The sequence below is a fragment of the Dendrobium catenatum genome, unplaced genomic scaffold (genome assembly GCF_001605985.2).
Source record: "Dendrobium catenatum unplaced genomic scaffold, ASM160598v2 fragScaff_scaffold_847, whole genome shotgun sequence".
Lineage (NCBI taxonomy): Eukaryota > Viridiplantae > Streptophyta > Magnoliopsida > Asparagales > Orchidaceae > Dendrobium > Dendrobium catenatum.
This window is the reverse complement of record NW_021319309.1, coordinates 4,137,250-4,195,532: the sequence shown is the minus strand read 5'-3', so window position 1 is coordinate 4,195,532 and position 58,283 is coordinate 4,137,250. Positions and strand designations below refer to the sequence as shown.

The window sequence follows — 58,283 nt, the reverse complement described above, 5'->3', positions numbered from 1 at the left end:
ATTATTAAAACATCCTGAAGCGGGTCAGGTTCGGGTCGAAAAAATCAACCCGTTTGCAAAAATTGGGTCGGGTTCGAGTATTATATATGACATTATTTTAAAGTAATTTAATGGTTTTGATTTGAATTCTTTTTAATAAAAAAAATATATCATTAAAATCAGATTAAATATAATGAATCAGAACCAAATTTGATTGATTTTAAATTTTAATAAGATCATCATTGGATTAGATCTAATTTGCGTACTAAATTTATTAAATTTAGAGTTCATTTAATTGGAAAATAAAAATGGGATTATTATATAATATTGAATTTCATTATTAAATAATTTTAAAATATATGAAATTCTAAATCAATTAAAATAATTTTTTTAATTTTTATTGGATTTTCTTGGCTATTTATACCTATCTATAATTTTCTTACATTATTAGATTTAAAATAAAAACTAATAAACTCTAGGTTTAATAATAAAATGATTAAATGACTTAGAAATAAAAAAAAAAAAGCATTAGTAATTCAAAAGAAATGAGAAAATGTTCAAAAAAAAAAAATTATGAATTTACAAAATTACAAAGATTAATATATTGAATAATTTGAAATATCATCATGCTTATAATAAAATCTTCTTTTACAAACCCCTAAGTTAAATATTTAAATATCAAAAAAAGCACAAAAGACTCTTTTTGCCTCTAGGATTTTATAGTCTTCACCCCTTAAGCGAGGTGTAAATCTTACTATGTTTAAATGCTTTAGATAATAAAATTCACCTTAAGGTGAATATTATACATTTAAAGTATTCTTTAAATCATTAGATAAAAATGAAACCACATATCCCTTTAAAGCTATAAATCAATAAGAATTTAAATTGAAAGCACCCATGAATTAAATTTAACAATTTAAAATTGAGATTAAGGCTTCGTTTGGGATGACTTTTCTATTGCTTCTTAAATTAATTTTTTAGTTTAAAAATTAAAATTTTTATACTAGAAAGTTACTTTAAGAAGCAGTTAAAAAGCCATCCCAAACGAAGCCTGATGGCTTTCTAGTTGCTTCTTAAAGCAGTTTTTTAGTATAAATATTTAAATTTTTGCAATAGAAAGCTGCTTTAAGAAGTATCAAGAAAGCCGTCTCAAACGAAGCTTAAGGCTTTGTCTAGAACATATTTCTTACTCCTTTTTAAAGTAGCTTTTTAATACAAAAGTTTATAATTCCATACTTTTTTGCTGCAAAAAAATTATTTTAAAAAACAATAAAAAAGCTGTCACAAATGAAGCCTAAAACACACACTCATAACTTTATATGTGGTGTTCGATGGAACGCCAGCTTTAGCCTCTCTAGAGTATGATATTTTTTTTATTGTATTTTAGTTTTATATTTTCTTATATGATATTCAATATTTCATTTCATTAGAATATTCTTTTTTAGCTATTGCTACTAAACCAAAACATGTTTAGTTGAAAAAAAATAAAAATCTAAAGTTATGTGATTATAAACCAAAACCAAAATTTGATTGAAAACTAATATAAAAATTTAATTGCAAATCAAACCCTTATGTACGAAAAAGTAGCTAAGAACATCAACATTTTTTAAAGATTTTATTTTACTTTTGAATATATTATAAACTATTATTTCTATCTTTGAAGATGATTTATTATTTTCTATATCATAATTGATTACAAAATAGATTCTTCAACATAGAAAAGTTGAGCAAAAGTGAGATTTTGCAATTAAAGGCTAGTTGATTTACGAGCGATTGAACTTCTTGAATGAGGGATAATTGGAGCAGGGGAAGAAGAAGCTATTGATTTTGACTTCATCTGGGATAATTTTCTTACTGCTTTTTAAAATAACTTTTTAGTATAAAAATTTCATGTTTAAAAAAGTTTTTGTACTAAAAAATGCTTTAAAAAGTAGTAAGAAAGTTGTCCTAAACGAAGCCTATAGCAGATTTAAAAAAAAAGTGCTTCGAAGTTGAAATGAAGCATCAAGGCCATATTTAAAGCTCACGGGCGTTATAGATTGCAAAAGGCGCTTTTGGCTCCTATGAAGATGTGAAAATTAGTTTTAATTCTCAGACATTCTCAACCTTGTAGGGTGATTAGTGGTGTAAGTGAGTCAAGTCGACACGTGACTCGACTCTGGGTTGGTCGATGAATGGCTCAAGAGCCGAGCTCGATGAGCTAACGAGTCAATATTGAGCTAGCCTCAACTCGATTCATTAACACACAAGCTAATTTGCTTACAAAATATTAATATAGAATCCGATTAAAATATATAATCATTCATATTTTCTTATATTAAGTGATTATTTATTAAATTTCTTATTTTTAATCAGTTTATTATAATAATCGTTTGAATCATAACCATTTTCACTTTTTCATAATAAATGAATCAGCTTGTGAGCCAACTCGAACTCATAAAATAAAGCTTGAGCTCGAGCTTGGGCTCAATTAATTAATCAAGCTCAAGCTCAAATCAAGAATAACTCAAGCTTAATTCGACTCGTTTATGACCTGAAAGGTGGTTAAATGAATGGCAGGAGACGAATTGAATATCTAATTTTGATAATAGAGAATTCATAGAAATTTTTTTTAATAGCCTTTCTCATAATATAGATCAAGCATTTTTAACATAAAGGATACATTTAATAAGAAAAATTAAGGATATAAAAAAGAGCTGAGTTATTTTTTTAATTTATTTGTATTATGAGTCCAGTCAAATTTCCGGTCCGAATACTGCGTTAAATTAGGTCAAAAACCCTTGAGATTTGCCGCCTTACTGCACGCATACTTCGGGTGCGGATAAATAAATAAAGGGCTCGGGAAGCTGAGACGCTCTATTCATCGCCTTCATCGCACAGCACAACCCTAGCAATGATCTACGACGTGAACTCTCCCCTCTTCCGCTCCTTCCTCAGCCAGAAGGGCGGATCTTCGGATAAGCGGTACCATCCTTTCTTTTCCTTCCGTTCTAGTGCTATTTCTTACTAGGGATTGCTTTACTTTATTTTGTTTCCAATATTTCTTTTGCTATTTTGTTGAGAAGTTTGAAAAGCTCTTTACTTTTTGTGCTAATGCCTGGCACACCTGGATGGTTGTGTGTGAAGAAATCATACTTTTTATCAGAAAATATCATTGTTCAATAGGAAACTCCAAAGGTTGAGCAAGTTCTATTTTCTTTGGATTTTATCATTACTTGTTCTTTACCACAAAAATATTTTGGTTTTGTCTCTGAATTATGCCCATTATTAAACCCTATTAGTGTTATCCAAGAATCGAGCTTGATTTATGTTTTTAGAACATCAAGCTGCTAGTTGATATGACACCAAAAGGTTTATCCGATCAAGCACACATTTTGATGTAATATTTGAGCTCTAATGTTCTGTAATTAAATTCATGATCATTCAAATTTTGATTTGAGCAAATTTATAGTTGTCCAATGAACCCAAATCAAGCGCTTGAAATGTGGTTGGAATTTTTTGGACATTAATTGGATGACTAGAGGATCTCTGAATCTTGCATGCTATAGTGGGAGAACAATATTATGGGACATTTTCTCATAGACATCAGATTGTAAAAGTTTATCATTATAGTTGTTGACTACTTTATTAGATGGGTAGTGGCCAAAATGTATGTTAGTATTATGGAAGCATTTAGAACAATATAATTTGTCTCTTTGGCCTCCCTACAAAGATCATTGTTGATATTAGGTCACATTTCCCTTAGAAGGTTTTTATATCCTTGTAAAAAATTTCCATATGTAACTACTTCATGCACTTGTAGCTCATCCTTAGGTGAATGGATGTATCAAGGCTATTAATCAAAATATGCTAAAAATGATTATAAATGTGTTTTAGAAAGGTAGGAGGCGATGAGTTGGAGAGCTCCTCAATGTTCTTTAGGTCAACTACACTACCTCATGAACTCTATCAAGTGACCTAAGCTTCAATATAAACTATTATTATGATTGGCATTAGAGTCCCAAGCCTAAGTGTTCAGATCTTCGATCTTAGAAATAATGAAGGCAAACATCGATATAACTTAGACCTTCACCCACATTGATGTGATGCGGCCCTATTTAAGATTGCCCCTACCACTAAAGGGTAGCTCGCCTGTTCAACTAGGGGGTGAAGCCCTAACCTATCGCTATTGGAGACTTGGATTTGCGCAGTCTCAAAGCTCCAGGAAAGGGACTTCAATGCAATAAACTTTTATCCCTCTTAGTGAGCCCCTATGTGGTTGCAGCTATGGTCAAGCCATGAACATTCAAATTTAAAGAAAAAATGCTACCTAATTTTAGAATATAAGAAATATTTGTAAGTATTATCAGTGACTCTTGGCACGCACATGTAGATTTCTTTTTTTTTTTTTTGGAATAAATTTCCCTATAATCTTAATATAATATCATTTTTTATCAAAATAATAAAGTCTAGTTCCTTTTTCTCAAATTTTTTTTGTGTCATAAAATTTTTTCTTTGCTAGGCATGGTCATAATAATGACTTCGAAAATGAACTAATAGTTTAAAGAAAGACCAATCTTTGAACATGATTTGATATGTGAACTTTGTCGCATCTCAATTAAAAAGTGATCGATTTTAAGGTGAGTTTAATTTGATCTCTTCTACTACAAGTTAAATTTCAATGAGCAACACCCTAGGATAGGTCAATAATCATTGGTGGATTTCGCTCTTTCTTTCAACATGTTAAGATTAAGGGAAACACCCTAGAAAAATAATCTATGATAGGATAAATTTCTTAGAGGATTTCTAGCGATTGTCCTCCATATAAACTAGAGCCTTTAGGCTACTTGAGGAATTTAGTTAAACCACAAATTCTTCAAACCTTTTGACAACTCACCTTGTTACAACTCATAATTATTTTCCATGTTAGTTTAGGAGGATTACTGTTTGGCAACCTAGATGCAACAACTATATTGGCATCTGATGAGATTCTATATTTATATAAAGATTAACATACCCTCACTCCTGATGATTTGGTGTGCAGAAAACAATAATGTCTATATAGTAACACATGAAGACATGAAAATAAAAAATAAATATATATCTAAGAGATAAATAACATATGAGAAGAGATACTCTTTTATATGAAAGTAACGTACTCCTTATCATTAAAGATTGTTTACTTTTCAACTCACTTGCAACATCACCTTCAAAATATGAGGGGTTTTTGGATGACTGGTTGGGAGGTAGCCCCTCAACAATTGCTTTGCACCAAATTAACTTATTTTAAAAACCCTTAGATATAATCTCTCTCTAAACATTGACGCTTCAAGTCCTTCATCGTAATTTCAAATATTTTATCAAGAGAGTCTCGAATACAATCCTGATCACACTACTAGAGGCCATAGAGTTCTTTAAAGTCTAAGGATATTTGTTATCTCAACATCAGCTTCTGATTTAATAGTTTCTTTTTTTAGCAGCAATTTTGCAAATTTCTTTTTCATTTAAATAGTTTTCTTCTCTGCCGTAAGTGCATTGAAGTCCTTTTCTCTCTAGTTGATTTTTGCCTATATCTCAACCAACTTATCATGAGAATGATCAATCTCTTGATGTTATAAAGAAAGGGAAGTTGATATAGTTGTCAATTCAGCTTGAGGCCCCACTAATTTGTCCTTTAGGGTCATTTATTCATTGGCCTTAGCAATCAACCATTTGTTCATACTCTCCTTGTAAGTGTTTAATCTTTATAAACTCCATGTTTCATTCATCAAGCTGAGTGCTTGGGCCTCAAACTTCATCTTTTAAATCATTTATTATAAACATACACATATGTTAAACTAAAGTGCAAATTGAATATTTTGTTAAAAGAAAGAGAGTGGAGATAGCCTACCAACTTATTTGCTCAATGCCAATACATATATGTTTTAGCGCCCCATTTAGGATGTGTAACTTTGAAAGTTGAACCTCTTATCAAGGTTCAAGTTGATAATATCATCATAAATTATTAGGGGACAGTTGCTTTCCCTCAACGATTGCTGCTTTCAGTTACTCAACCATTCACTTTTTTGTTCTTTAAAGGTGAAGACTTATTATTACAACTTTTTGAAGGACTTTTAGATAAAATTTGAGGGCACTAAGAATCGCCCTGATCTTTGCTAGATTTCTTCAAAGAGATGTGATCTTCTTGCCCAAATGGAAAGATCAGACTTGAATAATATATCCTTCATATTAGATTGATGAATATATTGCAACTTATACTGAATACTCTACATTTTGGATATTAAAGACTTTAAATATTTCCTCCTCTAATGATGTGAGTTGGATTCGGTAGCTTCTTCAGTCTTTTCTAGTTTTCTTTTTTTGGGGCAAACCTCAAATTTTTCTTCAAAAAAAATCAATTGGACTAATTCATAGAAAGTTATCATTTTTATAATCCTATCACTTTTTGCTACTGCATGAAACATGCCTTGGAGTATCACATATAAATGTGCACATTTTAGATAAATATCAAATATTTAATTTTGCTCCACGTTCATTGAAGAAAAAAATTAAGCCTTAAATGATTATCATATCTCTACACGAAAATTGTGAGACAGTAATGTTGCATGCAGTAATGATCTCAATTAGTTTAGAGACGAGAGGGAATCTCAACTTCACACATACAGCCATTTTATAAATAGTGATATACACTGGAGGAAAGCGTGCTTGGTCATACTTTCTAGGGGGTGAGAACAACCATGTCATTTGGCAATGAACCTTTTTATAAATTATCACAAGACCATTATTGATAATAGTAGGCGCAATTTTATCAATCATTATCATACTACTTAGTTTTGTTTGGCCATCATCTTTTAAAAATATATTATGAGTATATTTTCAAACAAAAAGAAAAATTTGAGAAATAAAATTTCTGACTTTAGTATTCTGATGTATATTCTTTTTTCCTTGGCAGTTTTTTTGATAGTCTTTTACCCACAATCTAAAAAATTTGAAATAAAATAATCATATGAATTCAGGGATCAATGAGTTTTCCTTCCAACAACATTCAAAATATCAAAAATTTTACTTGTTTAATACCTTAGTAAATTTCTATTTGACAATAAAATCGTGTTGGAATTATCAATCAGCCACCACTAGATTTTCTTAGAAAAATATGCTTTATTTAAAATTTTGAAAAAAAATTAAATCTGTACACTCAAAGGATTCTCTTTGGAAAATAAAATTGATTCCAATGAAAAAAATTTAAAGAATGTGGTTATTGAAGGGATAGATTTGATGAAGTGACACTTTATAATTTTTGTAGCCTATCAATGAAAGTATTTTGACATGAAAAAATTTATGAAAATGACTTTTACAACCACATAAAATTTGAAATTTTTTTATAACTATTTTGGTTGTAGAAATTATTGAATACAACATGACGACTCATTTACCAAGACATCTGAAAATAGATGTTTCTCCAAAATTCAAAATAATAGAATTACGTCTCAAAAATTTTGGGTGAAGCATGTATATACATATGATCATTCATGAAAAATTTTGATAAATATTTCATGAATAAAGAAGAAAACTCAGCAAGTCAAAATCACTAATAAATAGAGCCTAGATGCCGAGCAAATTTTTTGCATTTTTTGTCGAGCATTTTTTTTTATTAGCATCTCAGCATCGCTTTTTTAATAATTAGCTAATATGCTATCCTCAATCCTATCCTTTTTTGCCAAATATTGAGGACAATTTTCTTTCTATGATAGAAATTGAAGTTTTAAAAGAAGGTAGAAAATCTCATATCTAAATCCGATCTATTCAATAATGACAGTTGATACATTTTTTTTAAAAAAATCGTAGCTTCGCTTTAGGGGTTACAAATCCTAATTGCCTTTAATAATTAAAATCCTACTAGCCAATTTTTTCTTCCTTTGCATAGAAAAATTAGAGTTCATGATAGGAAAATCATGCCTTTCCCCTAACACCAATTTGGGTATTTATAAATACGTGTGAGGAGGTGAAGAAGAGAAAATCTATTATTATTATTTTTTTATTTTTCATACATACATACATACATATTTGCTTTCACTTCCTTAGCTCTTCACTAATCTATAAAAAACCATTATTGATGTTAGGAAGAAGCATGTTTCTCCCTTGTAATCTTTGATTTTTCTTTGTAAAAATCTAAAAGACTATCTGATAGAAGTTTTATTATTGGTGGAGGTAAAGGTTTGCAACCCTTATGGAGAGGCTTCAGTCTCCCCTTTAAAAAATGTCGATTGTCAATATTGGAAGGATTAAATTTAAATATTAGATTTTTCCCCCCATTTTGAGATTTTGATTTTCTTCCCATAGGAAGAGAATTATCACAGTTTGTCATAAAAATGGAAGAATAGAAGATAATAGGAATGTTAATTATCGATAAAGTGAGGCGGAGATGCTGACCAAAAGATTTTCCTACAATATTCACAAAATTCACTTGATATTTTGGATCTATTTATGGGCAGTTATGATGATTTTTTGCTGAGTTTTTCCTCTTTATTCATGTCATATTAGTTAGTTTTTTCAACAAATGATTATCTATATATGCATCTATCACACAAAAAAAATTTTGACACATGATTTCATCATTTTTTATTTTTGGATGAATTTCTATTTTTGGATGTCTTGGTGTATGAATCATGATGTTATTGATTAGAAATTTCTAAAATCTTTTTGTGGTTGTTGTTGAAGTTGTTGGCCATCTTTATAAAAAAATTTATGTCAAAATATCCTTGTTGATAGCCTAGAAAAATTATAAGTTGTGTCTTTATCAATTCTATTTCTTCAATAACCACCGACTTTGAATTTTTTTGCAACTTATGCTTTGCTTGGAATCAATTGAAATTTTCAGGCCTGCCTTTATGTGCAGATTCTTCCAGAATTTTTAATAAAATCTATATATTTTTTAAAATTATGTAGTGGTAATTGATTGATAATTCTGTCACTATGTTATTACCTTAGAAAATTTCATTGGGCATTAAATAATTGATTTTTTGGTGTTTTTTATTGACATTTGAAAGAATGGCCATTGATCTTTGCGTTCATATGATTTTTTACTTCTAAATTTTAAGACTATGGGCGAAAGATTATTACAAAAGTTATCTAAATTTTGTTTGAAACATTAGGGTGAGAGAAATATATTCGAATGCTAAGGTAAAAAATAATAATTTTCTTGAATTTTTCTTTTTGTTTGAATATATGCATTGTATACTTTTGCAAGATGATGGACAGAAAATCAATAGGGATGATAGTAATTGACAATGTTGCTTTCACTATTATCAATGTAGTCTAGCCTTTATTTTGGAGCAGATTTTATTTTTCTTCCATTAAAAAAAAAAGGTGGGAAAGGAAAGAAATAAAATGTGTGTGCTCACAAAGACGTGCACAATGGAATGTGCATGGGAATGCACGCTTTCTTTGATCATGCTAGCAAAAAATTACAAGGTGCATGGTTATTCATGCTTAGGCATCTGCTTGGTGGGGCCGCACTAATATTGGTAGCAATGAAAAGTGGCCAACCAATTTGGCTACAAATGCACATTCTAGCCTGATTTTGGGACACATTCTAGGTTTTTGGGTCCATGGGATCTTTTTCAACTTTAAAATATGATTTTGATACTTTCAGAATCTAATGTGCCTTTACAATTAATTTTGATACATTATTGAGCCTTTATAACCAATCAGTGGTGATGTTTTTTTTTATTTGAAAATTTTGACTTTAAAATTTAGAATTAGCTGAAATTTGTTTTAAAGGTTTGATTATGCTCCAAAATTATAAAAATTGAGTTTAGAACAATGAAAAAAAGATTTTGATAACCTCAATGATGGAAAAGACTTATCTGGGTTCAAAATTAGGCCCGAACGAACTTGGCAGCTAAATTGCCTGCTTGATTGACCTACCGTATTTCACTTCCAGCGCCATCAATGCTTTTGATGTTGGCTCACGTAGTGCTTAAATCCATCGTGCCTTCTCACGTGTGGTTTAGCGTTTGCCTTTGGGCATGTGCGCCTATTTGATTTGATTTGATTTTTTTTTATTTCTTTTATTTTCTCTCCTTTTCAAAAAAAGGAGAACAATAATGCTTATCCCAAGAATTTCTAAAATGATATATATATATATATATATATATATATATATATATATATTTCACTTCGTCAGCTCTTCACTTGAATCTATAAAACCCTTGTTGATGTTAGGAAGAAGCATGTTTCTACCTTGTAAGCTTTGATTTTTCTTTGTAAATGTCTAAAAGAGTATCTGACAGAAGTTTTATTATTGGCGGAGGTTAATGTTTGCAACCGCTTCGGTCTTCCCTTAAAAGCTGTCGATTGTCAATATTGATGGGTTCAGATTTAAATGTTAGATTTTTTTGTCCCATTTTGATTTTTGAGGTTTTGATTTTCTTCCCATAGGAAGATAATTATCCTCACAGTTTGGCCAAAAAATGTAAGAATAGAAAGATGATGTGACAGCTAATTATGGAGATACTGATCAAAAGATTTTCCTCGAAAATTCACCTGATATTTTGGATCTATTCATGGGCAGTTGTGATCATTTTTTGCGAAGTTTATCCTCTTTATTCATGTCATATTTGTCTATTTTTTTCAGCGAATGATTATCTATATATGCATGTGTCACCTAAATTTTTTTTAAACACATGATTTCATCATTTTTTATTTTTGGAGGAATTTCTATTTTTGATGTCTTGGTTTATGAATCATCATATTATTGATTAGAAGTTTCTAAAATGTTTTTGTGTTTGTAGTTGAAATTGTTGGCCATCTTTATAAATTTTTGTATGTCAAAATACCCTCCTTGATAGCATAGAAAAATTATTAAGTCATGCCTTTATCAAATGTATTCCTTCAATAACCGCTAACGTTGAAGTTTTTTGTGACTTATGCTTTCATTGCAATCAATTGAAATTTTTGTGACTTATGCCAAGTTGTGTAAGCTAACACAATTTTTTTTTTCTACGGTAATATTCTACTTCCTGTTTTAAATTTAATTAGTAGGTATTTAATGTCATTAACTATTAATTAGCTAGAATTTATTGTGACTAGTAGTTTATTTTTTGTGATGTAGGTCCTCAATTATAATTACATGAATTTGAATATAATTGGTAACTTTTGAAACGGTTAATTTTCACTAATTAACTGCACTTGCGTCATCAATTTCTTATTCTTAGGAGCTAATTTAATTTTAAGCTGCTAATTAATTACAATTGGAATATATTTATAATAACAAGTTTTAGGCTTGATCCATCCTCTCTTTTTTTAGCTTTTTTTAATTTAAGAAAATCAACGTTTATATATCAAAACAAAACTTTGAAGGTTTTAATTAAAAATTAAAGAATAAGGCTAAAATCCTTATTTCCTCTCTCTCCCTATTGATTTAATATTCCTCTTATGTTTTTACTTTAACGGCTCCTAGGATATTTTCTTCTTCAGTTCCTAAGAATATAAGCTGGCTTGACTTAGGTTGGAGCTCAAAAAATTGATTACTTTAGTCAACGCAAGCTCAAGAGGAGGTGGCTCAAGCCCTTGTGATGGTGGTGGATATTCTTTTGATGAGATTAATGGCTAAACAAATTTATGGATTTGTAGTTTAATAATAAAGAAAGTTTTTGAGTTTATGGTGTAATGGTGAGGAGTTTGTTGGGGTGCTGTGGAAGTAATATCAAGATTAGCCTAGATTGAATTAATTTGGAAGATTATTTTAGACTTTAGATAATGGATTTTAGGTGAGGTAAATAACTATAAATTCTTTTGGAAGCTTAGTTTAGAATGTGTACTTATGATATGGAGTATATGATTATATTTTGTGGTGTTTAGGTGGGTGTTGAGGGGGTAGGGAATAAGACTAGGTCCTAGTTTTATCTTGTTTGGCTGAGAGCTATAAATGAGGTTTTGGAGGGGTTTTGCGGCTTTGGTTGGGTATTGGTTGATCTTGGAGGAAGCTTAGGGTCTCGAGGGAGATGTTAAAGACTTAAAGTGATTTAGAGTAGGTGTTTAAGAGAGAAGGTCAGCTAAATTGTTAACAAAATGATAACTGCCTTATTTCATTAAAAAAAAAAGATACACTTGAAGCCACGAAGCCAAAATCAAAATGGAAGTTTTGGCTCCAAAAATATCTATATCACATTAAAATCTCAATTAAATCTAATTGATTATTGGGAAAGCCTTAGGTTCAAATTGGCCTAATGGGTTGGCTAATTTGTCCACTAAAATCCAACTTGACTTATATAGATGTGTCAAAATGGGTGCCAAGGTATAACCTTATGAACTTGAAATCCTGTCCTCGGTGTGCGTGACACGCCGGTCAGCCATCTATACACGTTTTTCTTAGCGTGGGAGGAGGAAACCTGCGATGAGGTAGGTAGGCTATGTACACATTTTTTTTAGCGTGGCGAGAACAACTTTAAATACCCGTACGCGCCACAATGCCTTCGGGGAAATTACTGTGCATTTTTAAACAGGTATCCTGAAGACCCATACATGCTTTTTTTAGTGTGGTGGGATTGAATCATTGAAGATCATGGTCATAGTATCTATAAACACCTATCATACACGTTTTTCTTAGAGTGGTGGGAAGTCTAGTTCCCTACATTTCCCCCAAATAGGGGATATGTTGGGATGTTGCCGAATTTCAAAGTGAAATGCATAGAAATCGAACAATAAGGAATTTGAATTGTACAACAGAAAGCAGATACCTCTGAAGACCCATACACTCTTTTCTTAGCATGGTGAGATTGAAGACTACGGTCACGGTGTCTATGAACATCTACCATACATGTTTTTCTTAGCATGGTCGCCCATACTCTCTAAATTTCCCCCAAATGGGGGATATGTTGGGATGCTGCTGAAATTTAGACTAAAGCGCACAAAGCTTAAACAACAAGAAGGCCTAACTTGAGCAGCAATACAAAGGACCTGTACTTGAAAAGAAATGCGCAGAACTTGAATAACTATGCATGGAACTGAACCTGAACCTGAACCAAACAAATAGGGGACCTGAACTGAACAACAAGGAACATAACCTTAAAATGCAAAAATGCACAATAATAATCAAAATACAAATGTCAAATAATAATTTTGATTATTCAAATAAATATCAACAAACATCAAATCAATAGTAGGGGACGTGATGTACAATACTTTGATGCATATAGATTATGAATGTTAATCAATCCACAAAAATTACAAAACAAATATCAACCATCAATGCCTGAATACATAACACATAATGAACGATGCTAGTTGATACATAATAGATGTAGTCGATTCCTATAATAGTCCCTACGAGGTCAAATGCACTGTACTTGCAACCAACAACAGACAGTTGCAGAATGCATGGACTTGTTCCACATATATTAATGAAATTCCCAACACAAGCAACAACGCTTGTAGATTGAGATGACAACACTGACAATTGATGAAAGTTGACTTATTATGCAAGCAATATGCAGCCTGTAGATTAAAACAAAGACACCTGAAATTACAATGGAAACCTATCATGCATACAACATATTATATCAAGACAACAGGCACCAAATACAATAATACCTCATGGTCAATATCAATGACCCGCATGCAACTATTGTAGCTGCAAGCAAGTACACGAATACCACCTATGAATGTTGAAGGTGGGAATGATGCAACAACTTATTTGTGGATAACAAATGTGGGAATATTGCAAGTACAATGAATCCCCTATGGACACAAATACGTACAACACCTACAGCAGCGATGATTGAGATGTTGTATGGAGAATCTCCTGTGAACATAACACGTACAATACCTACAACTACGATGATTGAGATGTTGCGAGTACGTCAGATATGAAGGTGACCCGATGTACGAAGGAAGTCCGTTGATACGTCGTCAAAGGGAGATTCCAATAATGACAAGAAGTTAAATGATTTTATAAATGATTCTGTAGAGTCAAAGAATGATCAGTTAAAAAAATATTTCATCTTCTCACCTTTATAGAGATACCAAAGACTTCTGATAATTGCAAATATCTGTGATGTGTTGTAAGAAACTTGTCGACCGCTGTCAGTGGGAGGCCTCAATTACAACATTGTTGATGTGATGTCGAATGATTTTATTAATGATTATGTAGAGTCAAAGACTGAGCACTTAAAGAAAAAAAAATAAGAGAGAAAATATCTTATTCTATCAACTCTTTAAAAATACCAAGGCTCCCAAGAATGTGCTGCGTTATTAGCCCCTCAATTCAATGTCCCACCCTTGTGACGAGTCAAAGACAAAACAATATAACGACATATCAATCGAGCCTCCGGTCTCATCAGCTTATGTTATCTCATCTATCACAAAACGACCTCATGTTATTTAGATGTGTTTACTCAATCGAAACAAGGATCGATTGATTCATATATCCAATCTCCAATGAATGAGAAAAGGGAGTATGTATTAAAATAACAAAGTACTTCGTAGCAGTTGGGTGACAACTGACAACACTACGATCCACTTGTAAGCAAAAGTGGGGAATCAATAGTAAAAATTACGGGCCGTTAAAGTACAACACCATGCCACCAGATCTGCAACACCCGTACAAGCATACATAAGACGTCAACAAAGCCCTAAATAAAACCCCGTGCATTTAGCAGCGATAGTCATCAATGCAGCCAGACACCCCTCTGCACCACATGTAAACATTTTAGAATGCCCCCTCATATATGCATTGCACTTGCATGATAAATTGTTGCATATGTATGTGTCATAATTTATAGCATGCATTACACAAGCATGCCATATGACATCACTGTTGTATGTTAAAAGAACCTCTTGCATAAGCAGAGGGTTTCATTCTAGTATGTCATTTGACACTATAGCTGTACTTTAAAATCATCCTCCTGCATAAGCAGAGGGTTTTACTCTAGAGTGTCATTTGACACTACAATTGTATTGCAAAAATCATATCATGCATACATGCGAATGCATCATGTGAAATGCGTCCAACGGCATATACCTACATAGGCCCTGACATGCGTGTTGTAGGTACACACGTGACGCCTGAGAATGCCGCACATGTTAAGAAATGAATTTAGATTCAAACCTGATCATCTGTCGACAAGTAGATAGAGTTGACATGGTTCAATCAACAAAATATAACAACCCATAAATTCCTCGATGATGACCGTGTTGAATGTAAATCTCAACCGGAGGGGATTATATATTTTCAAATACCTTTAAACTTTCACAAAATACAAATATTTTCAAATGACCCCATATACCCCGATGATGGTCGTGTTGAATACAAATCTCAATTGGAGGAGTTAATTTTAGTCCTTTAAAATACCTCTAAATGCCATAAATCCAAAAATACCCGAAATCTAAGATATTTAAAATTGAAACTAACAATCAAATCACTTAAAGCTTAAAAACTCATTCATCATCCGCAACAGCTTGCCGAAGTGAATAAATCTAAAACTACTCCGGCTCACAAAGAACTAATGCCTAGTCGTGAATATACTAGGATTCATTCTCAATTTGTCTCTTACCAGTAAGGACGTGGCACATGTCATCTAACCAGTGATTTCGTCGCAAGATGGCACAATACCTACGGTTTTACCGCTAAATGGCACCGCCGGTAAATGATTATGATCGGGACCCTCTGAATCGGGTGGTTCGCCGTAAAATAGCATCATTATATTATGATCATGGTCAGCGCCTGTATGCTCCCCAATGACATCAAATCATTGTGTAATGAATCAGTAAGATATAATTGATAGGGCATAAAGTCCTCTATTAACTAAGATGGATTCAAATTTGTTCCCTTAGACAAATATCTACTCCAAGTCTACAAGGTATCCTTGGACGACGCAACCCATGACTATTGACATGGATCCTTCTATCAGGTTGGGTCTATTACCTCATATGACTAAGTAGACTAGAGACTACGATGGCCCGGGATGATGGAACCATGGGTTCCTAATCGGGTTCATCATCATTCCCCCACCATCCGCTTTAAGCGCAAGATGGTGAAATATCCAAATTTTAAATACCGAATTTTCAAAACCCAAGCCCATGCTGCTATTATATGTCGGATACCGCGTATCTACCGATACGACGTATTCATTGACGACTAGCCTTAATCGAAAGTTCTCTCTCTTGATCGGGAGGAGTAATTAACTATAGGGGCTTTCGCCTCTAGGAAACCATAACTCAGATCATCAAGTCCTTGCAAAATGAGGGCGAAATATCTGGGTGTCTTATCTGCAATCCCAATCTGCCTTTCTAAAATTTCCCTTAAACTTGATCCGTTAAAACTTCCTCCGAGCGCAAGCAAAAAAAAGAAAAGCAAAAGAGCGCGGGAAGGCCAGGGCGCGAATTTTTGGAGCCCCCATCGAAATTTCATTAATGGTTAACTTTAAGTATGTAATTTTGGCCAAGCTTATAAAGAAGATTCAAAGTGGTGTACCTTCATTTATGCCCTTTTCAAATACTATAATTATAATTGGTAAGAGAACTGTCAAAATATGTAGAAACTTAAACAAGGGAGAAAAATATTTGGAAGATAAATAACCTGATATTAGTAGAAAGACTAGAGTATATTTTATGAAATTTTAGTGGGTGTTATATTAATATTACTTTTTAAAATTAGGATATAATGATACCTGCACAGATAGGCTTAATTTCTTTTATCTATTACATAGGGTATTGGACAAATAGATGAGGCTGAAATTTCCTTAAGAGTTAAGTGGTTAAATGAAGGATTGCTATAAGTGTATTATGAGATATGACAATGTTATGGGGACTTAAATATGGATATATTGCTAAAATTAAGCTAGTTATGTTGTATGAATAAGTGTTGGCTATAAAAAAATCATCAATAACCAAGTTTAGCATTGCAAAATGAGAGCGTTAAGGTAGATATGCGCCATAGCTAAGAAGGGTAGATAGATAAATGGTTGTACTCAAGGGAGTGTATGAGAAGCATCTATTAAAGAAAAGATAGTGAAAAGTAAAGGGAGTTAAGGTTGCTTAATCTTATACAACACTAGATAGAAAATGCTCTTATAAAATAATTAGATAATATTAATGTTGAAAGAATAGGAAGGGAAATAGATAGACTAACTTGGATAGTTGTTGTGTGAAAATTTTTGGGTAGAATGAGTTAACACCTGATGCAACATTTGACCTGAACTCATGGAGAATGAGAATTCTTAAATCTGATCTTTAATAGTTGGGATGTCTAATAGTAATCACCATCCATTTTATACTCAAAATAGTAAACATTATCTTTATAAGATTCGATAATGGCACGCTGGCTGTTTACTGTTGATATGTTACATCGGAGTTATAATTATTTCCAAGTAGTTGAATGCAGTTTTGAGATGATCAGATGTTTTCTGTCTTGGTTGCTTCCTTATTTAAGGTTGACATCATATATTCTTATGTTGACTTGTATACAAAATACGAAAAAAAAAAGAGGCTCAAATCGTATACCTGTTTGATGTAAAATTTCCTTGCCGAATCAGATTAGTAACGCGAGCTAGCTCATTGCGAAGGTAAAGATGTTTCTCCCTTTTGCGTGCTTCTTTGGCTAAATACCGTGAATCCTCTGAACTCTCAGATTTAGTAAACCTGGGATTTACGATAGAAGAGGGAAACAATGGATTTAACTGGTTGAGAGATTTAACAGTTCTATAAATCTTTGTTTGGGAAGGATTTAGTTTAAATCTGCATAAATCCTATTGTCAAGCAGCCCTTCTACTGCATAAAGAGGGAAACTGAGGATTTAACGAGCTGTGATATTTAACAATTCCACAAATACTACTCAAATCCAGCATAAATCCTGTATCCGAACAATCCTCTCAAATCTGCATAAATCTTGTTCAAATACTGCATAATTCCTGTAAACCGACAGCCTTTTGCATAAATACTACTCAAATCCTATTAATTATTAATATTTATAATTAATGACATAAATAATTATTAATTATGATTGATTATCATTGATCATACTTAATTTTTTATTTTAAATTAATTATAGTTAATTGTTATTAATTATAATTAATTTAATTATAATTAATATAAAAAAAGAGAAAGGAGGAGAAGAAAAATGTGCCTTGAGCCTCGTAGATCTCCAACATCGACCTTGATTCAGTCTTTGACGTCGATGTCATTGCTGTCGTTGCCCCGACACAACCGACAACACTGTCGTCGACCCCTACGTAAGGTGTAAAGGTCCAAACCTTGTTCTCGACGCTTGCAGCGTAATGGGCAACCACTTATGCACGTTTTACTTAGCACGGTAGGAGGAAGCTCGATGCGGTGCTTGTGAAGAGGTAGGTGATCCTCGTGTGCGCTTTTCTTAGCATTGCAGGGAAAAAACTATGCATTTTCAAACATGTACCCCTGAAAGCCTATGCACATCTTTCTTGATATGGTGTAAGATTGAAAATTACGATTGTGATGTTATATGACACTAACTGTGCACGCATTTCTTGACGTGGTGAGGTTGAAGATTACGGTTGCGGTGTCATACGACATCGACCGTGCACATATTTCTTGGCGTGGCAGGAAAGCTATGACTCCCCAAATGTCTCCCAAATGTGGGATATGGAGTGTTGCCGAAATTTAGACTTAAATGCATAGAATATGAATAATGAGATGACCTAACTTGAACAACAATACATGGGACCTGATTGCAATATAATGCAGGGAACATGACAATGCAACTGAAAAACAAGGAACAAAACACTAACTTCTAGAATGCACAAATAACTTAAAAATGCAAATCCTAAAATGCATTTCAAGTCATTCAAACAAATTTGCATGAGTAAATAACATGGGACTTGTGATGAACAAGGCCTTGATGCACACAGGCAATAAATGATAATCAATTTATAGCATCTAAGCAATTACAAGTGAACATCAATCACCAATATCTGTAAGAGACATGGCACATAATGAATGATGCTGACTGATGTATGATGAATGTAATGAACTCCTACAATAAGTCTCCATGCAGTTGAATGCACTGTACTTGCAAGCAACAACATTTACAAGCAATAGCAAAAAGTCTATCATGCACAAAATAAACCAAATAAAGATCTATCATGCACAGAATAAACCAAATAAAGATGACAACTGACAACAGGCACTGAATGTAGCGATGCCTTGCAGTCAATGCCAACAGCTTGCATGCAACTAATACTACTGCCAATAAATATGCCAGCCCACTTGTGATTGATGATGGTGGATACGATGCAAGTGCATTGGCTCCTCTACAAGCATATCCAAGGAGATTGCAGTAGATGTGCAAATAAGGAACATATGATGTGACAATAGATATGCAAGCTGACGACAAAAGCTCGCTTGTAAATGATGACAACAGACGAGCGGTGGATGTAATAATTTCCTATCAATCAAGGTCAATTGTCTTGCATATGTATGTGGTAGTCTCCTATGAACACAAAGCCAATGTGCATGAGAGAGTTGACGATAAATTTAATTCAGCCGGCGTCCAACATAAAATTAGGTGAATGCACTAATTTGAAGGCAAGCAAAGACGGTTGATATGACCTATGTGTGGATAATAACAATGGATATCTCGCAAGTACATCGAATCCCCTGTAGACACAAATGCATATGCTAATTGCAAACAACTGTAGGAAGCCCATCAAGCTACAGTAGTCCACCTACAGGTGATGACAAACAATGTGCAGTAGATGCCAGATCATCCCTGCAATCACCTACCATTCAATGCCAGGCAAATGCACTTATCTCTTGCAAGCAGGGATAGTCGATTTGCAACAAATGCTTGAGAACTTGGGTTGTATGCGACTTCTTGCCTGTTGAAAGTGACAGGTGACCTGTAGAGACACTTACAAATAATCATGGATGATTTATTGTGCTATAATAGCCTACCCGTGGACGACAATAGAAGATATGTACCTAACAAAGCATACCCGTATGTGGCAGTAAAAGGCTTGTGATGCATACAACAGTGCCCCCTACAGAAACCTACAAGCAGCGATAATTGAGATGTTGCGAATATATTGGGTATAAAGGCAACTCGATGTACGAAAGAAACTCGTTGACACATCATCAAAGAAAGATTCCAATTGTGACGCAAAATTAAATGACTGTATGAATAATTTTGTAGAATCAAAGAATGAGCACTTGAAGAAAAGAGAGAGAGAGAAGACGTCTCAATCTATCATATCTTCAAAAATACTAATGCTCCTGAAAATATGTTGTGTTATTTGGGAGAAGATCCAAAGAGCAAGGCTCGTAGCCCAATATCCTACATATGCATCATAAATACACATAACGGGCCCCTCGAGTACACTATTCTTGAGTCGTAGAAGAAGCTCTATGTACCATGTGTATATCATATACTAGAATGTCGTTGAGACATCAAAGATGACCTTGTACTATGTAATATTTATGCTTTGAGGAGACTACCTCGTGATGAGTCGAAGACAAAGCAATCTAACAAGGCATTAGCCAAGCCTTCGGTCTCATCAGATGAGGATACCTCATCTATCACAGATTGACATCATGTCGTTTGGATGTACTTACCCAGTCTAAGCAAGGACTAAATGACTTGTAGATCTGATCTCTCGAAGAATGAGAAAATGTAGCTTACATCAGAATAATGAAGTACCTCATGGATATGCCGAATGATAATGCTACGATTCACCTGTAAGCAAAAGCAGGAAGTCATTTTAAAAAGCCTCCCCAATGTACATAAATATTCAAAATTTCAAAAATACCATAACTCAAGATATTTAAAAATAAAACTAATCATTAAGCACTTAAAGCTTAAATACCTATCCACCCTCCCTAAAAGTTTGCCGAGGTGGATAAATCTGAAAACTTTTTTAGCTCACAAAGAGCTAATGTCTAGTCGAGAATATCACTAGGATGCATTCTCAATCTGTCTTTTGTCAGTCAGGATGTGACACGTGTCATCTAATCGGTGGTTTCACTGTCAAATAGCACCACACCTATAGTTTTGTTGCTAAATGACAAGATAGGTAAACGATTATGATCGAAACCGTCTGAACCAGGTGGTTTGCCGCCAAATGAAACCACTAAATTATGGTCATTCTTAGTGCCCGTATGTTCTCCAATTGTATTAAATCCTTGAGATATGAATCAATAGGATATGCTCAATAGTGCACAAAACCTTATGTCAGTTAAGGTGGATTCAAGTTTATCCTCCTAGATAAATACTCATCCCAGGTCTACAAGGTACCTTTGGACGAAGTAACTCATGGCTGCCGACAAGGATCCTTTTGTCAAGTTGGGTCGACTACTTTGACTAAGTAGATTAGGAACCATGATGACCCGGGATGATGAAACCATAGGATCATGATCAGGCTCATCATCATTCACCTCACCATCCGCTTTAAGTGTAAGATGATGAAATTTCAAATTTTAAAATACCAACTAATGCTGCTACTATATGTCGGATATCACGTATATACGGATACGATGTATTCCAGAGGCGGATCAAGCTTTTTTTTTCAGGGTGGGCAAAATTTTAATTAATTAGATAACAATAATAATAATAACAAAAATAAAATAAATAATAATAAAATAAATTTTTTAAAATAATTTAATCAACATGATGCTATCAATTTTATAAGAGGAATTTTTATCATTTATCTTCCAATTTAATATTGATTTTAGTAATAATATAAGTTGGAGTGTAGTCATATACGTTATGATGAAGCTAGACCCTAACTTAGAGAAAAATAATAATAAATAAGCTTAATGTTATCTAACTTGAGGGAAAAAAAGATAATTAAACCAGAAAGTATGCATAATATTTAATGGATTTAAGAATCTCACAAATCATAAATTAATAAAAAATAATTGGATTTCAATGCAATGCAACAACAAATAATTAAAAAAACAGCCAAACAAAAAATAAGATTTATTTGTATAACAAAAAATAGGATTTATTTGTATACATATTATAAATTTTTTTCTCTTATTTCTTAGAATTCCTTTTATACCCAACTTATAAATCATAAGACACTTCTTTTTCCATTGGATAAAGTTTCACTCATAATACAAACTAGAAAGTAAGTACATTACATTTTTGTGATTTCTTCAACCAATATGTCTTCCTCTTCCTAAATGATGGGCAAAATAATTTTTTTAGGGGGCTCAAAATTTCAAATTAACCTCCATAAAGACTTTTTTTTTTTTTTTAGGGTGGGCATTTGCGCACTGTAGACTATATGGGATCCGCCCATGATGTATTCATTTAATGACTAGCCTGGAACTAAAGTTCTCTCTCGTTATTGGGAGGGGTAATTAACTATAGTGCGCCTATAGGAAACCAGAACTCATATCATAAAGTCCTCGCAAATGAGGGCGAAATTTTTGGGTAATGTCTTATTTCAAACCCAATGATACATTCTGAAAATTTACCCCAAAACCAAATTTTGGGAGCCCACATCTCATAAACTTAACGTTTCCCAGGAATATATATAACTGACCATCTCAGTAGATGGTAGCGTCTTTATGGTGATTAAACCAATATTCAATATGTTAAATGTCGTAATTTAATATTTGATGTCTCAATGGTATCTATAAAGCAGCTTTGCTCTGCTCTATTTACTGCAACATACTAGATTTTTTTCTTTTTTTGTTTGGTAAATGATCTTTGATCCAAGTCATTTTTGGTTGATTTGAACAGGAAAAATGAAGAGCAGAAGCCAAAGGAGCAGAGGCCAAAGGCAAGTGAGAACAAGCCTGTCATGACCGAGTGACTCAATAACTTGGAACAACAAAGAGTAGTATTTCCCTTTCTAGTCTGTTATAACATTGTTGCTATGATGAACCTTTTAGTTTACCAGCTTTGCCTTTGTTGATGTATCTGTAATGTTCTGTAACTCTCATTTCCTTGTCCATACTGACTTGTATTAATCATAAAAAATCAACTTTATTAAGTTAACCAATAGTTCTATGGCGTCTTGCTCAAAAGTTGTGTCAGTATCTTTATATATATTACAGAGAGGAAGAGTTGGTTCTTCGGCATTTTGTCGTGTAAATTGGGTTAGTTTTAGGCTTCATTTAGGACGGCTTTCTTACTGCTTCTTAAAGCGGATTTTTAATAAAAAATTAAAATTTGTTTACTAAAAAACCGCTTTAAGAAGCAGTAAGAAAGCTGTCTCAAACAAAGCCTTAAGCTTTGCGTTTAAGCAATTAAAAATTTGCAATTATACTATTTAACTGTAATTTGTTTATATATTTACTAAGCTTTCACACAAGTAGAAAAATGTCATGGTTCCAAACATAATTGCATTTCATTTGGGAAAAATTGTGCTGTTTTAAGTTTTGTTTGGGACAATTTTTTTACTGATTTATAAAGCATCTTTTTAGTATATAGATTAATTTGAATGTGAAGATGGTATAGAGAGAGAGAGAGAGTATTATGGTAGGGAGAAGGAATATTTCATAAAGTTTTGTGAGCACATAGAAGGGTAATTTTGAAAATAATGCAACATTTATTCAAACTCTAGTGATAGGGAGGAGGCAAAAATGTTCTTGGCTGGAGAAAGAAGAATCCAACTAGAAATTGGCATGTGCCATGTGATATTTTTATGAAGAATTAAATAATGTTCTTGGTAATTAAAAAAAAAAAGTTTTAAGGAACTTTGGAAGAATTATTTGTCATTCTAAAAGGAGCATGAAAATTTAAATAAAGTGATTTCATGATTTCTTAATATGAGAAATGAATATTATATATATTTTGAAAATGAAATTATTTTTCTTGATTATTCTTTAAACATAAAACTAGAAAGAGAAAATATTTTATTAATAATGAAACTTTATTTTATTTTCAATCACGAGTAAATGAGTAGAATATTTGTGTAATTAAGTTAAGCTTGTTTAAATCTCGTTGAGCTCGAGTTCGACTCGTTAAAAAAATTTATAGGCAAGTTCATTTGGAAAGTTCGAACTTGACTCGATTGTTAAGCTTGATTTTTTAATTAGATAATTTTTTTTTTAATTTTTTAAAATAGAATTTTTACTTTAAATTTGAAATTAATTTAAAAAGGGAAAAAATTATGTAATGCTAATTTAAATTAAATTTTGAATATATTTTAAATTAATTGAGTGTTTAAATGAGTTTATGTACCGATCAGATTGAGCTTGAGCCCGAGTTTATTTAATATACAAACTTGATATGCTCCTTGAGCATGATCTTTCGACTTGGTAAACTCGACTCTTTAAATTAAAATTTGAATATATTTTAAATTAATTGAGTATCTAAATGAGTTTATGTACCGATCAGATTGAGCTTGCGTTCGAGTTTATTTAATATACAAATTTGAGCATAGGCTCCTTGAGCATGATCTTTCGACTTGGTAAACTCCATTCTTTAACTTGTTAACAAGTCGAGCTCAAGCCAGCTTACGAACATATTGGGCTCAATTACATTCCTAAAAGTACACCAAACTGGCCAGTATAGTTGCCATTTTATAATTGATGAAAAAGAATATTCGCATAGAAGTTAAAAGGTGAAGCTCAATCGCACAAAAATATTACGCACCTCTTTTTGGTTCGTTGGTCTGGAGTGTGACTTAGAACTAAGAGGTCGTTGATTTGAGTCTCACGTATGTGTTATATTTGTTTAGAAAAATTATTACATGCGTTGTCTGAACGTATCCGGAGGTCAAATCGGACGTTCGAATTGACCTCCTGACATATTTGAACACCGCAAATAATAATTTCTAATATTGGAGTAATGCCCTTAATTTAAAATAAATAAATAAAGATGTATGAACTATATTAATTTTCAAGTAATAGTTGATGTGATATAAGTATAAATAAAAATTATTTATAACTAAGATATTGCCCGTTTTAGCCACGCGCGAATCATTCCGGCGGCCAACCATTCCGGCGGCGACCGTTCTCCGCTAAGCAACACAGGTGCCGCGCTTTTTTAAGACCCCACAACTCTCGCTTTCGATTATCTCTCTTTCCACACTATAAAGGATAATGAAAAATTCAGGTCCCTTCGATCCACAAATCCCCAAAACCAACAGCAGCCCTCCGCTTCCGTGTTGTGCGGCTCTCCTTCCTCTACCCAACCATTCCACGCCCACCAACTCGTTTTTGGTGGAGGAAGAAAGATGGGGGCGCTCGAGGATGGGCGGTTCGATCCGGAGATACCGGCGATAGCCATCGGAGGAAAAGGAGGAGAGTTGGGGACGGGAACTATCGAGGATCATGTGAGGGTGCTGCTTAAGGGGCTAGGGGAGGATCCCGAGAGGGAGGGGCTCAGGAAGACGCCGATGCGGGTAGCCAAGGCTTTTCGAGACGGTACTATAGGTACTACGCTTCTTGTTTTTCTTTGTTGATTTTCTGTCATGAAATCAGATCTGTTAGGTTTTGCTGGAAAGATGGGGGTTTGAGATGGAATTCTTTGTGGATTCCTTTTTTCATTTCCTTATTCTATGAGCTTACTTGTGATTGTTTTTAGTTATAATTCTGTGTGGATTTGCTGTGGTGGATTTCGTACTTCCTACTTGTGTATTGTATAGCTTCCTAGCATTGGAATTTTTATTTTATCCCTCATAATGGAAAAAAATGGGAGTAATATGTCTGTTGGTAAATAGGCCAGAATGAAAGGGTCAAAATCTCTCTTTTGTTGATGACAAACTACTTATCTAAAATCCACTGTGACGAACATTGGTTCATAAAAGGTTTGAATATTATTTTTGGAGAATTTTGTACCTTTTTGAACCTGTAAATTCAACAGATTGTATTCTAGCAGTTATAATAGTAGTTTAAATAGTTGTGTAATCACAATAACTATGATATGATAGAATATAAGTTAGATAAAACAGAATAATCCATAAATTATGATACAAAAAAAAGCTATCATAGCAGGTAAGATACAGCCATACAACAAGTTGCTTAATATACATTTATAATTAAAATATTGTCAAAATAGAATATAATTCAAGAGATATACCGAACAATCATAGTACAATAGATTACAATTCAAGAAAAGTTCATGTCTTTTGCACATAACCTTAATTGCTTAAACAACTTAGGAAAGATTTTGCAGAGCATAAATTTCATTCCATGCAAGATCTGCGTTTGGGTGTAAGAGGGGTTAGAGTCATAAAATATCATAGACAACTTAACAAGTGAGATCTAATATATAATTCAATAAACTTTATTCTATTTTATTAGAAAATATATGAGTCCTGCATCTACCCTTAACTTTAGAAGCTTCTCATGTCTAATGACGTACATAAGAGCCACATTAGGCCACTTAAAAGAGTCTTTTTTTTAGCCTATAAAAGGGGAGACTACTAATATACAATATAGGTCAAATGATTTATCCAACACAACTATGTCAGATCCATAGATCTTGGCTATCGCCAAATTTACTCCTTTAATAAGTAACATAAATAATCAATATACTGCCAAAATAGAAATTGAAGTTGCTATAATGGTTATTCAGATGTGGAATTATACTTTCAATAAATTAAATAATTTTATCTTGATATCTATAAACATATAGTGGAAGTATTCAACTGTTAGAACCTATGTTGCACCGATACACCTATTTATGAAGGCGTGTTGTATTGGATACGTGTCAGACACAATACGCGTCCAATACGGCAACGATACGTGTCGAAAACGGCAAAGCCGTATCCAATTAAAATAATATTTATTTTCAAAAGGACGCGCATATCCGATACGCGTGTCCCGTTGAAAAAAAACATGTGTATTTTTTATATACTTCCGCAGTTGTGAGCAAGGGTTTTCTCACGAAGGATCGGTTCGATTCCGCTGTCTTCTAATCTTGCCTTATTTAATTTCTTTTCATGAGAAAAATTCATTTTTTAATTTATTTTTCGATTAGCAAATAGCTTCTTTTCTATTGAATGCTTTCACATGTAAAATTTTCTAGTTCAACCAATTAAATTCACAAGCGATTAAAGATAGTATGTTTACTTGTTTAGCATTTTTATTAATCCTTCCTTATTTTGATATTATATGCTACAAGGTTACAAATAATGTTGCTTTCATTTTTGTTGCCATTTCAAATATTATGCTTTGATTGTTTTCTTATTTTTTTATGTATGATTTATAAATTATAATATTGTGTCCACACCATACCCGTATCCTGTATTTTTAAGAATTGACGTGTACCGTATCCGTGTCGCCATATCCGTATCGGTGCAACATCGATTAGAACTAGATTGAGATTTCACTGCCCACTCTCATCTCCTTTTCCTTGGACTTGTCAACTAATCCTAACATTAAAGACTTGAAGGAGGACAATTGCTCCTCATCAATTAAGTGAAGGGGATCACTAACATATGGATCCATGGACTTATGCCTCTTCCCTGGTGGATTTGTGAAATCCCTAGTCAAATACTTATTCTTCTCCACCCTTCTTTTAAACCCTACCAATCATATATCACTCTTTTGTATAATTGCAAGAGATGGGATGATATCCACAGCCTTCTTGTCCTCCTCTACCTTCTCAACCTCCTATCCTATAGTTACCAATGGCAAAAGGTTGGTTTTCCTATGCGCCCCCCCCTACCTCTTCCGCCTCCTGTTCTATGTCATACTCCTTTTGTGCCAAATCCCTAACCTTATCTAAGTAAATGATTAGGTCAGTAGCAGAAACCTCCTAGCTCTCCTCTCTCCTTCCATGCTCCTTGCTACATAAAAAAACTATGGCCTAAATTGATAAAAAATGTGAGTTATATTAAAGTTATTAAAAACATGTATGAGAGAAAACTAACTAGTATCAGAACTAAAGTACCGAAAGAATTTCTGATTATAGTAGCATTATATCATGAATCAAAATATAGTCCATATATTTTTGTGTTGCTAATTGAGATGTTTACAAATGAGATTTAAAATTTGATGCATTGACGCATGCTTTTTGCAGATGAGATTGTTCTAATCGAAGATACATCTATTGTTGTAGGTGGAAAGCTTGAACAATGGAAAAAATATTTAAAAAGTGGATCACTTATAATCTTTAGAACAAAGATTGAGTTTATGATATCAATTTTAGTTAATTTAACAAGCATCATTCAATATTTTTAGCCGACCTCGATGTGAAGTTAAAGTATCATAGATCTTTTATATATGAGAATAAGGAAGTAGATAAGGATATAACTTCTAGAAGATTAAAAAGGTCTTATCAATTTGGCATCCAAAGTTTTGGTTAGTTAGCAAGTAAGATTAGTGTTGCAGAATCCTTTTGTATGGCTGACTAAGCTGCACTTTCGGTGAATTGGAATGCTATCCTTTTTTATTGGTGTGGTTTGTGAACTATAGATTAGAAAATATTTTTTGTTTGCACAAGGCGCGATGTAATGTAAGGTTTTAGCATATTGAAATCGTAGCTGTTTCCACCTTGGTGAAAGTCATATCTACCCTGATAATTGTGATGCAAAGTAATTAACTGAATATACTTCACCCTTCAAATATGGGCAGCAACATTCTAAAATGCACCTTGATCTTACATTCGGTCAAATTTTTTGCAAACCAAATTTCACTTTGTCTCATTTTACTTTAATAAAAACAGCTTCCTGAATGCCTCTTTTACTAATGCCTATTTCCAGTGGGCAATTGCCTTCATGCTTCCTCGTGATTATTAGCTTCTTAGCAATAGGGTTTCTTTTGCGTTTCTCTCCAAGCAAGAAGCTCTGTTTAATAGTGCATTTTTGGCACTCTGTAACAGAGTGGTCCTGAGTGTTTGGCTCTAATTCAATATTTGAGTTTTATACTTTTCCTCTTTGTGCAAGGAAATTTAACCATGGGAAAGTTAGAAGATAGTCTATTTCCAATCACTATTAGAATTGTCTTTCTTGGTTTTCTACCTCGTATAAATGATGCTCTTAATCTAAGGATGCCCTTGGGACAATTTTTTTAATATTTTATAGAATACTGTCACATTTTTATTTTGCTACTTAAAATTTTTGGGGTGTGAAGTTTTTTATAATCAGATATGCAAGAATATGGTATCTATAAGAAAGTTGCTGTTAAACTTTTTTTTGAAGAGAAAAATCTATAATAGCATAACTTTAAAAGCTCTTTTTTTTCAATAATTTTAGCTAATTTTACATATGACTGCAGCTATCATGCTGGCTCCCACAATCCCCATGAAAAAACAATGTTTAAAAAACATAACCATCATTTGAAGCTTGAGCAACCTATAATTGAATAATAATTCGGTTATTTTATTTAATGGAATATAAATTCGCTCATGCTTGCAGGTTACAGGCAGAAAGTGAAAGACATTGTACAAGACGCTCTGTTTCCTGAAGCTGGCTTGGATAATGGAACTGGTCAAGCCGGAGGTGCTGGTGGGTTGGTGGTAGTCCGAGACATCAATCTATTCTCTTTTTGTGAGTCATGCCTGCTTCCCTTCAGCATCCAATGCCATGTTGGCTATGTTCCTTCAGGAAAAAGAGTTGTAGGTCTCAGTAAGCTTTCTAGGGTTGCCGATATTTATGCGAAAAGGCTTCAAGAACCAAAAAGACTGGCCGATGAAGTTTGTTGGGCATTGCAGAATAGCATCAACCCTGCTGGTGTTTCTGTTGCCCTACAGTGTTGGCATATTCGGTTCCCAGAAGTCTTCAAATGCAATCCAAATCCAAGCCATCCTTCCAGATCTACTATGCAAGGCTGGGTGAGAACCACAGTCTGTTCGAGTACTGGGATCTTTAATGACAAGAACAGCTCGTTGTGGGATGAATTTCATGGTCTTCTGAAATTAAGAGGTATAAATTTGAGTGATGCAGGGTGTTCTTCAATTCACTCGTGGTGTCCATCAATGTCTCTTGATCTAACTGAGTGCCATGGAAACATTTCAAGAAGCAATTTTCCAATTGGCAAGGTTTCTTCCCAGTCTGCCATGGTAGCTGCAGTGTCTTCAATTCTTCAGTCACTTGGTGAAGATCTCTCGAGAAAAGAGCTTTTTGGCACCCCATATCGATATGTGCATTGGCTGATGAACTTCAGGAGATCCAACTTAGATTTTAAGCAGACTAAGTTTACTATCAATTCAGCCCATTCGTGTGAAAAGGTAAACGGGTATATTCACAGTAAAGATGAGATCCATTCAGAACTGAATTTTCCATTCTGTGCTCAGTGTGAACATCATCTCTTACCCTTCCATGGTGTAGTTCACATTGGTTTCTTCCATGATGGACCTATTGATAGATCTGCATTGCAATCAATTGTTCATTTCTATGCTTGCAAGCTTCAAGTGCAAGAAAGGCTTACAAGACAGATTGCAGAAGCCGTCTATTCTTTTCTTGCAAAGGGAGTAATGGTGGTTGTTGAAGCAAATCATATATGTATGATATCGAGGGGGATCGAGAAGGTTGGAAGCAGCACAGCAACAATGGCGATGATGGGTCAGTTCACCACAGATTCTACAGCCAGGGCTTTGGTTTTGGAAGCCATATCAATGAGTACTGCTACCGGAGGTTAATGGTTTTTCCTTCTTTGAACCTTCAGAATTTTGATATGAATATATTCACTCTCTCTTTTCTCTGTCACTGAGTGTTTGGTAGAGTTCAGTTTGATAAATTGAGGTTATGTCAGCCATTATTGCTGGGATCAAACAAGATATGCATAGAAGATTCATGAAATTTACAGGGCATGTACACTATGTTCTATTTTTTTCTTAGAAATTTATTATTTTTGTTCTAGATAGAAAGAAATGTATGAGGTTTCTATGTTACATTTTGGTGGAACATTCTTTGTTAGTCTTCCCCACAAGTTTTTGTATGAGAGGAACTTCTTTATCATGATAAAAATTTGTGGAAAAAAAAAAGGATTGGTATTTCATGAACAATAATTTATTTAGGAAATTAAAATTATTGAATTTGTTTTGAGAAGAGTATAACTATAAAATTAATTTATTATTTATATATTATATACATCTCAAAGTAAATTAAATTATTTTTGGTAGAAAATATTAAAATTATATATTGAAGGAGCTAGAGGAAGAAGAACCAAGAGACAAGAAAAGAAAGGCGTGTTCATGTTCGTTTGAGATAGCTTTCTTATTGTTTTTTAAATTCATTTAGAAAGTAGTAAGAAAGTTGTCCCAAGCGAAGCCTAAATTTTTATCTGTGGGCTCCGAAAATTTGCACCCTGACCTCTCCGTTGCTTTTGGAGAGTTTTGACGGATTAAGTTCCTGAGTAAATTTTGGGAAGGCATACTGGGTTTGTAGATAAGACAATACCCATATATTTCACTCTCATTTTGCGAGGACTTTATGATATGAGTAGCTTTCTATAGGCGCAAGTCCCTATAGTTAATTACACCTCCTGATAAGGAGAGAGAACTTGCGATTAAGGCTTGTCATTAATTAGATACATAGAAATATGTGTTATTTGGAATATAGTAACATCATGGGTTTGGGTTTGGAAATTTGATATTTAAAATTTGAAATGTTATCACCTTGCACTTAAAGCGGATGGTGGGGGAATGGATGATGGACTTGATCAAGATCCCATGGTTCCGTCGTCCCGGGTCATCGTGGAGGTAGTCAGAGGAGGTAGTTGATCCAACCTGACAGATTGATCCTTGTCGGCAGCGCCCCCTGGTGGGGTTCGACCTTGACCCCAGTCAGGTCGCAGGGTCAAGGGACAATTTCCTAAAAATCCTTGTAATAAAGACTAAAAGATAGATTGAAGGGACAAATTACCTAAAGAATTATATAATTAAAAAAAATAAATTTGAGGTGGAACAATTGCCAACCTTGTTTTTGGGCTAAAGTTAGGGTTAGGGTGGTGGAGGGGTTGAATTAGAAATTCTGAAATTCTATTTCAGATTTCAAAAGGGTGGAGGGAAATAATTTGAAATTCAAAATTATTTTTAATTGAAGCCCATAGGGAGGCCGGTGGCATGTGGGGAGAGGGGGAGGGGAGTTGGGAGGGAAAGCCAAGTTTCCAAGTTTACAAACTTAAATTAGGAAAGAATAAAATAAATGAAATCTAATTAAAGTTTAATTAGACTTAATTTTAGGAATTTTCCTAATTTGAAACATCTAATTTAGGAAAGTATTTGAAATTCGAATTTGAATTTCAAATTAGATTAAAATCTCTCCGAAATTAAGTGGGCTAATTAAGGCAATAGTTAATGATGATTAAAATCATCATCAAGAAGGCAATGGTGAGGTGGCCGGCGGTGGAGCAAGGGGATGGGGAATTGGTGTGAAGGTTGATCAATTGGTGGGGGAGCGGCCGGCGGGCTAGAGGGTGGATTTGGGTGGCCGACGGGTGGTGGTGGTTGGGGTGGAGATTGAATCAATTAGATCCACGATTTGAGCACTTTCCTAATATGGATTATGTCAATTTAGGAAAGAATTCAAAATCTGAATTTGAAATCAGATTTTGAATTGCAGTTCACTCCTAATCTTCATGCTCCACTTTTGGAAAAAGGCAAGATAATCAATTTTGGATCCATGAGAGGGGAAGGCCGGCGATTAGGGTTTGGGGTTTGGGTGTCATTTGGACGAGGAGGAAGGTGTGTGGGTTAAGTGGAAGGGATCGTGTTGAGGTTGATTGGCAGCATGAAGACTTGAAATTGCCGGCGGTTGTTTGGGGAAGAAGAAGTGGCCGTATGTAGGGGAAAAGGAAGATACGATAAGAAACTATTACGAGTACTAACCGCGAAACCCGGAATTCACCGGCGGCTGATGGGTGATGCGTGGCCCTCTCCTAGGGTTTCTCCTCTCAAGAACTCACAAAGATATCAAGCAAGAAAATTTGAAATTTTCATTCATAATCATCATTAAACTCATAAGAGGTAAAATAGGGCTATAAATAGGCCCCATACAAGAACAAAATAAAAGACCTAATTACCCCTTGGGGTTGCAGGCATCTAGTCCCTCAAATGGGGTAAAAACGGAAAAGAACACTAAAATAATAAAATTATAATACATTAATAAAAAATAAAAGATGCGAACATAGTCGTAGATCTTCGATGTCTCCTCGCGTTAGAATATCTTGTAGATGTCCTCATCATTTTCTTTCAAATTCTTAGCACAATTCTTAATTTGAATCAAATAGGTTTGATTATCTCACATTCTCAATTCTACTTTAAAGAAAAAGGAGAGAGCTTAAAGGATTATATGCCAAGGTTTTTAATAAAGCCTCTTGATGGTGACTGCTTAGTTGGATTTACAACTAATGAATTTTAGGTAATCAATGGCCAAGAATCCTTTTAATAGAAAAATCTCCTTGGGAAGGTGACCATGTTTATCAATACAGAGAAGTTTGTGCGAGAATCCAAATCCCCGCCCAAGAATTTTATCTTTTTTTAGAAATATGAAAAATGATGATATAAACAGAAAAAAAAAACATAATAAATATTTTAAGTTTTCAGTGTCTAAGTATTCTCCTAAAAGTATGGAGGATCTCTCTGAGCAGGTGATTAAGGCTTTGTTTGGGATGGCTTTTTTATTGCTTCTTAAAACAGCTTTTTAATACAAAAATTAAATTTTTTGTGCTAGAAAGCTATTTTAAAAAACAGTAAGAAAGTCATCACAAACAAAGCCTAAGTTTCATCAAAACTGAGAAGTTTGTGCAGGAATCTGAATTCCTGGCCATGAATATACTTAAGATTATAAACCTTGAAATATCTACTCGAGAAGATAGTGAAGTAGGGCTATCTTAAAGAATATATTACAGATCATTATACAGATAAATGCACTGAGGAGGAGAAGCTTGTTGTGTTGTGTGAAGGGATAAGAATAATTTGTAAAATCCAAGCAATGGTTAGAGGATTAGAAGCCGAAGCAGCATTGTTTAGATGCATAAAAAGTCTTGCCCAACATTATAATACTCAAGCTTCTTCTTCAACTACAATTTTACCTTCCTCGATAATGGCCTTCAATAGTATATAGATATTTTTTATAATGCAATGATTGTGATTACTAATATCAATCATTTTGTTATACTCTGGATTCTTATTAAAAAGAGGATTTTGATGGACTTATTTGTTAAACTTATTAAGAGAATAGGACTTAGCTCCAGCATTTTTTAAGCAGCTGGAGGCTCACTTATCTCTTTTTCATTTGAGAGATGTTTTCCTAAATAAATAATCACTTTAGAAGTCCTCTAAGATAACAGTAAGGCACATAAGGTCAAACAAGTTGATTTTCACAATCATCTGGGCTCCATCATCATACATCTATATCTTTAGGAGATCATTTCTCAAATCTCAAATTTATTTTTGACAATGGTGTCAACTTAAAATCTTGCTATTAATTTTTTTTATATCAATGTCATCTTCATAGTTCAGAGAGATCTCATTAAATTATAGGAGCGTTATTTAATTTTTTTAAAGGAGAATGACATTATTTAAAAGAAGATGAAAGAGAAAGATATTATTGAAGTGAGATCCATTGAAGGACAATCTATTAAGATGAAATTTTAAATTCCTATCGATATCACGGTTTTGTCGTATTGGTGTAACTTTTTAGATGGTCACCCATCCCAGGATTTCTCCGAGATGAGCATGCTTAACTGTGGAGTTTCATAATGAAATTAGATCAAAGGTGCCTCGGTGTTTAAGAATTTAGTTTTTTTTACTTAAGGGGTTTCACAATCTCTCTCAATTAAGTAATTGATGTTATCGTCAATATCTTTATCCTAGAATCATCCACCAGGTAGATGTGGTTCTAGAGGTGGCCCCTGCAAGTTCAAATAGTGACTCCCAACACAGCACATTGTCCCATAAAGGGTTCAAGAGGTGGCTCCAATGGCATATCACTTTGTCTTGTATGCCACTCAGTTTCTATCTTTCAACTGGTATATTGCTTTGATACTATTTGTAACAACCGAAACTATTAACTATCGAGATATTGTCTATTTTGGCCTAAGGGCCTCACAGTTTTATTCTGTTGGTGTAACTTCTCAAGAGGTCGCCCATTCTAGGATTTCTTCGGGATTGAGCACACTTAACTGTAGTGTTTCATAATGAAATTCTGATCATTACACCAAAAGGCATCTTGATGTTTAAGAGTTTAGCTTCTTTTATTTAAGGGGTTTCACATTTTTTATTTGAAACGTATATCTCTTTTACACCATTATCTAGGCCCTTTTGCATTCAAGTTATGGAAGATCACTTTCAATGTTTCTATTCTATGGCTCCTTTATACATCTCCAGACACCTTCAAGAATTTCAATGGAGAATGGAGAGTTCTATTGATCATGAAGTAGAAGAGATTATAAGTAAGATCTATGATTATATTAGGAGGCAAAGAAGTATAATTAATAACAACACCATTGTTTCTGCATGCCCTTAGGATCAATTGGAGCAAAATGCAGAATCCAAGTTGGTAAATAATTAGAAGAAACATTTATAGGATTGATGATACCAACAATTTAATGCTACAATGCCTCAATTTGATTTTCAAGTACTTCTGTCAAGTAACAAAGCTGTCTATTCCCGTATTCTTGCCATTGGTGAATAGAATAAGATCGAACATAAGCGATTTGTTAGTTCTTTTCATTAAAACAAAGCAATGACTTTCCCACATACAATAACAATAATAACCAATGAATCTCTTATTCCATTCAAGTAGGCAAAGAAAATCAAAATATTCTGATAAATTTTTATGAGAAACTTTCCTTTGATTATGGTTACTCTATGGAGAGGCAGATAGAAGAAAAGGAACAGTAAGGGGAGAAATAAGAGTTTAGAGTAGTTCGAGCATGTGGCCTACATCAACCATGTTGATCCGCTGACTTTTAATCATATATGACAATGATTACAATGGAAGATGAGATACAAGAATAGGAGTTTTCGAATTGTCTAAGGGTTCAGTTGGTATTTTTTTCTTACTGTTTTCAGAAGCATCTTTTTAATGTAATATTTTCAAAGTAGCAAAAAAGCAATGGTAAAAAACCGGACAGCTTTTTACTGCTTCTTGAAGCAGCTTTTGAGTACCAAAATTTTAACTTTTGTACTAAAAAATTATTTTGAAAAACAGTAAGAAAATCATCCCAAATGAAGCCTAAGTCTTCGTTCTTCTTTTCTAGAGCATTATCCCATTTACCTGTTTGTTTTCTGATATTTATAGTTGAGGATTTTTTATCTTCAACTAATGTTTCTATAGTGTGAAGAATCAGTCATTGACAAAAATTGCAGTAGCTTAGTATTTCATTCTTTATGATATAATGGTGAAGAATTTGAGTTGCTGCATGTTCTATTGAGAATCATGCAAGACTCTAAGAAGTAATGATTTGTCTTTTCATCTTCATTTAATAATCTTTGTGCTGCCTAAGGCTTCATTTTGGACGACTTTTTTACTACTTAAAGCTACTTTTAAGCTGCTTTTAGTACGAAAATTAAAATTTTTGAATTAGAAAGTTGTTTTAAGAATCACTAGGAAAATTGTCCCAAACGAAGCCTAAATTGAACACTCCTGAACTGAATTGTTTTGAGCTGAATGATCCCAAGAATAGCTATCCCAGGGTGACTTAGTTACCTGGTTCTGTATTGAAATTTGCTGAATTGAACATATAAAACTGGTTGTCTGTCATGAAACTTCTGTAGCTCTGACTTGATCTTGATGAGGGTTTGGTTTCTGAGAGTTACAGCAAAAATCATTCTTATTCCAAATGAGAAACGCTTATGATCCTATCTGCCACATAAAGACCTTTGAATCTTCAAAATTCAGGCATCTTCAAATATAGTTGATACTCTTCAATGAATAGTAAGCATGTCTCCACATTAATTTTAAATAATCATCGAAGTTGTTAATTGTTATTTATGTACTTCAAGGCCTTGCTTAATAACTTAGAATTATCACAAAAAGATCATATCATGCTAAACTAGAAATATCAAAACATATTCAACATATTGCTGAACAAATAGTCAAATATACAGATATTTTATCTTAGGGTCTGTTTGAGACGACTAATATTTTATAAAATCTGTTGTGAAGTTGTTGTAGAGAAAACAATTTTGTTACAATGGTTGCAGAAAATAGTTTTCTATCACAGAAATTTCTAAAAGGCAATGAAAAGCATTAGTCAAATAAAATTGTAGTTGTTGTCTGAAAAAGAAAGCAGCTAAAAAGTTGTTCCAAATATACCCCTAATAAATCTCTTAAAATAGTTTGACACATTCTATTTGAGTATATATATATGATCAAAGGCAGAACCCTTAACTAAATAATCATGGGATGAGAAACTATTTTTTACATCTAAGGTTCGTTTGGGACGGCTTTCTTATTGCTTCTTAAAGTAGATTTATAGTACAAAAATTTTAATTTTTAAACTCAAAAGCTATATTAAAAGACAGTAAAAAAGCTGTTTCAAACGAAACCTATATGTGCCAGAGTGTGATACCTATAGGAATATTGATATTGACTTTTTTCAAAAGGTAAAAAATTTAAAATTCCATCAATAACATTCAAATAATGAGTTTTTCCTACAAAAACTATACAACTACTTTTACAAATAGTTGCAGTTGCCTCCAAAAAAAATTTCAAAGTAAGTCGACAATCATAGAACAAAATCCCGAGTTAGAAAACCGCTGGTGATAAAGAAGAAATCTAGAAATTTTGATGTGGATGTAGAAAAAACTTATGAATGAAGAATACATAAGTGATATTGGTTCGGCTCATCTCTTATCTTTCGACCCATCAATTAGGGAGGAACAGTAGAGTCGAATCAATATCACATCATGTCTTCTTCTTCTTTCTTTCTTCTTTCTCTTCATATTTTTCTTCCTAACCCATTTGTTGGAAATGAGAATTGTGTGAGATATGAGGATTGTGTAAATCATAAGGGATATATATAAGCTGGAAATGTATTTAGGAGTAAGAAAAACTTCATAAATGTTAATTATTATTATTATTATTAGAGAGAGAAAGAGTCCAATAGCAATATATACTATACCCTTTGGCATTAATTTCTTTTAATAGAAATAATGAGATTCTCTAGCATTTATTAAATGTCTTTAAATTATAATATATATGCTATATGCAGTCATTAATACATATTAGTAAGGTGGGGACTGTTTTTTTTTATTAGAGAGAGATTTGATGGCTGATTCTTTTCTGTAAGAGGAAGAGAATGAGCTGTCTTCTTCCATTCTGAAATTGATCTTATAATATTTAAATATGAGATATATAATATATTTATTTCTTCAATATTATTAAACTAATTGTATGTAGTTTTTACAATTATGTTAATCTTAAGCCATAAGCATTAAATTTTTTTATTTGAATGGTTTCAATATTGTTTTTTTTTTTTTTAATATGCATTCTTTCAAATGATCTTAGACTTCATATAAGATATTAGGGGTGTCACCAAGTCAAACAAGCTCGTGAGTCGGTCTGGCCTCAGCTCAATAAATGGTTCGTAAATTGAGCTCGATGAAATAATGAGCTAAGTTAGAGCTTGTCCTGACTCGACTCATTAGATCATGAGCTGGTTCGACTAAAAATTTTAATATAGAAAATACACTTAAAATAAATAGGAATTCAAGAATTTAAGTACAAAATCATTCAAAATTAAAAAAATTTCTTATAATTTTTTTATCTAATTTCTCATTCATTTTATCATTTATTACAATAGCAATTTAAATCAAAACTATTTTCGATCTTTCATATTAACTGAACCAGCTCAAACTCATAGAATTAAGCTCAAAATTGAACCCAAACTCGATTAACCTAAAACCAGGCGTAGCTCGAGCCCGGATCAACTCGTTTGCACCTCAAACAATCTTAATGGTCTTGTGAAGAAATGCTATTTGGCACCATAATGAACAGGAAAAAATAATAAAGGACAGATTAGGTGGAAAAAAAGAAAGGCTTACAACTTAAATAACTAACAAAAGTTCTGAAGCCATTTGGCTTAGTAAAATCCCCTCATAGGTACAATTTTCCATTAATATAACTTATAATGTAACAACCAAAAGATTACCAGGAAATGATACAATATTAAATATACTTTTTAATATAAATAAATAAATATTTATTTATTTATTTATGAGTTTCCATCTCAATATCTGACTGTGATTGTCTGATAGATAATTGGAAAATCCAACTGTTTTCTGAAGGAAAGAAGATCTCAACCAACTGAATTTTTCTTATATATTACTAACAGCTTGATTGAAATTATATTTCAGACTTCTGGCATTTGTCTGTCACACATGCATTGATAAATATTTCTGTTTTATAATTTGTTTTTTGCCATTTGTAGTCCAGTCTTACTCTTTATGACCCAACTGATCTGACTAAAGCTTTGTTTGGGGCGGCTTTCTTATTGCTTCTTAAAGCAGCTTTTTAGTTCAAAAATTAAAAATTATATACTAAAATGTTGTTTTATGAAGCAGTAAGAAAGCCGTACCTTCGTTTGGGATGATTTTCTTACTGCTTCTTAAAGCAGCTTTTTACTGTTTTAAGAAGCAGTAAGAAAGTAGTCCCAAACGAAACCTATTAGTGCAGCTTTGATAGTTTATAGGACCATCATGCTGCTACCCATATGTCTGTAGCTGAGCAGATCATGTGTTGATCATTTGTGAGTAAGTGCAGATGAAATTTTGTTCTATTGGTGGTTCTCTATTATTTTCATGAATTTTGGCGTTTAGTTTTAACTTTTTCAAGCTTATTTTTTCTATTATTAATTTTGGGAAGGGCTTATAGGCTAAGCCTTACCTTCAGAGCTAACAAATGTGCATGGTTTTTCTATATCTAATTATCTATTCAGTTGATGGTTTATAATATTTTGGTGTCTTCAAGCACTTGGTTGTAGGTTTAGAGGCCTTTTGGTTTAGCTGAGATTGCAGCACATGGATTCATGAGATGAGAACAAGCTCTTCTAATGGAGAGATTATTAGGTGCGGAGTTCAGATGGGGAGAACCGTCCGCACAAGAAATGGGTACTTAGCTAAGTACCACTCGGTACCGCTAGGTACCGCTGGGTACCGCTGGGTACCGCTAGGTATCCAGTGCTTGTGCGGACGGTGCACACTCCACACTTAATAATTTTTCCTTCTAATGATATCAGATGTGTGAATATAATGAGGAGATATAAAGGTAGCAGCTCATGAGGAAGTTGGTAGAATACTAGATGAACTGCTATTGTGATTTTTTATATATGAAAGATCAAAATAATCATCAACTATATATTAAATAACTTTTTTGATCTATCAAGTTCTTAAAGAGGGACTAAAATAGTCCCACAATGGGACTATTTTGATTCTTTTTAAGAACTTGAAGGATCGAAATGGTCCTTTAATATAATTTAGAACAATTTTGATCCTTCATAAAGAGTTTAGGGATCATTTTGATCATTTTTTCTTTAAAGAAATGATGTTATATGATCAGGGTTGATGAGTCCAAATAGAAAACAAATTAACTTGACCAATCAAAACTTCAACTATTTGTTTGAATTTTTTATGCACCAAATTGGAAATGGAGCATAATCTTTGTTTTTCAACCACTCTTCAAATCATATTTTGTTTGTTAATAAGAGACTGTTGTCATAAAATGAAGTCATTTAAATGTTAAATAAATGATAAAATACTCCAACGGTCAAATCTTAGTTCACATATTACAAAACTTGGAAATACTTTATTCTAAGACCTAGAAAAAAAAACTAACAAGGTATTCAAAGAGTTTGAAATAGAAAAATCAAAACCTACTCAGTAGAGATTTTTTTTTTTTGTGTGTGAAAAAGACACACAATAGTAATTAGGTGATTGGTCTAAGTTCTACTATATCTATAATTCTTTTGGGTTCTTATGTGATTTTCCTAGATCCTAGCAGACCATATTCATAAACATTGTAAGGTGAGTTGGTAGATTCATGTTCTTAGACTCTCCTACAAACTCGTATTGGTTTACAGTATCCTCACGCAACTCATCTTGATCTGTTGGTCGAAAGCTTTGGCTACCAATCAAGATATTTTGGATTCAAGTCTTGCGTATGTGATGTGTGTGTGTGAATTTGTCTTAATTGACAAACTGAACTTAACTATAACCCTAAGCATTTATTTTGTTAATTATATATATATATTTGTGGGCTAACTCATGAATATTATACTCAAGGTGATATTTTGATGCTCATGTTAATAACTTTCTTAGAGAATGTTAAGCAGAGAATTGGCAAGTATATGATTTTGCACTTATGTTTTCTCACAAAGAGCGGAATTCTCAATCATGAAGAGTTTGTTTGGGGTAGCTTTCTTACTGCTTTGCTTTTCAGATCATTGTCACATATATGTTTGGCTACTACTTATTTTTTAAGTTTTTCGTAAAATTTACAGCTCGAAACTATTTATGAGAACCATATCTGCTAGGGCGTAATAGATGTAAGAAAGCTAAAGTTTGACTTCAATGGGAAAAAAATATTTATAATGCTCCTAAATTTTTTTTTAAAATTTTTTTTCCGCAAAACAACTTTATAATCATCCTTACAAAAACTACAACTAACAATCAAGTAGCAATAAAACCCTCTATTTGGCCGCCTTGAGAATATTTCTAAGCATTTAGATAAACGAAATTTTGATACATTTACGAAATATGCGAGTGACGGCTAGATAAGTTGTAAATAATTAAAGTGTTTTAATTCATTAATAAGTACAAATCATTACATCTTTCATCGAATAATTGAAATTAATGAGATTTTATTTTTTCCTATAGTATCAAAATAGAAAAAAAAAATTACATGTTACATGTAATTGCACCAATATAAATACAAATGAAAAAAAAAAAATTATTTCTTGCATATTTCGTAACTATATAAATTATGACTATGAGAGAATCCAACTATTTCCTGATGGAAAGAAGGTCTCAGTCTAACTGTATTTGTCTTATATGTTATAAATAATATGGCTGAAATGTCTTTCCAACATTAGGCATTTGTCTCTCACACATGCATTAATAAATATTTCTATTTTGCTTCTTTTTTTTTTTTTCATTTGTACTTCAATTTTACTCTTTTATCTCCTGGCAAATCCAAGTAAGGAGATCGTGTTGCGGCCTGTTGGTCGACGGAAGCAATTCCTTCCGACGATCCCGCTCTCAAATCCCCTAATTTGACTGAAAAAAAAAATCCAAATACTAGCGAAACTTACAAAGTTTATAGGACCATATAGGGGTGTCAATTTCAGGTCACGGGTCGGGTTCGGGTCGAACCCGAACTGACCCGGGTTCAATTTTCGTGTCGTGTCAAATATTGACACCCCTAGGACCATATATTATTCATCTATAGTTAAGGGATGAAATCCATATAGTTAAGGGAATATTTTTGTACTAGGTAACAGGCACTAAAAAGAAGCTCATTGATGTGTGATTCATCATTGTGATAACATTACAGCTTTTATAGAACTTTTTAAAGATAATAAAAAATTGATGGAGAAGCAAATAAAAGTAAAATTTTTGAGGAAGTTATTTTCTAAATTATGTTGTTTTTTATATAATTTTATTGAATGCATGAAAAATATTAATGTTGGTTATATTTGCTAAAGATCCTTCGATATCAAATGATATTAAGTCCTTGCTAAAGAGTCTAATAGGATTATATAGCGGCATAAAAGATTTTATATTAATGGATTCAACTCCCACCTCCTAATGCTAGGATAGTATTTTTCTCATAGTCGTCTGCCCTTCTCTCCAATTATCGCAGATTTGGTGACAGTGGGTTTCACTAGAAGTACAAACTTATTTCATACCTTGGCATCTATTGTTCATTTGTTTCTTCTCCATGAGGTCTGTTGCGTGCTAGAATATTCGCGGCGGTAGAGAATATTTAGTTTAACGTCTTAGCATTGTACGAAGATCCAGCACACAAGCAGATAAGGATACTTAAATTAACGAGACGGGTACTATTATAACATTTCTTTTAAATTCAAACACAGATTACTTTCTACATTCCAAAGAAAAACTGTTGAGCCACTAACATCCATTTTCAACAAACTACTAATACAATCTTCACATCTTAATTATTTACATAAATCAGAATTTACCTACTTTCATCTGAGTGCCGTCTTTTGTAGATGTACTCCTCTGTTTCAGTCATTTTTATGACTTATCAGGAGACTCGCCTAAAATCATTAGTTTAATAGAGTGAGTTTACTAAGTAAACTCCATGGGTAATCATCATTTAATTTACAACAATTAAGCATATAAAATAAGACATGCATCATATTCATCTCGTTATTCTTTCTCAGTTACATATTTGTGATATCTCATTTCATGTAGTCTAGAACTTTATTATACATCTTTCAAATAACATATTTCTTTTTCCAATTAACATTCTTTCTTTCTTTCTTTCTTTTATTTCCTCATTTATTTATTTATTTATTTTTTCATTTAGTACATGAGCACCGTCTAAAATATATATCAATGAAGATACAACCATTTTTATTTTTCATTTCTTTTTAACATGCATGGGTATGTTACTTCCCTAGCCAGTACCATACGGAAATGAACTCCTGTAATTTGCATGCATGTTCCTTTTCCTTTCTTTAATACTTTCAGTTTTCATCACATGTTATATATATATATATATGACCTCGAGGCTAGCAAAAGAAATAAATTTGGCGACTTAAGTGATGGTTAGCGAGCGTAACACATCACTTAAATGGTCAAACGACCTCCGATCGTGTGTCAAACAAACTACGCCATTGCGACCCGAGCATTGAATTTACCTAAGAGGAGCCCCTCGTAGTTGAATTCAGTGAAGGTGGTCGACTTCAATGGTCTACAGACAAAATATTGTGTGATGTTGCCCAAACATCATCAGTTTGCAAAACATACTTAATCGTTGTGTCTGAAACGTCGAAATCATATAGAAAGGGCTATATTATTGCCCATGCAACCAAAGGTGTTCAAAATCAATGGACTACAGATGAAATGTTGTGCATTACTTGTACACTACATGTTCTTAAAATGAAATATTGCCCATGCAACCAAAGGTGTTCAAAATATCAAAATCATATAAAAAAGACTATAATATTGCCTATGCATCGAAGGTAATAAAAAATGACAAATTATGGACGAAATGTTATGCGACATTACTGGAACACCGCCTTTTCGTAAAACAGATTTCACCATTGCATCCAGAATGTTGAATATACCCAAAAATGACTACCATATTGTATGGGTCATTTGACAAGCAAAAATACAAAATCAACATGAATTTTAAGATGAGGGCACGTATATCGAAATGCACAAGAAACGAGGGAGTTCACTTCGACATCACCATCATCGCCATCACTCATCTTGAAAGAGATTTTTGTTTTAATCCCTTGTCGACATCACTTCATCATCATCGCCATCACTCATCATGAAGTTATAAATGATTCCTAAGAACTCAAAACCCTCAAATCCCTCTTTCGGCGCTCACGACACATTGGAAAACCACATATACACACTTTTCTCTAGTGTGGATGGAGGGAACCCGGTGTGAAGCCTGCGGCGAGGCGAGTAGGATCTGTACAGATTTTTCTCTAGCGTGACAGAGGCAAATTTAATTACATGTGTGCATGCCTCAGTGCAAGCGGAAAAAGAAATTATGTGTTTCAAATAAGTACCCCTGAAGATCCATACACACCTTTATCTGATGTGGTGGGGTCGAATACCATGGCCACAGTGTCACCTAATACCTAGTGTACATGCTTTTCTTTAGCGTGGAGGGAAGGCCCAGCTCTCCAAATTTTCCCTAAAAGTGGAGACACCGGGAAGCTGCCGGAATTCAAAGTGATAGCGGATAGTACTTAAACAAGACACATGAGACTTTGCTTGAACTAAAAGATAGCAAGGAACTGAACTTAATGGAATGATCAATATAAAAATGCAATTAAAATAAAAAATGAAAACTGATAACTTAAAATATTCATTGATGCTAGTTGAATAAAAATAGATGACATATAATGAAGATAGTAGTCTACATAGAAGTAACTGTGAGAATTTGTAATGAATATGCTAATTTGCTCATGATGCAAGGGAATTCGTAATATACACAACGAATTGTCTATAAATAACCACAGAGAATACACAACAACTATGTTAACTCGCAAAAGAAGGTTCCTAATGAACGTGCTAAGCTGGCTAAAGAGTTCCTACTGAATGTGATAATAGATGCGGCTTGCCAAAGCTAGTATTAGTTAGCTTGCAAACAGAAGTGCCAATCCTCTATAAATAATAGAAGTTGAAATGCAATGAATGTAAGGGTGTCAATTCGGGTCAATGGGTTGGGTTAGGGTCGAACTCGGAACTGACCTGGCACTATTCAGGTCAACCCGTACTCGACCCATTTTCAGACCCAAACACGACCTGATTCGGGTCCGTGTTAACCCGACTCGACACGAATGACCCAGGATTGACACAAAATTGCTAGTTTTGGGTCAAAAATCGGGTCAATCTTTGATTTTTGGGTCAAAATGGGTTTTCAGGTCAAATACGAGTTTTCGTGTCAATTTCGGGTCGTTGGGTCAACCCGAACCCGACCCATTTCGGGTCTGGGTTGACCCTAACCCAGATTTTTTCGGGTCGGGTTTCGGGTCGTGTCCAAAAATTGACACCCCTAAATGAATGCAATATAATGCTCAGTGATCAACTTCAACATACCAACAAATATAGTAACCCTTGCAAGCAATAACAATATATGTTTTACACTGATGATGGATCTTTTATGAATGCATATACACATATAATTTATCATCTATAAATAGAGACATCATATCTACAATGCATACAAATATCTACAATGTCATTGCAGGAAATCCATCATCTATATGATACGCTATCTTTATCTACAAGAACATAAAGAGCATCAATGAAAACAAGCACCTGCAGTACTTAATAATAGTTAATATGCAAGGAGGGTGACAATTTCTTTACCAACACATATAAGCAACATGCGATGAACATAACATCAAGTTCATGAGCAAAGTATGAAAGGGATGCAACAGACAAAGCAACATCATTACGATATTGACTTGTAGATAAGTGAATCATCCCATATTAACACTAAAGATCAATACACAAGCAAATGCAATAGCTTGCCCACCAGCGTGCTTGGAGAAATTGGTGGTGACTACAACTCACTTAGCAGTCAGCATTAGTCTGCAAACGAACATACTCATTTTCAAACATACATAGGCATCATGCAATGAATGCTACAACACCCTTGCAATCAATAATTATGCGACGACAGTTAAATACATTAATCAATTACAAGCAAAGACTGATCATGACATGTAGCAAATGCAAGCACATATGAGCTACTGCAAGAGACTTGCTATCTACAAGTATAATGTATAAAGGAATACGACGAATTTAGCTCACATGCAAGTACCAGTAATAGATATAATATAAGGATGAGGGATCCTCTATGAACATGTAATATGTCATCACAAGTAAGGACCAATAAGCACAACAAATACAGGATGATATACAATGAATGCAAGCACCTATGAGTTATTGTAGTTAAAGGCAATGAATATTGTAGTGCCCTCATAATCAACAACCAGGCAATAGCAACCAAATACATTGGTCATCCATAAGTAAAAGCTGGCGATACATAACAAATGCAAGCTCATGCAAGTCGTTGTAGGAGGCCCAACTTATGTACAACATGCCACTTACAACAAAATACAAAAGACCTTCGACAAATGCAAGCCCCTACGATTGATAGTAGGTTGGTGCACGACAGTCTACATCCATAAAGTAGCAAAGAACATTCAGCGTAGCGCTACAATTTACCTGTAAGTAGAAGCAGGGAATTAATAGTAAAGATTGTTGGTCGCTGATAAAGCGAGGCAGTAAATTTGTGAGGCCAGGTTTTCACATTAAATAAATCAGCTCACCTACAAACGACTAACGGAAGGCTCCTAATGCACTATACAACTCATTTGTAGGCTGAAATTTAATCCCACTGGCTGAATAATAAAGAAGACAACAACGACATACAGAAGATGAAGTGAACTAAATTGCACTAACAATACGCAATAAATGAAGTACAATGTTATGCCATTGAATCTGCAACACTAATATAAGTGGACATAAGGTGTTTGTAGGCTTTAAATGGAACTTTGCAATCAATCATCTTTGAATAGTGCAAAAACACCCCATGTATCAAAATGTGCACTGTTGCATCCACATCATGCATATGCATGTTGCAAACGACAAAGCTTGTCATGCATACATGTCATTCCGCATGTAAAATGCACCACATAGCGACAGCATGCTACGCCATTATACAAATGCTTCACACATTGTATAAAATCCCTAAATCGACGTGCAAATACAATATGTAAATAAAATTGATGATGCATTATACATTCATATCAAGCATATCATGCAAAATGCATATGCATATGAAAACATGCATGCATTTATGCAAATACCTAAATGCACATACAAGTATATTAATATACATATGAAGGCATGGGAGTGTGTGTGAATATGCATGTTGGTCAAAAATATTTGCATACACACAACCACTATACAAACATATCGTGCAAAGTACATGTAAAAAGTAAGCAAGCATGTTAAAGATCAATAATAGCTATATAACAATAATCCACATTTTCATTTCCTTTAATCTTCTTGATTTATTTTATTCATACAATATCCATTTAGTCAACATAATGTTATCATAGGTAATGATTATACTAAATTAAAAAGAATTTTATTAAAATAAAAGACATGAAATTTTCTATAAAACAATTACAATTACCCACTTTGATACTTCGTGCTTTACTTCACTTCAAATCCTCGACCCTTGAAATATAGTTCTAATATTTGTCTCAATTCCAATATTTAATTCTTCTTATCATTAAATCTTTCATTCCTTCTTTGCAATAAAACTTTCCTTTCTTCTCTATTGAATCAATGTTTACAATAATTAAATTATTTCAAGGCCTCTAAGCTTGTGTGGTGTCCGCCCAGGCACGTTCTTGTGAGTAATTATTGTGTCCGGACACCGAACGCATCCAAAGACCAATAACAAAGCGTCACATCACCTGGGCGCCCGGTACCGAGCACTCGGTATCGCTATAAAAAAACTTATTATAATAATTTGTTCTACAAAAATGAAAATTGTCTTATTTTGAATTTTGTTCTGTAACCAAATTTTTCTATAGCATGAGCTAGAAAGATAGTTGTCCTATAAAAAACTTAATACTTGAAGATTAATATCATTGATCGAACTATTTATATTAATCCAAAGCTATTTTTCTTATGTCATCTCAATATAATTTTCAAACAACTAAGGATTCATTTGTAATGACTGGAATTTTTTTATAAAGGTAGTTATTAAATTTGAAAAAAAAATTTAAAAGTTGTAAGAAATAGCTTCCTAAAACAAAATTTTTGAAGGCAACTACAAAATAGGCTTCATTTAGGATAACTTTATCATTACTTTTTAAAACAAATTTTTAGTTCAAAAAATTTTTATACTAAAAAGCTGCTTTAGAAAGCAGTAAGAAAGCTGCCCTAAATTAAGGCTTCGTTTGGGACGGCTTTTTTAATGCTTCTTAAAGCAATTTTTTAATAAAAAAATTAATTTTTTTCTACTAAAAAGCTGTTTTAAAAAGCAAAAAGAAAATCATCCCGAACAAAGAATAAGTCATACCAGGCATTGCTTGAGACAACTTTTTATTGCTTCTTAAAGCAACTTTTTAGCATAAAAATTAATTTTTTTTAATTAAAAAACTGCTTTAAGAAGCACGAAAAAAAAGCTATACCAAACGAAGCCTAATCAAATAAAAACTACTGTTACAATCTAAAAAAAAATTGCACTTTTATTTGGGACAACTTTTGCTACTTTCTAAAACAATTTTTTAGTATAAAAAAAAATTAGTTCAAAATTTTTCTTTACTAAAAAATCATTTTAAAAAATAATCAAAAAGTCATCCCAAAAGAAACCTTAATCTCCACAAAAGTAGAAAAAACACAGCATCAACTGAGGAACAACTTCTACTAAGTACTGCACATACCAATATAGATCATCAGTAACAACATGAACATGCTATGACTCACAAACTTCGCATCATGACATGAAATCTAAGATTCCATACATAAACGCAACCGATACTTAGCAAACCAACCCAAACTTTCTGTGTCTTCAGATGCAACAGAAGAGTCCAACGAATCTCCATTATCACTCTCCTGCAAGCTCTTAGTTACAGGCTTTTTCTTAGAGTGACAGAGACAGAATCGAACGAGAATGAAGAGGATTAAAACAGTGGAAGCAGCATAGAAAAGCTTCACCAATTCATCCCCTGCAAGGAAACTAAGAAGCTTGTTGAAGATATGTAGAATCTGAGCTAGTTTCTCTGCAAGAGATTCGATTTCTTCTTCCAGGTCGTCTGTGTCATCATCCCCCATGATCGGCAGCTCCTCAAAGAATCTTCTCCTCTCTGCTTTCAGTATAAATAAATGGAAGATTTCCGTGAATGAATAACACATTTATGTTGAATTAGTTCTGCACATAAGCGCATTTAAAACGAGCCTGGTACCTTGTCCAGATTACAGGGAAAGAAAGAAGGAATATTGGACAAGTTAATAGATATTTATACAGCCTGCTACAATCAATATGTTTATATGAGTCCTTGTTTGCCGATGAGATCATGCAATGGGATAGAAATAATATACTAAGGCTTCGTTTGGATCGGCTTTTTTCTACTTCTTGAAATAGTTTTTTAATAAATTTTTATACTAAAAAATTGCTTTAAGAAGCAGTGAGAAAGCCGACCCAAATGAAGCCTAAATTTCTTACTATTTCTTATATGGGATCAGTTAGATGAATCTTATTTCTCCATTGCATTATATTAAGAGTCAAATTCTTACGGGGGGTTTGGACAATCATTGATAAATTTTTATTTTGAAAAAAAAAAGATTTTGAAACTCCCAATCAGAACCAACCAATATGAGAAAGTCATTTTTTTTTTCGAAGGTGGGGGTCGTAAGCCTCTAGGGCTTTTCTCTTAGCTGCTTTGCGCCGCCTCCCCTTCTTCCCTCTCCTCCGGCTCTGCCGGAGGTTTCTTCCTTTATGGACTCTTCTCTTCCTCTTTCAGAGTTCCCTCCACTTGTTTCTGCAGTTGGCGGAGCTCCTCCCCTTCCTTCTCGCAACTGGCTTGCAGCTTTCGCGACCGAAGATTCTACTCCAAATGTCCTGGATCTTTCTCACTTCCCCTCAGAGCCGGAAATTTTCCCCTTCTCTGGGGATAAGCTGAATAAAGAAGCGGAAGACTGGAGTCTATGCTTGGTTTGGTACTTAATCAGTCGTAGACCTTTCTAAAAGGCTCTGCTCGGTGCCCTCAAGAAGACATGGACACTCAAAGGTTCGATTAAACTATTGTCCCTTAACGATGGCTTTTTTCTTACCAGGTTCACTTGCTCGGAGGATTTGGACATTGCTTGGTCTAGGGGGGTCTGTTTCCTCTTAGATAAGCCTTTTGTTTTGCAAAAATGGCATCCCAAATTTAAACCTAAGTGTGAGAATTTTTTCTCTGTCTCGATTTGGATAAAAATCCACGATCTTCCATTGGCATGCTAAAATTCGGAAGGAATCTCACCGATTGCGAGTAAGGTTGGAGTCCCTCTAGCCGCTGATTCTCTTACCAACCAAAAAAACTCGTCTCACATTTGCTCGAGTGTGTGTTCTTGTGGATAATAAGGCAACCTACCCTGAAGAAATTTTCGTCTCTCTTAATGGAGATGTTTTCGGGCTCAAGGTCCAGTACGAATGGAGACCCTCACCTTGTGAGCATTGTCAGTCGCTAGTCCAATACTCTGCCTCTTGTCCCACTAAACCTCAAAATGAAGAACCTGGTAATCCTCCTAATCAGGCTGCCACTAGTCGACCTCCTAGAGGTAGGAGTTTTAGTCGAAAACCCAGGAATCGTAATTCCTCTGTCACGAATGTTGGCAATGCTAACTCTGCCCAGGATGCCTCTTTCAAAGCTCCAGTTCCCTCTCCCCATTCATACAATCCGACTCAAATTCCCACTACAAATTCCAATGAACAGCAACTCCACTATCAACCTCATTGCCCTCCCTTCGACAAACAAATTCCAGCTCTAATCCCTCCTCTGGTTAATCCTGAGGTTGCTGGCCCATCTACAAATATTGTGCAAAACATTAACTCTCCAACTCATGGGGAATCTTCTTCGGCTACTAGTGCTACAGATAACAAAGTTTTGGCTTCTCCAGAGGGTGTTATTTCACCTAATAAATTCAATGTCCTTGAAGAATCATCGGACTGCAGTAATCCTCTAGTTTTGATGAACTGTGATACTCAGAACACCAAATCCAAAAAAAACCACTTATACAGCTCAGCAAAGTAACAACCCTTCATTGGCAAAAAAATTGGCAAGGGGGAAAAATGCCAAAAAATTCTCCAATTCAAATGTCTCTTAATGTTATTTCCATCTATTGTTGCATGGAATGTCAGGGGGTTTAATCATCTTGATAAGGTTTTAGGTTGTAAACAATTGGCTAATTCATTCAATCTGGATATGCTCTACATACTTGAGAATAGGATTCACTCTGCTTCCCTCCACAATTCTTTTTTTGAAAGTACTCATGATGTTTTTTTCTAATGAAAAAAGCTGCCACAATTTTGATCATTCCTCTTCCGGACATATCTGGATTAAATGGAATCTCGATAAAATTGATTTTTTGCCTGATCATATTTCTTCTCAGCTTATTTCTGGTTCTGTCAGGATTGCTTCTTCTCCTTGTTTTCAGCTTACTACTATTTATGCTTCTAATAGAAGTGTTGAAATGAGGGATCTTTGGGCTCAAATTTCTCGGCTTTCTCCTCCTTCTCATGTCCCATAGATTCTTGTGGGGGACTTTAATTGATGTCGGTTTGCTTCTGAAAAAATGGGGGGTCGGCCCTTGCTGACAATAATTTAGTAGACTTCAACTCTATAATTTTTTAGAACAGTCTTTTGGACCTTCACTTTGTTGGATGCAAATACACCTGGTTTAACCAGCATGCTGACAATCTGATTCACATAAAGTTGGACAGGGAACTTATTAATATTGCTTGGTTGGAATCTTTCCAAGTTCTTTTAGCTCTTTTCAAAGTCCTTCATGTTCTAATCATTGCCCTATGGTATTGCATTCTGGAGCAACTTATTTTTCTCATCATAGATTCCTGTTCAAAAACTATTGTTCCAATATTGATAAATATTGGTTTAGGTTTATTCTTCTTAAGGTTTTCTCTAAGCCTTTGACTAGGAACCCAATTTCTCACTTGTGTCAAATTCACAAAAATTTTAAGGCGGATTTAAAATTAGAGGCTTGGGCCAGTTCTTCTTTGATTAAGTCTCACCTTGAAGGTCTTCAAAAATAGCAGGGGGTTTGTCTTGAAAAACTTCATTATGACCCTAATAGCATCTCTCTTAATGCTTCTTTGAAAGACATCAATCACAAGCTTGCTGAATTCTCTAATATTCTTGCTTCTTGGGTTATTCAAAGAGCAAAAGTTAAGTGGCTTAAGCATGGGGAGGAAGATCTAAAGTTCCTCTATGCTAAAATTAGGAGTAGACAGGGCAGCAACAAAGCTGCGGTTAACATGTTGGCTTCCTCTACTTATTCTTATAGTAATGATATGATTACCTTCATTGTTCAGCATTTTCAGGCTATTTATAATCCTCCTCCCCCCCATCCCTCTTGGATATTGGTTTATTTCCAATTGGGGCTAGGCTTCCGGTTGCTTATATTTCTCTTCTTACTCAGATTGTTTCTGATGAGGAAATAAAAAAGGTGGTTTTTAAAGGGTGTGCTACCTCCTCCCTAGGTCCAGACGGATTCAATTTCCATTTTATAGATCAAGGTGACATATTATTGGCCCTATTATTATTAAAGTTGTGCACTCCTTTTTCTCTAAAGGGTATCTTCCTAGTAGGATTAAAGCTACTGCTCTTGCTCTTATCCCTAAGCATAAAAATGCCGAGTCTTTGACTGATTTAGACCTATTGCCTTGTGTAACACTTTCTATAAAATTATTGCTAAGGTAATTTCTAATAGGTTAAAGCCTATCAGGCCTATACTTGTCAAAGAAAATCAGTCTCGCTTTATTAAAGCTAGGGTTTCCACTGATAATATCTTACTTGCTAATGAGCTTCTCTTTCTTACTCGTAACAGAGGTGGTCTAAAGTTTTTTTGTGTTAAACTAGATATTCGTAAAGCATTTGATAATGTATCTAGGGAATTCTTACTTGTTAGACTGATCCAGAAAGGTTTTCCCAACATTGTTGTGAATTGGATTAAAGCATGTATTACTGATGTTAACTTCTCGTTAGTGATTAATGGAGCCCTCCAAGGCTATTTTCCTACTTCTGCTGGATTGAGGCAACGATGCCCTCTTAGTCCATACCTCTTCTGTTTGGTCATGGATGCATTATCCTCTCTTTTGGATGATGGGGAATTTAAAGGGATTACTTTGGCGGATTCACTATCACTCATCTCCTCTATGCAGATGTACTTATTTTTGGGGAAGCTACGATTGAAAACTGTAACAAATTAACTACCATCCTCCACTCCTTTTCTAATGCCTCTGTGCTTCATGTGAATTATGATAAAAACACTCTTATGCTTCCAAGAAACATTTCCAATTCAACTGTTATTTGCCAAGCTTTGTCCATCCCTACTATCAGCTCTAAAATTGTTTATCTAGGCATTCCATTGTCTTTTATTAGACTAAAAATTGCTGATTTTATGCCTCTCATGGATAGTACTACTAAAAAAATTATTTGGATGGAAAGCTAACCTACTTTCATTTGCGGGTCGTTTACAATTCCTGAGATATACTATTCTAAATTCTATTGCTTACTGGATTCGGGGATCTATATTACCAAAACAGTTCTTAAATTCTTTAAGAAATCTTGCTCTAAGTTTCTTTTTTTTTTTTTTGGGTGATCCTGCTGTAGTCAGAAAAATGCATATGGTATCTTGGGATAAAGTTTGTATCCCAAAACATAATGGAGGGCTCGAGCTTCCCTCCATACATGTTATTCAATTTGGCTTTAATTGTTCGTTAATTCTCAAGATATACAATGCCAAATCCCCTTTATCTGCATTGTTATTTAGTAGGTACACCTCTCCTTGGTGTCCTGCTCCTTTGGGTGCTTCCAATCTCTCGAAATATGTATGCATAACTGCTATTTCTGCTAAGAATAATTTTAATTTGAAAGTTAATTATCTTACCCCCATCTCCTTACATTGGGATCACTGGTTTCACAATGATATAATTGCTAATTCCTCTGATGGTCTCCCTCTACTTAATGCCACTCATCCAAAAACTACTCTTAAGGTTTTTATTACGGGTATGGCTTGGTCTCTGCTTGATTTTGTTCCCCTTTCTCTTCGAAACCAGATACTTGCTATCAATATTTTTGATAGCTCCAGTCCTTGTTTATTATGGGGAAAGATTCCTAACAACAAATTTAAGCATTATATTCGTGAATTTTATTCTCAATTACTGAAGTGCTCTTGGGATAACTTGGTTTGGCATCTTAAACATGTCTTGAGATACTTTTGTTAGGCTTGGCTTGCTGTGGTGGGTGGCATGAAAACGGCTGATGCTTTGCACCTTAGGAACATTCAAGTTCCATCTATCTGCAATCTCTGTCACGTTTTTCCGGAAACTATTTCTCACTTTTTTTTTAATGCTCATTTTCTTATGCTGTTTTTTCTGATCTTATGCCTCCTGTCATGAGGCTTCTATTAAGACCTATTTTCTTGCAACTTGGTGAGTGGATAAATGATGAATTGGATGTGAGGAATCAAGTGAAAATCTTTATCATCTCTTTACTTGTTGCTCGGTTTACTACATTTGAAAAGAGATGAATATTAGGAGGTTTGGCAATTCGACAAGCTGCTGCACTACTACTACTATCTGCATCAAAAGTGCTATTTTTTAGAAAGTGATTACATGGAAATCTGCTTATTCTATGCTGGAATTTTTTTGAATGGGCTTTCTCTTTTCCCGGATGGTGTTGCTCCTTATGGTTTTGATTCAGTCCGCCTCTCGATTGGGATCATTGAATTGCTGCTTGATGTTGCCTTTGATATAGCCTTGAACAATGATGAAGCTCCTTTTGTAGGCTCCCCTTGGATGGTCTACGGGGAACCAGGGGATCTCTTTCTTTGACTAGATGATTAGCATTCTTTAATCCTGAGTCCAAGCTATTTTTGATTTGGGAGCTTTTATTTTTGGACTTCTGTTTTTTCTGTCTTTCTTTTGCACTTTTTTCTGTGCAGGTTTTGGCTCCGGGCAAGGTGTGCTCTCTTCTTCCTGGGAGATATTTTTTTGGAGATTTGTTACTTGTAATTTTTCTCTCGTTATCTAATAAACGGGCTAAGCCTAAATTTTACCCAAAAGGAGCATGACAGTATCTGGTAACTAAGAAAGGGAAATCACCCTTTGGGCAATTTATAGAAAGGTGCAGGTTTAAGGCATCATTATGTAAAAGGAGCATGATAAACAAAAAATTTAGAAAATAGCAAATTCGTCAAAAATTTTAGCATAGTCTGAATACGCCAAATGATTTGGGTAATTTTGAATGTGTCAAATCATTTGGTATATTCACCTAAAATAGGTGAGAGAAATGAGTATGAGAGAGAAATGAGGAGAGATGGGAAGAGAATACAAATTGGGAGAGAGAGGGAGAGAGAAAATTGAGGAGAGAGTGTGTGGATGGAGAGACATATGGGGAGAGTGAAAGAAAGATTTAAGTAATCTTTTTATATTCAAAATAATTTTAACTAATATTTATAATTAATATTTATATGATATAAAATAAAATAATCTTTAAAAATATTATAGAAAAAGGAAAAAAAATTATAAATTATATTTAACTGATGAGATCATGCAATGGGATTGAAATCATATATTAAAGCTTTGTTTGAAACGGGTTTTTTTACTGACTCTTAAAGCAACTTTTTAATATAAAATTAAAATTTGTACTAAAAAACTGCTATGAGAAGCAGTGAAAAAGCCGTCCTAAACGAAGCCTAAATTTCTTATTATTTCTTATATGGGATCGGTTACATGAATCTATTTTTCCATTGCATCCTATTAAGAGTAAAATTCTCACCTGGGATTTGATTCATCATTGATAAAATTTTATTTTGAAAAAAAAATTATTTTGAATCTCCTAATCAGAACCAAACAAAGATGAGAAAGTCCAAAAAGGGTGGTAATGACAGTATCTGGTAACTAAGAAAGGGAAATCACCCTTTTCAGTTATGTTCTAGCAACAAGTCAACAAAAGTATCAAAGGAATAAACAAACACTCAAGTTCATGTCTAATTGCTGATTAAATAATAAAAATTTAACACAACTTACAAAATCGCAAAAATATGAGAGATTATTCTGTGCGGAGAATGTGCATTGAGGCCAATCCGAATACGCCACGTCATCTAATGCATTATGTATTTGATGACATGAAACACCTGAATTGAACTTCGAACGCATCCGAACACTGAACGTAATAACTTTTTCAGAAATGGGGTGCTAAATTAAACTTATAAAAACATCAAAGATACAAAATTGAATTGTTTCCTCGCAAATAAAGCTATCTCCAAATAGATATCTTGAAGATGAACGAAATTTGATCAAAATAATCATTGATTTGTTTTGAGATATATGATGACATAAATTTTGAGTGTTGCGCTAATCTCAAAGTAAATATAATGATCATAAAATATATTCCAAGTGTTGCGCTCATCTCAAAGTAAATACAATGCTCATAAAATACATTCTAATCAAATTTAAATTAAGATATTTTTACTCAAATTTTCTCTCTGGCATAGTCGGGGATGGAGCAATTCAAAAATAATACTTTTGTGGATGATCCTGAGGTCATTCCTCTTCTGAATAATTGAATTTTATGGAGTGAGATTGTAAATCTATCTGTCCTCCCCTGTATGTTCCACGCTTTTTCTTGGTCTTCTCATGCCTGAAATCTCTGCAAATTTAAGGTTAAACAATTAGCAGTGTTGCCATCCTTTTTCAAATGTAACGGGAAAGCATCAGAGCCCTGCATTGGGTGCCCATATCCACACCCACCCATACCCAATGGGTATGGGTGGGTATGGGTACGCCCATGACCTTATGGGTGGGTATAGGTGGGTATTAAACATGGAGGGATAAATCGATTTATATTGCTAATCACTGTATATCTTACTTATACTACTGCAATCATCACTACGTATTGTGCAGTACTTAACCATGATATGAGTACGATAAATTTTGATATGCGACTTGAAAGTTTGCCATCATAGGAAATGACAACAAGCCTCAAGGCCATCAGTCCGTGACAGACTGCGTTCAAAAAACATGAAAAGTGGGTCGGTATAGGTGGGTACGAAATCCCGAAAGTCATCATGGGTGGGTGTGGGTGGGTGAAGCCCGTCCAAGTAAAACATGGCTACCCAATGGGTACCCAACCAGGACCTCATGTAGGGCTTTGGAAAGCATTGAAAGGTCTAAACAAGCAAAGAAATTTGCGAATTTATATAAAATGACAATTTGATAGGAAATAGAAAGAGTCAAAACACTAGTAATTTGATGTAGAACCGTCTTGTGCACCATGAAATCTAATGTGTATTATTAGTTTTATTGGAGGAGATTTAAATGGACATGTTTATATATTAAAATGTATATGCCCGTATGAATCTTTATATCTATTAGTGTAAGTATGTAGGTCTAAGAAGTTATCTAAATATATTAAAAACTAATAGAAATTGAAACATGTAGGGCCAAATCGAGCATGCATCAAAGTTAATGAGCCATGTTTGGCTCAAATTAAGATTGGATCGAGCCATCCTACAACTAGATTGGACTTGGCTGGAGATGGATTGATTGACCTGGCTTAAGATAAAGGTCGAGACTTGAAATTGGATCGCAAACTGTGACACGACCAGGAAGAGGGAGGTGGTATAAACAATGCTATCTATCACCAATAAATCAGTTTGAGAGGTTTAATCCACAATAATTACACCATCAACTTAACATTCTATAAGCTCATTTTCTCAGCTCTGTAAACAAATTCTAACCGCTCATTTTTTAGATGCCCTTAGTAATTATCACAGATATCTAATGGCGAACAAAAAAAAAGAAAAGAATGAGTACCATAAAATGAGCATCAAAGATAAAAGTAGTTTTTCATAGTGTAAACAAGCAAAGCTATGTACTCGATCCGTTTTGAAGCCACCAGAAGCTGTGCTGAACTATTCAAGCAACCATTACAATAGATGCACAGAGAATGTTCTTCTTTTGAACAAAATTAGTACTTCAATA

General features: G+C 33.8%; 3 protein-coding genes across 3 annotated transcripts in view; 2 read left to right on the top strand and 1 right to left on the bottom strand.

The window, feature by feature from the left end:
- The first annotated feature begins 2,768 nt into the window (after nucleotides 1-2,768).
- On the top strand, nucleotides 2,769-22,965 carry LOC110111714 (wound-induced basic protein). The gene is made up of 2 exons (XM_020843707.2): nucleotides 2,769-2,943; nucleotides 22,679-22,965. The coding sequence occupies exons 1-2, from the start codon at nucleotides 2,873-2,875 to the stop codon at nucleotides 22,749-22,751; spliced, it is 144 nt and encodes a 47-aa protein (XP_020699366.1). The 5' UTR covers nucleotides 2,769-2,872; the 3' UTR covers nucleotides 22,752-22,965.
- Nucleotides 22,966-25,002: 2,037 nt separating this feature from the next.
- LOC110111713 (GTP cyclohydrolase 1-like) lies at nucleotides 25,003-30,800 on the top strand. The gene is made up of 2 exons (XM_020843706.2): nucleotides 25,003-25,320; nucleotides 29,250-30,800. Exons 1-2 carry the CDS (start codon nucleotides 25,122-25,124, stop codon nucleotides 30,470-30,472), a joined length of 1,422 nt encoding a protein of 473 aa, XP_020699365.1. The 5' UTR covers nucleotides 25,003-25,121; the 3' UTR covers nucleotides 30,473-30,800.
- Nucleotides 30,801-56,647: 25,847 nt separating this feature from the next.
- LOC110111719 (nucleolar and coiled-body phosphoprotein 1-like) overlaps nucleotides 56,648-58,283 on the bottom strand; it is a 2,294-nt gene continuing 658 nt past the window's right edge. The window contains exon 3 of the mRNA XM_028696793.1: nucleotides 56,648-56,949. Coding sequence (XP_028552626.1) covers nucleotides 56,844-56,949 — 106 coding nt within the window. The 3' untranslated portion in view covers nucleotides 56,648-56,843. The remainder of the gene's footprint in view (nucleotides 56,950-58,283) is intronic.

Coding starts and splice junctions, on each gene's coding strand:
- LOC110111714 (XM_020843707.2), top strand. CDS start 2,873: ATGATCTACGACGTGAACTCTCCCCTCTTCCGCTCCTTCCTCAGCCAG. Junction 2,944..22,678: donor GGCGGATCTTCGGATAAGCG/GTACCATCCTTT, acceptor TGATTTGAACAG/GAAAAATGAAGAGCAGAAGC.
- LOC110111713 (XM_020843706.2), top strand. CDS start 25,122: ATGGGGGCGCTCGAGGATGGGCGGTTCGATCCGGAGATACCGGCGATA. Junction 25,321..29,249: donor TTTTCGAGACGGTACTATAG/GTACTACGCTTC, acceptor TCATGCTTGCAG/GTTACAGGCAGAAAGTGAAA.